Source organism: Drosophila hydei, unplaced genomic scaffold (genome assembly GCF_003285905.1).
Source record: "Drosophila hydei strain 15085-1641.00,03,60 unplaced genomic scaffold, DhydRS2 tig00000172-arrow-pilon, whole genome shotgun sequence".
Classification (NCBI taxonomy): domain Eukaryota; kingdom Metazoa; phylum Arthropoda; class Insecta; order Diptera; family Drosophilidae; genus Drosophila; species Drosophila hydei.
In genome coordinates this window covers 753,196-825,284 of record NW_022045682.1, presented here as the reverse complement: position 1 = coordinate 825,284, position 72,089 = coordinate 753,196, and the positions used below count along the sequence as shown (strand labels likewise).

General features: G+C 37.4%; 2 protein-coding genes and 1 long non-coding RNA gene across 5 annotated transcripts; all 3 read left to right on the top strand.

Annotated features, from left to right (window-relative positions):
- Window positions 1-19,202: 19,202 nt before the first annotated feature.
- LOC111599370 (polypeptide N-acetylgalactosaminyltransferase 2) lies at window positions 19,203-52,199 on the top strand. Its single transcript, XM_023315006.2, has 7 exons — window positions 19,203-19,384; window positions 21,700-21,907; window positions 48,796-49,259; window positions 49,918-50,084; window positions 50,310-50,997; window positions 51,073-51,245; window positions 51,433-52,199. The coding sequence occupies exons 2-7, from the start codon at window positions 21,821-21,823 to the stop codon at window positions 51,732-51,734; spliced, it is 1,881 nt and encodes a 626-aa protein (XP_023170774.2). The 5' UTR covers window positions 19,203-19,384; window positions 21,700-21,820; the 3' UTR covers window positions 51,735-52,199.
- LOC111599371 lies at window positions 38,705-39,414 on the top strand. The gene has a single exon (XM_023315008.2). It carries the CDS (start codon window positions 38,818-38,820, stop codon window positions 39,322-39,324), a length of 507 nt encoding a protein of 168 aa, XP_023170776.1. The 5' UTR covers window positions 38,705-38,817; the 3' UTR covers window positions 39,325-39,414.
- Window positions 52,200-59,873: 7,674 nt separating the features above from the next.
- Window positions 59,874-60,904, top strand: LOC111599376. 3 transcript variants are annotated; one of them, XR_002751428.2, is made up of 4 exons: window positions 59,874-60,047; window positions 60,140-60,219; window positions 60,293-60,438; window positions 60,509-60,904. It is a non-coding gene; the product is annotated as an uncharacterized LOC111599376 (long non-coding RNA). The 3 variants fall into 3 exon arrangements; XR_002751429.2 differs by having other exon boundaries at window positions 60,143-60,219; window positions 60,293-60,904; XR_002751427.2 differs by having other exon boundaries at window positions 60,293-60,904.
- The last annotated feature ends 11,185 nt before the right edge of the window (window positions 60,905-72,089 follow it).

Sequence of the window (72,089 nt, the reverse complement as noted above, 5' to 3'; positions counted from 1 at the left end):
CTGCTAACTATTGTACAAACGTTGAATGCTGAACATGGCGTATACGTGACATTTGTTGCGCCAAGCAGACTTGAGTGATGCGATAGCACTTGCCCCAAGCACTGGCCACTGGACGGCAGCTCGGCCAGCGCACATCATTTAAATGAGTTTTGTAACATGACCCAAGCACACCCACACACACACACACACACATACACACACACATACACACACATACTGAGAGGGAGAGATAGACAAACACGAGCAGTTTCTTGGCAAATGTTGACAAGAATTTGTGCATGTGGCAATAGCAAGAGGCAGCAGCCAGGCAGCAGCTCAGTCGCTAGCTCGTTTGTCCTTGAACCGTATTTGTGGGCAGCGCTTAGAGCTGGCATTTTATTTGTTTGCGCTGTATGTTTGCCACATGCGAGAGCACATGAAATTTATGCGCTCAAGTCGTTGCCAGACAGCCAGCCGGAGCAGTGGCACTGTCCTCGTCTGCCTTAGTCCACTATCTGTTTGAGCTGGCTCGCATTTCAATTGTCAATCCGTGTGAGAAGAAACCAACCTGCCCTAAGGACAGCTCGCATTGTTGTCCACACACTGACCACATCTTCGACTTGCGCTTAACTTTCTATTTGCTGTGTAAACAGCTCTTCACATTCTTCAGAGGCCGCAAGTCAAGCACACTTCTTCTTATTTATCCAATATCCAATTCTAGTGTAAGTCCAATTAGATAGCGCAATGCTTTCTCATTGATAAATCGGGTCAAAGTCCAACTTTAAGTGCAGTTAACTGCGTGCAGAGGTGCGAGTTCGAATCTTGATTACGGCAAGATGTTACTTTAAGAAGGGGATAAGAATGAAGGACTATTTATCTTAAGTCCAAGACAGAATCAAGTGTCTTAAGGAGGGTGACCAAGCGGGAGTGGCACTGTTTGCAATAACTATATTTCAACAGTTGCTTAAATTATCAAACTCAAGTTAAAGTGTTCTAAGGCGGGAGTGCGCGACTAGCAGATACCCGGACTTTGCTCAAACTGGCTATTTAAACGGTTCTTCTTTTATGCATTCAGTGTGGCAAGCAGAAAAATTGATTCGGTCAACATTAAATATGAAGCGAGTCACACAAAGTCAAGGCTAATGCTTAAAGCGTTGCCGCGATGTGGCCTTTAACTAAAGCTCGAACTAACATAATATATCAATCAGTTTCTAGTTCATTGCAATTTGTTTTCCTATGGCTGCCAGCTGGTCAAACTATGGTCCTCTTGTCCACATTTCCCAGTAGTACTCAAATCGAGTTATGCTGCAGCATTTGAGTATCGCATAACTAACCTCATGAGAGTTGCTTCAGAGCCTTCATGTGCTTCATGTGGTCTACCTAAATGCCACTTGGGCTGTGTTATTATAACATTTGCAATGCTTCGCTTTTAATTATTAAAACAGCTGTCAGTCATGTGGAGGCTGCTTGTTTTCTTGCCTTCCCATAAAGGCGAACGAACGCGATGCGACAGCTCTCCAGCTCTCCCTCTCTCTCTCTCCATCTCTCCAGCTCTCTCTCCCTCTGCATGTGTGGTCGCTGGTCCCCTCAGTTGCTCTGCAGCTTAAAGCCTATTTAATATAATTTACCATAAATTTTAGCTAAAGCTCAAAAATCCTGCAAAATTGCAAAAATTGTCATGATATTAAAATCTGGATTTAGTTTAGTGGAAATTTTTATTTGTTTATATTTCGTTTTTATACCCTGTGCGGCAATAGCCAGGGATATATGGGGATTTTCATTTGCTTGGGTGATTTATGGAAAAGGCCTCCCTCCATTCACTTTTTCTTATTCTCATTCTCATTTTCTTAACTTCCATTTCCACTTCTCTCTCTCCATCTTTGCAGTTTGCTCATTTGTATTTATGCATTTATATAACTTGTTCCTTCACTCTCCATATATTTATTTATATATATATATATATACATATATATATATATATATATATATATATATATATATATATATGTATATATATATATATATATATATATATATATATATGTATATATATCGTTTTCTCTCATTTTGCCCTTTTTTCCAATTGAGGGAGAGAGGTGTACCTGAACTAATCTTTCTTTTTCTATCTCTTTTATCTCACTATCTATCTCTTTTTACTTGCTATAATCTCCCTTTTTGTCTTTCATTCTCTTTTCTTCTCACATATCTCTTTTTGTTTGTTTTCTCTCACAGCTTAACGTTGTGATGGCAAATAGGCAAGCCTCCATCATGCCAATAAACTCAAAAATAGATATCGCCTCCGTGCAAGGCATCACTAACAACAAAAACACGAAACGTAAACAGCCAAATTCACCAAAAACCATCAAGAAAAGGCTCATCTTCGACGAACCAAGCACCAGCAATGCAGCATTAATATCAGAAAATCGATTTTCACTGCTCGTAGAAGAAGATGAAGACTACAGCGAATCACCTGTAGCTCCAGAAGCCCCAGTATTGACCGACCAGCAAACTACACCGAAACCTCGTCCGCCCCCCATATGGTGTCCAAACATCAAGTCTGTGGCCCTACTTCAACAGATAATAGATAAAGTAATTGATGCTAAATCATACGTAATTAAGCCAAAGAAGAATAACATAGGTGTATTAACCCAATGCAGTGAGGACTATCGCAGAGTTATAGACCACTTTACTAAGCTGGAATTGGAGTTCCACTGCTACCAGCTTAAGGAGGACAAACCATATAGAGTCGTGTTCAAAGGGCTTCACTCCAGCACTGATACAACACTAATTAAAAAGGAATTGGAAACCAAAGGCCACACAATTACAAATGTGCACAACCCACTGAGCCGTATGGACAAAACACCGCTAAATATATTTTTTGTTGACGTGGCTCAGGCCCCCAACAACAAAGAAATTTTGGACATTCGAGTTGTCTGCAGGCAACGCTGCACAGTGGAACTGCCAAGAAGATACAACGACCTGACACAATGCCATCGCTGTCAAGAATTTGGACACACACAACGCTACTGCCACAAAGCTCCCAGGTGTGTGCGTTGCGCCGGGAAACACGCATCCAAAGACTGCACCCGCGAAAAGGACCAGGCACCAACTTGTGTGCACTGTGAGTTACAGCACCCAGCCAACTATAAGGGCTGCCAAGTATACAAGCGGTTGCGCAAATTGCAATCCCCAGCACAAAAAAGGAGTCCCACACAAACACCGTCTACGGGTCCGAGTACTGCTTCCGAAATTACAAGGCCCCGGAGCATTACCCAAGCCACGAGCTTTGCAACGCCTATTAGTGGTGTTTCTTACGCACAGGCCGCTAGAGGTGGACCGTCAAATAAGAATACCACAAGTGACACTTTGTTCACTGAAATGCTTCAGCAACAACAACGTCAGTTTGACGCAATTAATGCCGAGCTCAAAGCGATGCGAGAAGTACAATCCCAACAAGCAACCATGCTAAACAGTTTAATGGCCATCATAACCAAGCTTGCCTACAAATAATGGCTTTACGTGTGGGTATCTGGAACGCCAATGGCCTGAGAAACAAGACTCAGGAACTGGCTGCGTTTCTCTCACAAGAAAACATAGATATAATGTTAATAACAGAAACTCATGAGTGCCCCACTACACAAATTTTCGGATACGAACACTATCAGGCTCATGGTGAAGGAGCAAACTGCTTTGGTGGATCCTCAATCCTCATACGAGCAACAATACCGCATACACCTTTACTGTCAATTTGCAACGCAACAATGCAGGTCTCAGCCATCACCCTGCCTACGTCTATTGGAGCGATCGAAGTTGCGTCAATTTATCTTCCGCCAAACACTGGTCTGTGTGATCATCACATGGAACAGGTTCTAGGCCAAAGGTTGAATAAGACCCTCATCGGCGGCGACTGGAATGGATGGCACCCATTTTGGGGAAGCAATAGTGCGAATCGTCGCGGAGAAGTCATATTTGAGGCGATTCAAAACTTACAATTCAGCATATTGGCGACTGGAGCCCCCACCCGTTACCCAATTAATGGACACAGGCCCTCGGCAATCGACTTCGCTGTCTACAAAGGCATCTGTGACCGGCAATTGACCATTGAAGAATCCTTGGACCTATCCTCTGACCACCTGCCACTAATAGTCACAATCCACGCGCAGCCACAGCCCTTGCCCATTAGGAAACAACTACTGCCAGCAGGATCAGATTTAGGAGTCTTTAGGCGCGAGCTCCATTACTCTTTGCACATAGAAATGGAACTTAACACTCCTGAAGACGTGGACTACGCAGCAAACAAACTGCAGGAAGAAATAGTCAAAGCTGCGCACCAAGCCGCCCCACCATCTTGCCAAACAAGACAACAGTCTCCGTACAACATCCCCCTCACCTTGGAGGCCCAACACCTACTAATACACAAAAGATGGGCCAGGAGACGCTGGTTAAGATTACGCACGCCTGATGCCAAATCCACGTACAACGAAGCCACGAGGCATCTTAAAGCTGCTCTCGCCCTGCTTCAAAAGAGGTGTATCAGCGATGCGCTGGTACGAGCTGAATCGCCCACTGACGCAGAGTTTCAATTATGGAAATTTACAAGAAAGCTCAAACGGCAGCCAATACGTCGACATCCCATTCGGAGCATTTCTGGTTCCTGGCACATTGGTGACGAAGCTCAAGCTGAGGCTTTTGCAAACCACCTTCAAGACCAATTCACGCCGGTGATTACCGCAGAGGCCTCAGAAATCGAAGCAACAGAAGACATCGTTCTCTCGCCCCTCCCAGCTGAAGACCAGATAACTGGATGTACAAAAGAAGAGGTTCTTGAACACATCAGAAGAGTGAAGGCAAAAAATCCCCTGGATATGATCTAATAAACGGCAGAGTCCTTAGAGCACTGCCTGACTCCACCATAGACTACATAACTATGGTGTACAACGCCATGCTCCGCATCCGGCACTTTCCAGCCTGCTGGAAGCGCGCCGTGATTGTGATGATTCCTAAGCCTGGCAAACCCGTGGGAGAAATTGAGTCGTACAGACCAATTAGCCTGTTGCCAGTACTCTCCAAAATATTCGAAAGAATATTTCTGGAACGAGTACTGACACATCTGGGACGCCAGGAGGCCATTCCAAACCATCAGTTTGGCTTCAGGAGACAGCATGGAACACCGGAACAGGTTCACAGAGTTGTGCACCATATCCTTGGAGCCTTTGAAGAAAAGATGTACTGCTCTGCCGTCTTTTTAGACATCAAACAGGCGTTTGATCGAGTTTGGCACCTGGGACTGCTGCAGAAAGTGAGGACCACCCTTCCAGCCCCATTTTTCGCGTTGCTATCCTCATACCTTATTGGAAGAACCTTCCAAGTGTCAAGGGGGCAAGCAGTATCCTTGACTAGACCAATTATGGCTGGAGTACCACAGGGTAGTGTTCTAGGCCCAACACTTTATACTTTATTCACAGGAGATATGCCAACTCCCGAGCCAAATATAGGAAGTACAGATGCAGTACTCATAGCGACCTATGCAGATGACACCGCCATCTTATCACGTCACGTATCTGCGCAAGAAGCTTCAGACTCACTACAAAAATATCTGGACTCTTTCGGACGCTGGGCAAAACGGTGGTGTATCACCATTAATGCACAAAAGTCTGTACATACTACCTTCGCCACTAGAAGAGGAGATTGCCCAAGCGTTGCATTGGGGCCCACTATTCCCAAAGCCTCAAAAGTAAAGTACCTTGGTATCACTCTTGACAGAAGGCTGACTTTTAAAGCGCACATAAGTCAAGTAACCTCAAAATGCAAAAGCAAGCTAAAAACCCTCGACTGGATGCTGAGAGCTTCAAGCAAGTTGTCTTACAGCAGCAAGGCCGCCATCTACAAGGCAATAGTTGTCCCAACCTTCGTATATGGTATCTCTCTATGGGGCTCCTCGGCGAAGACTACAAGGAACAAAATTCAGACCCTGCAGAATAAAGCACTACGCAGATGGACTGGAGCCAGCTGGTTTGTAAGAAACTCAGTCTTACATAGGGATTTAGCAATTCCCACAGTTGCTGAACTCATTGGGCGACACAGTTCAAGATACGCGGACAGACTTGCAGCGCATCCTAACCATCTCGCAAGCAACCTGGCTATAAACAACAATAGGCGAAGACTGAAGAGATTGCATCCTCTAGACAATATAAGAACTAATTAAGATAGTAGCTACAAGTGCAGAATAATTGGCATATCTGCCCTCCCATTAGTTAAGGTTTAGAGCTAAATGCGCTATAGAGTCTAAGACAATAAGCTGCAACAAAATAAAGAAAAAAAAAAAAAAAAAAAAAAAAAAAAAAAAAAAAAAAAAAAAAATATCTCTTTTTGTTTGTTTTCTCTCACACTTTCTCTTTCACACCTTATCGCTCTTATCTCCCCCACTCTTTCTAAATTTACCTTTCTTTGTCTATCTCTTTTTCTCTGTCTCTTTTCTCATCAGTCTATATCACTGACTTTTTAACTCTCAATCTCAATCTCAATCTTACGCCCTCTCTCGATTTCTCCCCTTCTCTCAGTCTCTCTCTCCCCCGCTTCATTTCTCTCTGACAAGAATTTCCTTCAGACTAGTTTATCCTTAGCTTACACTACCATACAGAGTATTTCCTGGTCTAATACTGCTTTGAGTATACCAAATTATTCACTCTATATTAAATACGAATTTCATTTAGCACATATGATATAATTTTGCAAATTTAATAGCGAAACGCACAAATTGCCATGTCCGGAGATAGAGGTGGAGAGAGACAGATAAAAGAATTTAATTTTGAAATATCTGAAATGTCAGCTTTCCTCATATATATATATCTATATATATATATATATGAATATGAAATTTCGATCCTGTTTAGATGTGCTAATGAAACTGACATGAGATACATTTCTGGTTGGCATCGAATATATTTTAAATGATGTTTTATTAATTTAGTTGAAAAATTATCTCGTTGTCACGCTGAGCTGCCTTGACAGTTGACCCTGAGTGGGCGACAAAAAATGCCGGGTAGTGGGCGTGAACGTGGGCGTGGACGTGGGCGTGACAGTTCTGAAACGCATTTTCATGCGGGCAAGCTAAATGGAAAATTTGCATAGCAACTGGCCAACAGGGCAACAGGAGGACAGCAACTGCTGACAGTCTCATCAGCATCAGCATCAGCATCATCAACAGCAGCAGCAGCAGCAGCAGCAGCAGCATCAACAAGACAGCTGCTGACCAGGCTTACAAACTTGAAGGATGCGCTAGAAAAATGTGGATGATGATGCACTTTTTGCCACAGCTGAGCTTAATTATATAAACTTATTTAAATTCATAACGCTGTCAAGTGGAGCACCATAAAAACTATAAACATTTAGCTAATATTTAAGAGAAATGCTCTCCACGAGTAGCTAACAGTACATTACATAAAGCTATTTGCCTAATTGAAGTGCTTAAACAAGGTAAAAACTGAGTTGCCCTCATTAAAACCCAATGAGCAATACAAATGTAATTTTGCCCCAATGCCCAAAGGGAACTAGAGTATATTAAAATAGATTTCAATTCTAGATTGAGTTAATTGTTCCCCATGGCTAGACCCACTTGCCAAAGGTCAACAATGTGTAATGGCAGATAGAAGATAATCATAGCCAGATCCTAAACAGGCATAAGAGTATATGGACTAGTAGATAGTAGATAGTAGATAGTAGATAGTAGATAGTAGATAGTAGATAGTAGATAGTAGATAGTAGATAGTAGATAGTAGATAGTAGATAGTAGATAGTAGATAGTAGATAGTAGATAGTAGATAGTAGATAGTAGATAGTAGATAGTAGATAGTAGATAGTAGATAGTAGATAGTAGATAGTAGATAGTAGATAGTAGATAGTAGATAGTAGATAGTAGATAGTAGATAGTAGATAGTAGATAGTAGATAGTAGATAGTAGATAGTAGATAGTAGATAGTAGATAGTAGATAGTAGATAGTAGATAGTAGATAGTAGATAGTAGATAGTAGATAGTAGATAGTAGATAGTAGATAGTAGATAGTAGATAGTAGATAGTAGATAGTAGATAGTAGATAGTAGATAGTAGATAGTAGATAGTAGATAGTAGATAGTAGATAGTAGATAGTAGATAGTAGATAGTAGATAGTAGATAGTAGATAGTAGATAGTAGATAGTAGATAGTAGATAGTAGATAGTAGATAGTAGATAGTAGATAGTAGATAGTAGATAGTAGATAGTAGATAGTAGATAGTAGATAGTAGATAGTAGATAGTAGATAGTAGATAGTAGATAGTAGATAGTAGATAGTAGATAGTAGATAGTAGATAGTAGATAGTAGATAGTAGATAGTAGATAGTAGATAGTAGATAGTAGATAGTAGAAAGTAAGTGAAATTAAAATATAATTTGCAGCTTCAAAAATCTCCCAACTCTCAAGTTAATTAGGTAAAAACGTAGAGCAGCTGGTTGGGGGCCACTGTGAACTACTAACTAACAATTCACAATGAGCTTTTGGCCAAGGCTAATTGCTATATTAACTCCGCTCGGTGCTGCAGTTCCGACTACACTCAAAAAAAGGACAATAAAAATAGTGGAAGAACGCAACAAAGTTTTGTGCAATTTAATTAAATTAGCACATGGCATTTGTTAGCAGCTAGTACAGTATGCACTCGCATGCACGGACTGGGTTAGGGCCAGGGACAGCGACAGCGACATACGCTTTGGGCCAAAGCTGGAAAGATTCTTTTGTTTAAATTTCGCGCTGCTGACAGGCTTAATTAAATTGTTTACGCACAGAAAGGGAAAAGGGAACAATTTGCTGTACGCCAGAACTTGTGAAACTGATTAGCGAAAATGCAGGGTGTACGAAGGACCAATTTATTACAGTTGATGTTACTGTAGTAGGCGACCAGAGTAACGGCCCTAGTTTAACCTGCCGACCCGAGCTTCAGTTTGCTGTACACATTTCACAAAAGCCGTGTTTCTGAGATTCGCATAGAAGGGCGCTGTTTAACTACCTATAAATTTAGCCGGCAACAGCTACGTGACTTCTCATAAATCAATTCCCGCTCGCCCTTAAATTATAATGTGCAATATTCTGCACTTCGGCATTATGTTGCCGTCTTTATAATACGCCTGGCAGCCCAACAACAGCAGAGCGAACACGCTAACGAGCACTCAACGGTAAGGGAGCTGCTACCTTCAACATCTGCACCTCGTCCTCTGCTGCTCTTCTAGTCCGCATCCAATCGTTGCCTCATTTGTTGCCAATGAGCCAACAATAGATCGCGTCAAAGTTTGCCAAGTGCCGGGCAGCGCCTCATAATGACGACAAATTGCATTTCAAATACTATTTGAATAAATGTGCAGAGAAAGAAAAGAAGAGGAAAGGGAAGGAAGGGAAAGGAAAAGTGGGGAAAAACCAACATAAATTATGATTATCGAGATATATAGCTAGACAGATGTTCAATGATGAATTATCGAGAACTGATTTATGGTGAATACTTTTAACAACATTGGATTGAAAAATAGCTGGACTTTAGTACTTTATAATATTTAAATTCAAGTCGAAAAAAGAAGGAAATGAATAAATAAATAAATACATTCTTACTACTGAAAGTATTTTGTATTGAAGCTAAAAGAGTAGCCAATATTGATTTGATTCGATAAGATTTTCACATATTTTTACATTTTATACTTTATATATTTTACTTTTTTATTTTGTATATTATATTTTTTATATATTATATTTTGTATCTCTTATTAAGTTTATTTTTTTATAATTTTTATATTTTAAAATAATTACGTTCAAGAAAATGACAACTCTTTCAAAATCTTCGGTCGTTCACATTTTAAGTCTTTTATTTCCTGATTTGTTGCAAAAGACAAAAAGCAAAAACTTTTGCTTTTTTATTTGCTGTGCATTCAATGAGATTAACAATCAGCCAAGTCCTCTTCAATTCAATTCGAAACTTAATTCAATAAAATTGTCATGAGAAAGGAGATAAAGGCTAGAAATGCTCGACTATGAATACTCTGTACAAATATGAGAAATTCAATTTTTATTTTATTTGTGTGCAAATTTGTTTAAATCAATTATTGATATTTGCTAACAATTTGCATAAATAATAACGATAGTTAAAGATTTGACATACGACATTGAAAAATAAAAGTTAATAGTATATGACAGAAATTGATATATTATTTTAATTCTTTATATTTTCTAAATATTTTTTCTATTATAATCTTCGATTAGAGAGCGCCTATCCTGCCCCTTTAGAAGAGTTGCTTGCGTATAGGGTATTGAAATAATTGTCATTTAATGGCAAAGTAAGTTTTTGCCTTGTGCAAATATTACGCCTTGTTGGTAGCTCAGATCTCACGTACGCATAATTATCTCAGTAACAATGTTCAGACCATAAATACCAATTAAGCCATTACAATGCATATTTGTTTTTTCCCTACTTTTCTGTTTTTTTTTTTTTAATGACGGAATTTATCGGCGGAAAGTGCGAGTTTTTCGCTTCATTAATTTTTCGAGTTTCTCAAGTGAAAGTGAGTATATTGGCTTTGCGCAACAATAATAAAAATTGAATTTTCGGAATGGATCTGAAATATTTAATAAATAAAATTAAATAATTAAAATGGAATAAATGTAATCTGTTTATTAGTTTAAAATAAATAATTAAATAATTTTAAAAATAATATATAATATATAATATTAATTTTATAGAGTATAACAGTAATGTCTGAAAAAATAATTGTTTTAAGATATTAAGAGATTGAGTAAGGTAAGATTAGGAACATTTGATGATAGATTGATTTAAAGGTTTCCTAAAGGCTTGCCCAAGATAGCTTGAAGAATGCGATTTCTTTTTAAAATGTCTCCAATTGTTGAGCGAGTATTGGGCAGTAGTTGCGACGCCCAAGTTCTTGTTTGTTGTTTGTTTTGTTGTTTTTTTTATTTTTCAATCTCGTCAAGTGAATGACATGAAAAGACTTCAGCAAGCGGAAAATGCATTTTCAAATTTAATATTTTGATGGATGCGATTCGAGTGGCAATTGCGACATGCAACGTGCCGCATGCTACATGCCACGCAATGCGGCTGCCCGTGGGAGAGTGGGTGGGTGGTTGGCTGGCTGGTCGTGTCGGGTGGTTGGCTGGTGGCTTGGTTGGGTGGTTAGTAGGTTGGGTATCTTGCATGTACTAAATGCTGTTCGCAATGCATTTATGACAATTTATTAGCACTGCGTGCGATGTCAATGAACCTGCCACACGTTCAGCTGCTAAGACAACAAGTAAAAGCGCTCTAGCAGTCAGTGGGCGACTAAGAGATACCCTGCACTCTGAGCAGAGCTACCACTGCTATCAAAGATTCCTTGAAACAGAGAGAGGGAGAGATGGAAAAACAACATTGGGAAGGTTGGGAATTTGCGTTTGATATAAATTTTCACTATAATATAATTTTTACTAGCTCATCTAGATTTTAAGTACCTTAAGTTTGCATTAAGTATCGAATATCAGATGAGTATGAGTATCGAATAAGAGTAGATTATGGGCATGATTATGAGTAGGAAGATTCATCATAGGGATCTATATAGCATATTTCGTGTTTCTTGCTTTTAAGCTCTTCAAGTCATCGAAATATCGATTTTTATCGATCTTAAGGACTTGCTATGAAATACCAGAAAACACTGAACAGGCAGACAGAGAGATGAACAGACTTATCAAATTAGATGTAATATATATACTACATAAACAGTTTCCTGTCTTCCTATTATGTACATTACACACATTATCTGGGTCTCGAGGGTATAATTAAAGCCACGACAAGCCTCTTGGCCTCTTGCTGTTGCTAGCCAACTCCCTCTACACCCGCCGCCAGCCGCTCTCCGCCTTACATGCATATGCATGCAGCCTTTCACTTTCCGACAAACAAACAAACAAACAAACAAATGTCAAACATTGTTGGCTGAGTAGCTGCCTGGCAGCAGATGGGGGCCCCATAGTCACGAAAAGTGTCGTCTTTACTATTTTATATGGCATTATTAACCCGTTTTCCTAGTTGTTCGCTGTGCCTTTTCAGCTCTGGCAGCTATAGCAGCTCCACGGCTTATGCAGCTTTGCTGTTTCTCAGCGAGTCTTAACATAATATTGCAATTATTACACGAGGAAGTTGGCGCTGAAATGGAATGGAGACGTGTTTGCTTGTTGGCGCCCATCAAGTACATCGCAATTGTTTATAGACCTATGAAAATGTAGGACATCTGGGTCATATTATGTAACCGATATATATCGCTCTATTCTGCGATTGGGCAAGCGTGTTCGCAGTGTTATGCGATACGAATTCAAAGAAATGTGATATGCAAAGTAAATGTATTGCTTAGTTATTCATAAGAATAAGTCCGCTACAGTTTACACCGCAAGTTGATAGTTATCGATATATACCGAGAGTGAATAGAATTGATTTGGGTAGGGAAATGCCAACTTAAGGAGAACTTATTTAGTTTACTGATAGTGTTCATGAGACAGCATTGAGAATTTGGCTTAATCACAGAGCAAAAAAACAACTGAATCGATACTTATCGAAAAGAACGCTGCTTAAGATGTGGAAACCAGTGAGAACTATTCGATTACAAATTCAAGCTATGTTGCAAAAATGATGTATATATTTAAAGAATATCCCACTTAATGGCCCATTAGCCATGGTTAGAGATATCGATATTACGCATAATGTGAAATTATTGATTTTTGTTTAAGTTATCGATGTATTGTGATGATGCATAACTCTTCTTACGAAGTTGTCTTTTTTAAAACCCATTTTGAATCAAATTGCCTTAAATTCCCTTAACTTAATGCTTAATACTTAATGCATAAGAGTTATATATATATATATATATATATATATATATATATATATATATTCTCATATATATATGTAAAATGTATAATTTACAGCTGATGTCTGCCCTTTGACACACAAGACAGCCAATTAGCAAAGGCTTTGAAAATTAAGCTCTTTTTTGTGTTATAGAAGCAAATCTCAAGTGTCGCCTAAGCAACCTTCTTTTCATTCATTCATGGAATGTTAGCTTCAAGTATAACTAGGCCCTGCTGAGAATATAAATTGAGAAACTCATCAACAGACCAAGCAACATAATCGTAATCTTTAAGGATATGAGTGAGGGCAAGGGCAAAGGCAGATATCCTTATCAATGCGAACAGACAAGCAAAATAACAGCTGAATGTGTGTGTGAGTGTGTGTGTGTTTGTGTGTTGTGTGTTTGTGGTATTAATTTTGACTCACCACGCCCACGCAGCCCGCGCCAAGCAAAACAATTTTATGCAAATTCTGAAAAACAGCCTCAAAGTCAAATGCTAAGAAAAACAAAAATTAATGATGCCCAATGTATAATCCATATAAATGACATGCGGAGGTCTGTTCTTCGAGTTGGGGGGGGGGGGGGCTAGAAAGGGTTAAATATTCGCCAGATATGACTGAATACGGTTTACGCTGTCTGCCCTTTGGCTGGAGCTTAATGCCACCCAAGTTTTTGCGTCGCCTCGTGCCACGAAATTTTCTTTTGTCACTCGCATTTCGTAGTTGCGGTTAAGGCCACGGCGTGAGGGGTAGGGTAAGAGTTGGGGCTTACAAAGCCATTGATAGGGAAATTAATTTCAATACATGAAAATGTATTTTTGATATCTAAACATATATATATATAAGTATATATATGCAAATGAGCTTCTGCATATGTTAAAGCTAATAGTAATTTATGTTCGTTTATAGACAGCCCAAAGCGAGAATTCCCTAAGGGAAAATTAATTTTATGTGGTGATGTTTAAACAGAAGTTTAGGTAGGTAGACGAGCAATAAATAAATGAAAATTATTCAAGTTTACATAGATAACAGCTGTTGGAGAGTATAACTAGATCTAAAATTTAATTTATATAATGTAGTTTAGTATATGAAATACTAAATATTTCAAATTCTCTAATACTGAATATTATATTTGAATGTCCATAAATTGTTACTTTATTCGATATTCAAATAGTTTCACCATTATTATGAGTCAGCAAAGTTATATTTTAATATATTATACGAATTGTTGACTTCCACTTGTTGTGGACACAGCCAACATTTCGCTTTCCTAACGGAATTCCACAATTCAAATTATCACAGACCAAAGTTTTGCGCATGCGCAAAGCTCTCTCCCAAGAGAGTGTTTTGCTTAAACAGCCAAAGCTACCCTCGCTGCATGCATATTTAAAGAGCGATAGCAGAGAGAGAGCGCGAATTTGATGACGAGGAAGCAAAAAGGGTAGCAAAACACGGAAATGCGCGACCAAAAGAAATGTTACTTCACACACAACGTGAAGCAAGGAATGAGGCGAAAAATGAAAGAAATAAGAATAACAAGCCGAAAACAGAGACAGAAACAACAACAGCAACGACAACGACAAGAATGCCGTTTGGCAGTTGCTGCGAGCGTTTGTTGAACTAAACAAACGCAACGAAACGCGTCGCGTTCTAAAAATAATAAAAATAATAAACTAAAACCTACAAAATAAATAATTAAATAATAATTACAAATACAAATAGTTGTTAAGGAAAAGCTACTATTTTTGCTACAAAAGAAAAACACCAAAAGTGCATTTAAATCGAAAATTACGAAAAATAAATTAGAATTAAAGCAAAGCAAAGCAAATGAAGCAATAAAAGTTAATGTTTAAAGCAGTATAGAAATAAATTGCAACAAAAAAGTGTTCAAATTGTAATTTTTCATACAAAATGTAAGCAATGAAATCAATTTTGTCAGTGTGTGTGAGTGTGTTTGTGCTTGTGTTTGTGTGAGTGTAAAAATCGAAGGCAGACAAACAAAAGTCGCGCCTGCAATTCGCGTGCCAAGAGTAACAAAAACAAAAAACCAAAAAAAAATTATAATTCTGCTGCAGCAGCTGACAGCTTTGTTTTGATAGAGCCCAGAGGAGGAAGAGGGATGGCTAGTGAGGAGTGGAAGTGGGAGTGGGACAAGCCAAGCAAGGCTGGGCACACTTCGAATGTAACCACACGCACAGTAGATGACAGTCGCTTTGCTAAGCCAAAGCCACCCTCAAAGTGCGAGTGACGGAATGAGTCAGAGAGAGTGTAGAAGAGAAGGCGAATATGAGAGCGAGTGAGCGACAAACAGACCGGCAAATGCAATTCTTACTCTCTGAGAGCATTGAAACTTGAATAAAAACATGATACACTGTGCAAAAATAAACATCAGCTATGTTTGTGAGAGCAGAGTTAAATTAAATTAAATTATACAAAAATAAACAATGTGAAATAATAATAGTGAAATAATAATTACAATAATATAACAGTATATATACAATAAAAATAATCAGAATGTAAAATAAAATGTAATTTGTTTTGCTGTATATAACTAACTATAGGGTATACTCTCTTTGGCTCTTTCTTTGAACTTCTTAATTAAGAAATAGTTCTACTAATCTACAATTCAATATGAACAAATATACATAATTATTGTCATTAACAACAATTTATTTTTGTTAGTTTTTATACCTTATCAAGCCCTTATTATAACTATTATTATTATTTATTATTGTTGTAATTAATTATTATTATTATAAGTGAAAAAAGTATATTAACAAGCCTCGAATAGCTTGATAACTTATTATCCTTTACGCCACTTGCATAACTTAAGATTATCTTAGTGAGTTTCAAGTGTTAAGTACCATAAATAGTATATCAAATTCACACCTACACAGGCACACCCCTACACCTAAACGCATACACATGTATATGTGATAAAGGGCGACAACACTTAACGCCACTTTATCAGCTTTGCCAACGCTCGCTTGTCATCAAGACATTAGGCAGGCGCACAACTAAAGCGTTACATGCCCAAACATGCACACAGCTGCACACCTATACACACCTACACACACACATATACATATACATATGTAATCCCTTTGCGACTCACCTTCTTCCGCTTGAACCGCTTAGCTGCAGCCGCAACGCTAATAAATTGCAACAATTTTTGGTAACTGCAGCATCGCGTATAGAAACCAACGCAGCCACCTGCCACGCCCCCAGGCAACCTTCCCTTGGCCAAGTATAAAGTGTCTAATGCAATTAGGCATTATTTTCTATATATTTCTCTGTTTATATATATCCTTTACTTCCAACATTTTCCAAATCCATTTGCACTTTTGATTTCCTCAGATTTGGCTACAAAGTGGGACGTGGAGGGAGGGGGCGTGTGGCTATAGCCTAGGGGTTGCATGTGTGCGGCCAAAAGAAAAAGCCAGCTAGCAAGTAATGAGCGGATATTGTGTGAATAGGGGGAGGGCGGCGACTTAAGCTAGTGACTTCCAAATGTGAAGTGCGCTTGGATAGATACGCAGCAGCAAAGTTTACGGCTAGGTGAACACACATAGGGAGAGAGACAGAGAAAGAGAGAGGGAGAGACAGAGATAGAGGGAGATGACTGGCAAATGGTGTGCAATCAAATGTGCTTTGAAGGATGCTGGCGTTACTGCAGCTGCAACTCATGCAACATTTAACCAACTTTTAATTATCGTACTTGGAAAGCCAAGTCGCCGCACTTGGTGGCTGCCACAGTCAAGCGAGACTTGCAGCAGCAGCTAAATTGTTTTCAGCACAACAAATGCTAAATGCACACATACACACCCACAAGCACACACATGTATATATATGTGCGCACCTATACATATGCACATATAACATTTCATGCATATATGCATTAGTTAGTTCAACTGTCTCTGCCAACAGCTGCTGCTGCTGCTGTTGCCTCTTCTTCTGCTACATTCTCTCTACTGCTTCTTCTTCTTTCTATTACTGCTGCCGTTGGCTTTTCTTAACTTTTTTCCACAGCTCTAAATGCTCTAATTACGCCTAATGGAATGCCACTCATACAACTGTTTGGTTGGCTCGCTGCGACAGTTGCATATGCTTAGATACCCTATAATGGCTATAGGGCAATGCGATTATCCCAATTGAAACTCAAGGTTTCTAAGGCTTGTTAGCCACTGCACAAGACTCGGAATAGTTAATTTTCCTAATAATAGTTTTCCGAAATTGCCTCTGCTAGGAATTAACTTTATAGAAAAGATCATTAAATGAGTGTTCATTAAAATTCAATTTTAGTGGATGTTGAAGCAAAGTTTATCTGCTTTCTTGTAACTGCAACAAATTTATCTAAAAACCCTATCAAGCATCTAACTCTTATGTAATCCAACTTTTGTATCGAAATATATTTTAGCAAAACATTTCATATATATATAGCAATAACAATTAATGTTTCATCAACTTTCAGGCCTATTCCTCTTACCTGAAGCGTATTAAATATTCGACTTGCCATTAAGAGTGCGTATTTCTTCTAGTAATAGTTTGATTCTTGTCTGTGGCACTGTGTCTGCATGTCTGCCTGTCCTCCTTCTCTCTATCTGTCTGCATAGTCATGAGTTTTTGTTGGCCGGTTCGAGTTTTTAAGCCAATTTATATAAGCGAACGGTCAGCGGCAAAAATCAAGGATATGTGCTGCACACTACAGAGTGCGAGAGAGAGGGAGTATTGAGCAGGTAGAGAGAGAGAGATGGGTGCCAGTAGCTCTAACCCACATTTGCTATAGAGTGCTTAGCTTAACTCTCAAACATGCAATTAAGAAGATCAAGCGGGCATATTGAATGAAAGCTCAAAGGGAGTTGGCAAAGAACTTGTGCAAGGATTAAGCAAGAAAACTAAACTAATTAAAAAAAAAAAAAATGAAAAATTGTTTAAAAAGGTTGCATATTAACAATAATGAGCTTAAAAAAGTTATTTAGAAATAAAACTATTAAACAAACCGAATAAGTAAAAAAATTTATTTGTGAATTAAGAAAAGAATTTTAAAAATGTATTTAAAAATATTTTCTTAAACATATATATATGTGTACATATGTTTGCATTAAAAAGCATTTGTTTTAAAATTTATTTTATATGCAATTTGTTAGCTTGGAAAATCTTTAGACTTTCCTTGTAGAGCTTTCGAATGAGATAAAAGATATCATTGATACACAAATGTATACATATTATATATATAGATAAATCGTTATATGTATATAAATATATAGCAACTGCTAGTCGTGCTTGCTTTCATCATTGCTCACTTTGTTATTCTATTTGTTCATTTGCTTAGTTTTGTCATGTTTTACTGTCCAAGTTACTTTTTGCAGCAGCTGCTGTCGTTGTCCTTAAAGCGTTATGGCCCTTGTTAACACACACACACAGAAACACTACTGCACCTCTGCACCCCTGCACCCATAAACACTCTCACACACCTAAGCTGCATATACTCTCGAAGTCAGTTTATAAATAATGCAGGCATTTATCTCGCCCAATTCAACTCAACTCCAAAGCTGACCAACACGACTAAACTAAAAAGGAGAGCTGAGCACACTGCATATCGTTGCTGTTGCTGTTGCTGTTGTTGCATGAAATTTACATAACTACAGTTTATTCTAACAATTTGAATGAATATTTAATTAGTTTTAATTGAATATGGCAAACATTTTGTTGCCATCCTCATATGGAAATTGAGAGAAAACTCATTAAAAATAAAATTCAACTTGCTAAAAAATGGAAATAAATCTGGAATTAAAAAGCTTGAGTTGATTAAAAAGGTTCAAGTGAAATGTCAGAACTGCCAAAAATAAAACAAAAACCCATTTTAAGTTGAAATAAATTTAGTTAGATCAATGAAGGTAAAGTTAGATAAATAATGAGATAGACGCAGAAGTAATTTTAACATAATCTCAACATTACAAATTCAAATATATAAAACACAATGAAAATCAAATTAACTTTTAACAATAATAAATAATCATTTGTTTTTGTTTTTATGGCCGGTTCACGTCTCTGCTCAACATTACGCATACGCAACGTGGTAGGTTCGAGGCAATCGTTGGTGTTCGAACTGAAATTGTTCGAACGTTAGTTGTTTGATTAGATTTAAGCGCGCTCGCAACATGTTCGCAGCGAACCAATGTGCGCGCTCACTCTTATACGTTGCAACTTGGTTGGCCAGCGCCAAGCATAGCACAAAAGACGATTGAAGACTACCGTTGCGTCGCGTCGTCGTTGCGTCGGTGGTCTGCACTGCCTTTTGGCATTAAAATATACGCGACTGCGACGCTTAGCGGTCATTCGTGTGTGCGACGCTGACGCAGACGCTCGTCTCGGTCTCTGTCTCTGTCTCAGTCGCAGTCGCTGTAGTCGTAGTCGCAGTAGGCGAAGTTTTCTAAGCTCGTGACTCGCGTGTTTCGTGGTTTTTGTGCGGCGCGCTAATCAAGCATAATAAACGACTTAACGGTAAATGCAATACAATTGCCAACAAACAACCACAACAACAACATTAGCTAACTATAAAGCCATAAACATTTAACCAATTGCCGCTCATTATGGTGCACTGTTTGCCCTCTCTCCCACTGTTTGTGTATTTACATGCTCAATCTTATACTATCTATGATCAATCATAATTGTAACTGCAATGCGGGCAAATAAAAGAGTTTTCAATAATTTATAAAAAATTATAAAAAAAAAGGTTTCAGTTTTTATCAAAATCCAATTTCAATTTCAATTTCCAAGCAACGCGCTTATCTTATCGCCATACATTGCGTATGCTTAATGGCTCAACCTTAAAACTAAACAACAAACATGAATATAACAATAATATATGAACAGCTGTTTCCAGCTTTCACTGCCTACAACAGTCAAGTAACAATATAAAAAAATATTAAAAATATTAAATAGTTAAATAATTCTAATTTAACATTGTGGCTTAGGTTCAGTTGACTTGCCTATGACATCACTGAAGTGACCCACATTATTTGAAGAGCAATTTCTCAAGTGTGTGAAATGGGCGTTCAGAAAATTAATTAAAATAATAACGCATGCTTTTAATTAAGGCTGCGAACTTGAATATTCGCTTCACTTATCGAGTTCCATGGAAATTCCAAATGTTAATCTAAAGTTTATCAGAGCTGCGCGATAAAAGGTGCTGTAGATATAGCTTGGAGTGAGACGAAGCTGTCGAGGAATCTTTATATATATATATATATATATATATATATATATATATATATATATATATATATATATATATATATATATATATATATATATATATATATATATATATATATATATATATAAATGTATATATAGATATCTTATATCTCTAGAGTTTCGTCATTTCATTATCAGTCACAAAAGCTTTAGATGATATCATAATGCTTATTATCGTTTATATAAAGAATTTTTAGGTAGAACAAAGGTATGGAAAACATGGAAAACTAAATGAAAATTTTACAATAATATATTTCTGTCAGAAAATTAATTAACTTTTCACTCTAGCTGAAAGTCAATCCAAAGTAAATATTAGGCCAGGGCTTAATTGCTTTATCAGCGGCGCCTGAGCGTCTCTTGTAACACATTGCTCATATTTAATATGAAACCAATTATGAACCAGTTCTAGTGAACTGATGACTGGAAGCAGTTCGCTTCAAATATTTAATGAACTCTGCTCACATGACAAACATAAAAATTTTATAGCTGCCAAATGAAAGAGTTTTAATTGAAATTGCAATTCAAATATAAAAAATTTAAAAATATTTTGAGTAAACTTTTAACTCAGGAAAAAGAATATTTTTTTTTTAAATTTAAGAACATAATGAATTGATTATTGAGATAACAATATTGTTTCCCTAGTCTTTGATGTTGTGTAATTACTAAAAATTTGCTCTATCTCTCCTTGTAGCTCTCTCTCTCTCTCTCTCTCCCTCTTCCTCTCTCTCCTTTTCCGTTCTCTCTGTCCCTCTGTCTCTTTCTCCCTCGCCCTTCATCTCTCTCTACCTCTCCCTCTACTTTTTCCTCTCTCTCTCTCTCACTCTTCTCTCTCATTGGACCACTGATTGAACCAATAATTGCATTATTCCAAGCTAATAAAAAGCATTTACAAGTTAAGACTGAGGCCATATGCCAGCCGAGTTAAGGCGACTGCACAATACTTGCTCATGACACATATAATTTAGAAATTCAGTTGTAAAGCAGCTCAACAATGATGAATGGCAAAACATAGAGATTCTGGCCCTGAAAACTATAGTAGATATAATATGGATATATATAAAGATATATATACAGTATAGATATAGCTAATATTCATAGCTAAAGCTTTGGCCACAATGTCCAGGCAGGGCGAATGTATAAATCAATTTTGATCAATCCGTAATGAAGTTCAGGAGATTAGTTTTCCTGTTTGCCAGAGCTCGGAACACTTGGACTTAGACACCTCAGTATAAGTTCGACACTTCAGCCAATATGTCCGTTTGGACATCGCGAAGGCGTGCAAGCGAATTAATTTTGAGCCACAAACGGAAGCTGGCAACAGCTCGGCAGCCGCAGGAATTGTAGTTCAACTAAGTAATGAATTGCATTTAAATAAATACAGTGGCGAAGAGAAAAAGGGGAAAGACAAACAAATGTGAAACAGATTTTCAGTTGTTATCAAAAAAATAAAAAAAGAAATATAAATAATTGAGTTGCGGAATTTATGGCACGTGTTTGCGGGGCTTAATTAAATGTAATTAATCCAATCCAATCAAAAATTTTTTGTTTGATTTACGCAGTGGAAAAGCAAACGAATTTGCCAAATAGCAACGACAACAACAGAAGTAAACGTCCGATAAATAATATAATTATAATAAAAGATCAGTGGAAGAAACAGAAGAAGAAGAAGAATCAATAAACATGCGTCGCAACATCAAATTAATTGTCTTCGTCAGCATCATTTGGATGTTCGTGATGGTTTATTACTTTCAGTCCAGCACGGAGAAGGTAAGTTGGCCAAAAGCAAACAACAATTTCATTTCGATTTTAAATTTTACGATATGCAACTCACCTGGGGGAGCTCCCCCACCCATGCTTCCTACTGCTACTTGCCTCTTCTTCTTTAATTTCCTACCTCTTCCGGATGCACGAGCATTGATCATCCAACAACATTTCAGCTCCGTTACGTCTATGCCAGCTGCATAGTAATTACTTGCCAGCTAAAATAACTGCCATGACCATGTCGCTGACTCTCTCACTCTGCCTCTCTCTCCCTCCCTACCTCCTTCCCTTCCTCTCGCTCTCTTTGGTTGTCTCTTTAATGCTGACATATAATTAGCCGCACGTATAGGGGCAGGTAGATGGTGCAGTGACGCCCTGTGACGCCCACAAAGCTGCGTATCTCTATTTGCAGTTGACTCGGCTTACCACTGCCATATACCCTGAACACGCATGGGGTATATGCAACTACTTGATATATGAGTATTTATTTATTTATATATTTATTTATTTAATTAGTATTTATTTATTTGAAATATTTTTGGAATTTGCATGTACCCTGTAAAAGGTGATACGTGCGCATACCCCATAAAGCCGTGTATGTACCAGAAAAAGTATTTAAATCCTAACGGTTGTCTCTTTACCTCTGCCTCCCACTTCTTTGCATGCCTTCGCTTTAGTATATACGAGGTATTTGACAGTTCATCATCCACTCTGATGTGATCCACTTTCAAGTGGCTTTTACTTTCATTTTTTTTGCTCATTGTCTCTTCATTTTTAATTAGAGTCTCTGCTTTTTAGTGCTGACAGTTGAGCCAGTCAAATGTGGGCGGCTGCACGTGGCGTATGCGCAATTTCCCAGCTAATTTGGGTCAGCGACAAAAAGCCCAACCCCAACCCCGACTCCGACTCCGACTCCGACTCCGACCCCTAGCTTAAGCACGTGTCACAGTCAAATCTGTTCTTTTATTTGCTCAAGTGGAAAGCTCGTTAACATTTATTGTTATCTTCAGCTTAATCGCTATCGTTATCGTTATCGTCATCGTTATCATTTATTGCATTAACTTTTTGCACTATATGCAAATAGTTCGCTTTTTGCAAGCAGATGACAAACAATAAGTGCAAAAACTAACAACAGATGATGAATTTATGATCATATCAAAAGAGACAAAGGCAGAGTCAGAGGTAAAAACAGTTATCAACTGCTGCCTGCGATTATAAATCAGTTTATTGTCATCGATTAATATTATATAACGATTCATATTTCAATGAGTAAGCGACTGAGCTACACACACACATATCGTGCTTATAGAAAGTCAACATAAATAAATTAAATTGGGCTACAAGATTTATTTTTTTGCCACAATTGACCAGAAAACGTTATGTATAAAATTACAAAATATTTATTTTCACTTTATTTTATTTATATAAAAAATATAAGCTTATTAAAAATAAAAGCTTAAAACATTTACTTTTTCGTCAACAAATAGAAAAATAAATCATAAAAAGAAATTCAACTTATAAAGAATGTTATGAAATAGTATAATTTTTTGAAGAATTAAAGAAAAAATTTTTTTTAAGAAAAATTTGTAAACAATAATTGAAATTTTTTAAAGAAATTATTTTTATAGCTATTATTTTATTTTTCTTTTCATATTTAAAAAATATAAAGATAAATTATTAAAAAATATTACGAAATAAACTAAGTCTTAACTAGACTTTTTCTTAATTCCACTAAACTTTGAGTTAAAGTTACGATTTTAAAAATTATGTTTTATTTATATTATTTAATTTTTTTTTCTTCAAATTTTTCTATATTTTTTGTTAATTTATAATATTTTTGTTTTTATTTTTCGATTTTATTATTTATTTCCTTTTTTTCAATATTTATTAAATTTGATAGTTTATGTAATACCGATATGCCCTATTCCACTATCTATGAGTACGATTCGCTATTATGAGGTTGGAGTGGTAAATCTCACAGATTACAGCACTAAAAAAACTCACACTTTGGCACTTTATAAATCATTGATAAAAACACTCAGTTTTATTGGCAATATAAAAACAAATGAATCAGAAGTGAAAAAACGCTCAATTAAATCCGAAATGGCTTATCAAGAATGTTTGGGGGATTAAAACGGCAGCAAGAAGATAAATGTACAAATAAATAAAAGCAAAGGAAATTACTCCTGCCTCTGCTCAAAGAGAGAAAAGCCAAAGAGGAAATCCAGCTTATATAAGTAAAAAAATTCGGTTGCTGCGGGTCTGCTGCTTGAGGTCAGACCCAGCATTGACTGGCTTATGCACACATATCAGTATATATAGTATACGTACACTATATTGCCATAAGATATAGACACATACATACATCTCCCGTAATCGGATGTAGTTGGCGCTGTCTGAACCCTTTCATTTCTCATAGCAAAGATCAAAAGTATAATTAACAACGCATTATTGAATTACTTTTCACACTCATTATATGTGCTGCGATGCGTGTGTGTGTGTGAATGTGTGTGTGGGTGTGGGCGCCCACAAAATGGCGTTTGAAAGGCTTTTTACTGTAATTTACAGTTTGATGCGCAGTTTAATAACTTTTTATGCGGAACAAGAAGGAAAAAATGAAAGCTTTATTTGACGTACTCTGTAAATAAACTGAGGACGGGTATATTAGACTAGAAGTGTGCACAGGATGAGAACAACTAGACTAGACTAGACTCTCTAATACTCTCGGTCCCTTGCGTTCTTTGATTCTCCCTTTTTCTTTATTTCGCTCTTTCTTCATTTTGTTCTCTCTGATTATCTTTCTCTATCTCTGTCTCTTTACCTCCATCCTTATTTAGCATCCTTTTTTGTATCTCTAGTTGTACCTCCTTCTGTCTCTCTCTGTCATTCTCTCTCTCTCTCTCTTAATAGAAATCGATACACAATTTGATTACTACGCATGATAAATATCGATAATCGATCAATTCAAATTAATTTTCTACTTCTTCAACATTTTCAACTCTTGCTTCAGGCTCTCATGCACTTTCTGATGGAATTTATTTTGCAGCGCATTAAAATCTTCGCCATTCGAAAAGATGTTACTTAATGTTTTGTTTGGGTTCATTCACTTCTGCACATTTGCCACATATCAAATGCAACTGTTGCCCAGGCTCCATTTAGCTGCGATTACAACGTGCAGTTTGAAAGGTTTTTTGTGTGCTTCAAACATTCATAAATTTATGGAGCTGTGAAAGTAAAATATTTTATTATATTCCCACTCAACACAAAAAACTAAATTGTTTTTAGTTTGTATATATATTTTATAGTACAGTCACTTATGAGGGGAACTTTGTTTTTTTTTTTTTAAACACAGTTTTTTGCCTCCGGATATATAAATAATTCATACATTTGGTTATAGCTGCAAACATATGTAACAAATAATATTAATTGCATTTTATGGCAATTAAGTGGAGCCTTATAGGCATAATGTATAAGCTGTTATGGGCATAAAAACTCAATTCACATATTAATATTTTATTAAATTAAATGTATAAATATCATTGTGTATTCAATTTGATATATAATAACTCACAGTCCATACACTTAGAGAAATGTATACCTTGCAAAGTAGGTGTTTATTTTTAATTTTTTTAACCATGTGTTTATTTTTTTATTTTATTATTATATTATTTTTACAACATTTTTTAAATTTAAGAATATTATTAGATAACTTATTTATGTCATTTCAATATTTTAAGACCTTTTTATAGACTTAAATACAACAAAGCGAAGCAAAGCAAAATTGTTCCATAAATCTTATGACTAAACACCGCTTATCCATAAGTGAACATTCTAGTTTATTGTCCAAAATCAAGTTAGGCATCGCTAGACGAGTTCTTGTTTAGCTACACTAACACCCCCAGCTGACCTATATATTTAATATATATGAGATATAAACATGATATTAACAGCTTTGCTATTTGGAAAGCTATTTGAGGCGCCCAGCGACGATGGGAAAATGTGTTAATTAAACTCTAATCGAAGCTCTGATCGACCAAATAGCATATTCACAGCAGGCCGTTTGAAAACGTTGTAATAGCTGATTGATTAAGCCAAAATAACTTATTAATTGGCCATGTGGACGTCCAGCTATGCAAATAATAATAAACATAAATATCAAAGCTATTTCCTCTTTGGCTCATTTCAATTCCCAAACCGCATTTGGCTTTTGTCTGCTCATTAGAGATGCAAATTCTTGGCAACTACTTCGGGCCAAACACACTGGGTCACTTCAGTAGAACTAGTTTTTTTTATATATACTATTTAAATATACTATTTAAACATACCTTTATGTATATATACAATTTATGCATACATCAAAAATTTCAAGTTCAAACTTAAAAAGCGTTCAAAAAATAGACAAAAAAAACTTTACGCCTCAACGATTCGGTTTATGGTCAAAGCAGCATTTCAACTGGATGAAAGGGGAGCTCCATTGGTTGGGAGGGTGGCTTGGAGGCAGCCCCATTGTAGAACATCAAAATATCGTTTGCAAAAGTCGAGCTTGGCATTGCGTGACAGCGAGCGAGTTACGCTCTGTTTGATGTCCAAATGACAATAAAACAAACGAGCAAAGCAAATGCCAGCAAAGCTGCAATTGCAACATTTCACAATTAGAAGAAAAGAAAAAGCTTTGCGAGCAAAAATCTCTTTTAGTTTTATTAAAGAGTTCCTCCAGCTGTTTGATAAACCAATCGAAATTGATGCGAAAAGATTTGATTTCTCATAGTCTACAGCAGCTGGTTTTGTTTAAATTATACCTGATACCTAATAGAAGTCCAGAAAATTGCATAACATTTAGCAGCTGAAGAAACGTGAGGTGCTAAATGGGAATCTGACATTGAAGAAATTCTTCACAGCAAAGTTCTTTTATCTCAGAGTTTTATTCCTTCCCTAATTTATTCTTTGTTAAGAGCTTACACATCTGACTGCCGGCCTCAAGTTCTTTGAATTTCTAGTTTTAAGAATGATTTGTTAATAGCATCGAGTGAGCCGAGCTGCTCTCAACTCAATATATGTGTATATATATATATATATCTATATCTTTAGATTGGTATCTTCCGCAGCTTAAGAGCTGCCGCGCGAGCTGTTGTTGACATTTTCTACTCGATCTTCACTCTTCGAATAGCAAAAGGCTCACCACAGTGAACAAGTATTATGAAGTCGGGCATGCCCAACTGTAATATTACCACTTGCTTTTAACTGCTTCGAATGTTTTCTTCTGAAACTCTTCTGTGAAAATCTTAAGTAAAATCTCAACAAAAGAAACATTTAAATCTGTTTCAATTTCAATTTTATGTCATCCAAATTCCAATCGCATTATTTTAATTGGTTTCTCTCGTCTCTAAATATTCCGAAATATAATTCAGGGTCATTCAAAATGTGAATCATTTGAAATAAATACAAATTCTTGAGCTCAGCTGAAACTTCAGTTTTCTGGGCTTCCAAAACTGGTTTTTGTGCATTCGGATTTTCGAATAAATTTGGGTGTTGGCTATAAGAAATGCTCTTGGCTTGAAGTTCCAGCTGCTTTCACAGCTAATTAACATTTCTAATCGAGCACGCCCATTTCTAGCCGCCCACCGAGCAGACGAGACGAGAATCACCTTTTTTTGTTGGACATTTGGCATTTGGTCGAGCTTTGATTTAAACTGAATAATTAAAGATGTTTATCGGCCAGGCCAAGTCAGGCGACTGACTTTAGTCGTTGGCCTTTTCACAGTTTTGGTTTGGTTTGCTTTTTGTATGCTCTAACAGCGGGTATATGCAGCTGGCGATATAAGTTGTGATGAAGTTCTTAATTTATGTATTTCGATTATGGAGTCTATATAGCTCTGTGTCTGTGTTTGTTGGTGTTCTCAGAGAATGTTGGGCTCAGCAATCAGGGCTAATTGGAATACATATTATTTATATATTTATATATATATTTCTCTAAGTACATGTTATAGGAACTCAAAGTTAATTTTATATTTTTGTCATTTTGAAAGCATCTCATATTTATTTAGTCTTCCTAAAACATACCTATGAAGTTCTAACCAATCCAACTATTATCTCGTAGGGCTCACATAAAAGCTGTTTGATAATATTTAGGGCTTTCATATAAGAAAACTGATTTATTTGTAATCAAGATAGAACTACCAAAATTCTTCTCTAATAGAAAGAGCCTTAAACAGACTAGAAAATCAGCAAAAGCAGTTTGTAGATCAAATTCGACCTACTCTGCAGGTAGATCTGACACTAAATTGCTTGCTCTTATAAGCTATGCTCATTGTGATTAGTATAGGCCAACATATTAACTCAACTTAGACAGCTGTTAATTAGCTTCAATTGCACTTAGTGCAACAAATCGCGTCTTTTGTCAGCTGCAAATGAAGAGAAAACAAAAACTAGAGTATTTGCCATGCGGCATGATTTGTTTAGCTTTGTTTGTTGTTTTACTAATTTCGGACGCAAGCACCAAAAAAGCTGAAAAGCAACAACAACAACAGCAACAGCTGTGTAGAGCTGAGTGTAATGACAAAATGCTGCTGGCCTAACCGGCTCTTGCTACACTTTGAAGCCGGTTTGCAGTCGCCTTCAACTTTTGCTGCTGCTGCTTCTTCTTTATACCCCTCTCTTCTCTACCACTCCCTCCCGCTATCGCTCTCTCTCGCTCTCGCTCTGCAGCCACTTGAAGCTGGCAGCTGTTAGTTGGCCTTTCCATTACGCAATGTAACCCAACGCATCTGCGCAAGGTCGTCGCGCGTTGCGTTTAATAATTTTTATTGAACTCGAGCTGTGTTTATGGCACTTGTTTCACTCTCCACTCCCTCTCTATCTCTCTCTCTCTCTCTCTCTGTAAGCCCCCCTGCATAGCACTTTTGTGGGCATTGTAATATCATTGAACGTTATCGCCGCTGATGCCTTTTCGGTAGTTGCGACTTTCAATTTCGTTTCGATTGTTTTTATTGTTATTTTACAACTTGTTTGGACCGCAGCCTGTTGCCAACGTCTGTTTGAAAATATTTGCCGGGAGCGCAACAGCGGCGGCAACAGCAATTAAGCGTGCGGTTAACGGAACAGCATGATTAGGAGATATCTTGCTTACGGAACTAATGAGAATTTACCAACATTTCATTTCCTTTATGAAAGGAATGTAGAAGAGTTTTCAAAAAGTACCAATTTTTTATCTATGCTTAGCTTCTGAGCAACTTCATATCAAATTTGATAGCTGTAGCTCTTATAGTTCTCGAGCTATGCTCAAAATAAGTCTCTAAATTGGGAACTTTTCAAGGTAGCTATCTCTTATGCTGTATGTGTGCTTCGATTGGTATGTAAAAGGTGAAAGCTTTCTGCTCGCTGAATAGTTTATTTAAGTATATACACTGTATGTGATCGAACTAGTTCGCAAGACACTCGAGCTTTGTTAAAACTCATTTTCGTATACCAACACAATGATCAAACACAATTTTGAATACATCAAATGAAATATTTCTCATCTTTGATGACTCTAGTTATTATATTTCTCGAGTTATGTTAAATTAAAAGGTTTCAAAGTCTTATAATTTCAAAATACCCAGTTCTAAGCATTTCAAGCTAGATTTTGACCAAAGCCAAATCAAATTATCGATTACTATCGGTAATAATCAATAAGTTTTCGATCAAGTCTGTGGCTGTTACGGCGTAAGAGAACGCTGCCTCTGGATAGACGAATGGATGGGCATGGCCAACTAGACGTCATCAAGACTATCTATACTTTGCGAGATCTGTCACACCTCCTTCTGTCTGTTTTCAATGGGTAATGGGCATAAAATGATCATCAAATGCAGATCTCAATTCCAACACTATCGTAGACCAAACTAATATTTTTGTTAATACAATGTTAGCATGCCATGAGAATATTCGGAATGACAGCTCAGCTCTTAAAACTCAGAGCTACCTCACTGACATTACGAAGTCACTAACTCGACACACACTTCAAAGTATATTCAAAGATATTTTTCGAAAGGCAATACAAAGAAGTGCACCACATACCAGACGTCTGCATATATAGATATATATATATATATATGATCGTATATATATATATATATATCTATCGTATAGATTGAGATCGGGCCGAAGATGGTGCGCAAGACGATCAATCATATATTTCGATGCAGTGAGTGCTTCACGGCCATCAGTGATGAGGGCGAGATCATTTGCAAGGAAGGCGGTTGCATCTTCATCAACAATGCTTGCAACGTGGTGCTGCAGGAGGGTCTGCTGGCTGGCAGTGGCCTAGAGATGCGACCCGTACTATGCGCCGGCTGCCACCACTTGGTTGGCTATCAGTTCGAGAAGAACGACCTCTTTCCGTCCCATTTGCACAAGATTGTCCTCTCCACCGAAATGGTGACCATGTGGACCGATGAGGATGTTCAGTTCAAGCCTATGCTGCCATTTGGCTTCGAGGATATCTAGAGAGAGCAGTCGTTGCACAACACTGGCTGTCCTCCATTCCGCAATTTCATTTCATGTGAACGTCAAATAAAGCGCCTAATAAAATTTCCCAGATTTTCTTAAGCCTGATTGGGCGGTATATTGGCACCGTTATGCCTCACTTTAGATGAGATTTTCGCCCTTTGGCCTTCGTTCGTTTGACAGCTGTTTTGCTTGAACGCCTTTCGGCTCCCTTCGATTTTAGATCAGCATCGAATTGGGAATTTTTTTGAATTTCTAGAGAGGGAGAAGGAGAGAATGAGAGAGAGATAGAGACAGAGACAGAGACACCAACCTCTGACTCTAGATATGCATGGGAAAGGCATGTTTATTTTTCTGACTCTCTAGATATACTGGAGACATCTTTCTCTGAAGATATTCATGGGAAAGGGATGTGTTTCTCTCTGTAGATGTTCTAGGAACAACTCTCTCTAGATGTTCTAGGGACAACTCTCTCCTCTCTCGATAGATACATGCCAAAAATTATAGGTTTCGCATCATTTATTTTAAGATAAATTATATCTTATTAAATACTTCAAGCTATTTGAATTCCTACATGATTTCAGATAAAATTTCACGATTTCATTCTTAAGTTTTTTATATAGATTAAAGATTAAGAATTTTTTGATGTATTTCAATTAATTCTGTTGCCTATTTCCCATATAAAAACAGCTACCAATGCAAATCTTTGGCTTTATTTTGCCAAAGTCATCTCTGTTGTCACCCCGTCTGATGAATGTGCAAAAAATTGAAATTTTGTTGCCTCGTTGAGGCATGACACGATGGAAACACACGACGAAGATGTTGTAAGCAGTTAATTTGTGAAATTTGAGATGAGATGCAACTAATTGAATGATATAATGCCTAACTGTAACTGGAAACTCAGACCCTTCCGCCTGCGCTGTTCCGCCTCTTGTTTCTACGAACTCGTTGAAATTATTTTTATTTTTTTTCTTTTGGCGCTGAGCAGTTGTGAGAAACAGTCGCAGGCGAAGCGCTAGCAGTGCAAAATTTTAAGTGCTGCGCCACCCGAAAAAGAAGAAGAAGAAGAAGAAAAACAGAAGCCCAGCGCTGCCGAAAACAATCTACACAAACACACACACACAATCGTGTAAGCAATGCCAGAGGCAATAAAAACAGCAGCTCGCAGCTGTAAAAGAGCTAAAAAGGCCCGAAAGAAAAAAGCCAAATGAAAAACCATTAAGAGTGGAGTAAAGTAGCATGAACGACTAGTGGATGCTCTGTAAATTGCTACACTCATTTTTTATTGCTTTATAACTTTATATATTATGCGACTAGCAGTTACCCTGTAAACCGCTGGAAGCAACATGAAAAGAAACGAGCTAACATGTTTCAATAAATGTGGAATGCAGTTCGAATATGAACTTGATCTAAGGGCTAACACTTAAGCCCTTCAACACCCTAGCTAAATATCGATAATAATCGAATGTAAAAGAAAGACACGTGTTGTAGAAATTCAATAATAATAACAGACGAACAGTTGAACAGATGAAGAGAGAGTCAAACATATAAAAAATTTTCCATTTACATATTTAGCTTGATTACTATATATAAAAACTAGTTTAAAAAATTTTAAAAATTTTCTAATTTAAAAAAAAATTGTAATAAACTAAAATAAAATTAAAATATAATTTTAACATAAGTTGGCGAAATTTATTATTAGATATAAAAAATAGCGCAGGGTTGTAGTATTCAAACACAACTTAATGACCCCATATATTCCATACTTAGCACTACTTCAAGCTACCCCTTATATGGCAACCCCAATTAAAGCAGGGTATCGCCAAAAATAGGAGAAGCTGCTAGACCGGAGGTGAATGCCACAACTTAAGTGGTTAAAATGGCCAAAAGTCGCAAGCAAAGTTTTTTCTTGTTGCAGGAGGCGTCAGTGGAGGCGTGGTAGGCGCCTGGCCAGGCCCAGTAGTGGCTTAGTGCAAGCAAGTCGAATCCGAATCCGAATTTGAATTTCAATTGTGTCTTGTGACTTTCTCAAAGCGGTTCGATTATTTCGTACTTTCACTTGAAGCTAAATTTTTGTTTTATTTTAATGATGATCTTTAAGGCATTTAGCTGGCATTTAAATGGCGAGCACATTGAGTGGGCCAACGTGAGGGAAAGGTGAGCCACGAATCAGCCCAAAATGTCAACATGGCCAAAAACAAGTTTACTGGCCATAAAGCAGAGAGAGAGCGACAAAGCGGTGCTTTGATTGAGGAAGAGCTATTTGCAACCTTTTGTGCTCGCTCACTAAGTGTTAGGAGTATATTGGCTTCTGTGCAAATTTAGAGCGCCATTTCAGTTACTGCAGACTGTCTTTTGAGACTCAACAAAAAGGGACGTGAACGAGTATTATGCGGTCGGTGCCACACTCTAACTTCTTTTGTTTTCATTTCCTTTTTTTCGACTCAGTCTAACGAGCCAATGCACACAATGCCATTAAATAATAATTATTTAACATTGCTTTTGTTTTTACAGTTCGTTTATTTGTTGTTGCTGTTGCTGTTGTTGTTGTTTCTGTTGTTGTTGCTGCTGCTTTATGGCATCTTTTGGTCAGCAATAGCAATTTTATTTTTGTTTATTGTCGCCGGGTTTCACTTTTTGTGTAATCGCTGCAAGTGGCTCTTAACAATATTTTGTAGGTCTGTTTACAAAGGTGACTGTGGGTGTGTGTGTGTGTGTGTTAACTGTTCGTTATTTTCCCTGTTTGCTGGCATAATGAACTTGAACTTTATGACGCAAAGCGACGTTAAGTGAACGATGTGCCCAACGGGAGTGAAGAGACGCGTTGCCATGAAGGCAGCTCTGCAGGTAGCTGCGTCTTTTGAGTGCCCACAAATAGCACTTTATATTGTCTAGCTGATGACTGCTACAGTGGCCCTTGGGCAATGAGCCGCAACGTGAGATGAGCTCGACTTATGTTGGCCGAGGCTTTTATGGTGCTCCATATTCATACTTGAAAGCTCTGTCAGACTGCAGTGCATAAACTAGATGTAGTGGAAATAAGTGCAGCAACTGGGCTAAGCTAACTGTCTGGCATAACTTGCGCTTCAGTCGAAGACGAGGCGGCTGCAAGACTTAGGGTCGTTAAATTTTTATAGTCTCAAAAAGGTTGATCAGGAGAGAGAGAGCCTGGGTTAATGCTAGTTCATAGGGAAATATAACTTCCGAATATAAACATAATCTGAGAGCCAAGACCTGTGACTCAACTCAAGCTAAATATCGATAATAATCGATTGTGATGTGACGAACGGATGGATGAGCAGAGAGCCTTACGTTAAGCAAGTATGTGCCTACTAATGATAGGGTATAGAAGAGCATTAACTGGCACAAGAAAACCACAAGTTAAATATCGATAGTTATCGATTGTAATGGAGCTAGATGAACAGAGAGCCATAGCCTAAACAACTCTTCTCATACAATTGATTGGGTGTAAGAAAATTTAGACGTAAGACCTATCAAAAAAGCTCAAGCAAGATATCGATAATTATCGATTGTAATGGCAAAAAAGCTCAAGCAAGATATCGATAATTATCGATTGTAATGGCAAGTCATTTGATATTGACAGACAAAACAGTTAGTCGAACAGAGCAACTCTTCTCCTGCTAATGATTGTGAAATAAACACGTATCGATTATTTCTCTATCCGCTCGATTTATCTCTTACTTCCCGCAGTCAAGCCCCAAACTCACATCAAATCTGTGGTCAAATTGGATTCTCCACTTTTCAGCTTCATAGGAAAAAGCATTCGAAAAAGCTATTCAATTACGTATTAAATTGTAAATATTAATTAATGCGCGAAGCTGCTCGAAATAATAAATGTTTTTTGTGGTCAAAATGTGGAAGCATTGCGCATCGACAACTAATTCGAATTATTAAGCTAATTACAACAAAATAAGCTCATGAAATAAATAATGCTTTGGTCAAACATAATTTAGGTATAACTATGGACGTGGGTTACAGTTTGAGAAAGAGTGAGCTCAGCTAGGGGATGCCCTGTAGACAGATAGGTAACTGAAGAACTGCTCAGATTTGTGGACTTTGTTATTGCTAAAAATAGCTTAACGATTTTTCTTAAATATATATTTATAGCAAATACTGAAACGCTCAGACTAGCAGCCTTAGGGGATGGCCTGGGACGAAATACCTGATGAGTTAAAGATCTTCCAACTGCATATGTTTTAAGAGACTCTGCATGCTGACGCATGCAAAGAATGTAAGATATCGATATTTATCGATTAAATGAATACTTGAAGGATTAGATAAGTGACAGGCGGAACATAAGAGAAGAACAGCACAGACATTTCACAAAGTCTTAACAGTTCTATACAGATAGCTCACTTGCTTAGACTTATCAGTTATGATTGGAATTATCATGATCTCTACTGCCTCCCACACACATTCATCCACGTCTACTTCCGCTTCACAGGGTATACAGTAGAAAACAAAAGCTGGCTGTTAACTAAACAACATTGCGTATACGCAATGTGTATAAAAGTCAATATATATATGGGTAGTTCAACTTGTGCAGCTGCTGGTTCCATGTGGCTGCTGTTGACATTGATATGCTCATCAAATGGCTGGACCAAACAAATACGAGCCATAAAACGGACTATACAAGAACTGTCTAATTAGAATGCGTCATTGTCAGCTTTGAGATACATTTGTATCTCTGTCTGGGTGACAGTGTCTCTGTCTGTGAAATTTGTCGGTTTTTTGTTGTTCGTTGGCTGCTTTGCTTGTTTGTTGTTATGGCATGCATCCATCAAACAGAGCCAGTCTATCTATCTATCTATGCATGCATGTATCTTTAGCTCTGGCTGTGGAAGTATCTGACGGATGAACATACGAAAGCGTCTGCTGCCCTTCACATCGTCAGTTCTCATCTGTGCTCATCAGTTCAGTTCAGTTCAGTTCAGTTCATATTGGTGCTAGAGCATCTGTGCTCCATCATTCGCATATTCTTTTATGCATGAGGCAAGCCACTCGATGCGAGTCGACTCGACTATGGACTGACCCGCTTTTCGACCCGATATTGCAGTTAAATTTGAACTAATGAGCGTTTGAGCTATTAAAGTGTCGCCTCGGCGCCCCATCGCCACATCTCCCCATCGTTTGGCTGGCTGGCCTTAATTGATTCAACTCACAAAGAATTCTGCTCCATAAAGTTCAAACGGCAATAATCCATTGTCTCTTGTTTTCAGAATTTATGCAAAGCACTTTCAATATATTTTATGAGCATCTCTTGTTGCCACTGGCAGAAGCAGCAGCAGTCGTAGTCACTTCAGCCTGACTCAAAGCTAACAGCATTCGCACTCGCAGCTCGCATTGTGCCACACATGCAACATCTGCTGCTGCGGCTTCTCTTTATGCAACATGCAATTTATTGCTGCCAAACGCCCTGTGAAATATTAGCCAAGTCTTTGCTGGCCAGCCAGCAGCAAAGAGCCAACAGCTAAGAGCCAAGAGTTAAGAGCTTTGTGCACCAAAACCTTCAATTAGCATATTAAATATCTCAAACTCTGCATTGAGGTGCTTTCTGTGCCAGAGCCAAGAAGTTCTTCAGCAGTGCAGCAATTACGAGCTACTTAGCTCTTGACTTGAACACGACATTCTAGACTAAAGTAAAATCATGAATGGAGCTTCTAGGGTCGTTTAGGACAGCTCAGATATTTACTCTGAAGCAAATAATAAATTTATTGTATTTAGTGACTGAAAGAAGTACATTACTTAGTCCAACTAAGAAATATATAACTGAGTGCCTTAAACACATTCTAATGAAATTCATTGAAGAAGAAGAAGAATAAATCTAAATTCGAAATATAAAATTTTGTTTATTTTTTTGCTGATTCCTGAACGAATTTCTGCCTTGCTTCAGTGCACAATCTGATATGTTTATTATACAAAATATTTAAACAAGTAAAAGTGCTTCAATCGGGAGTGCCCGACTAGCAGATACCTTGAGTCCTAGCAGACATATTAGTCATATTTATAATTGAATTTTAATAAATTTATAACTTGTTTCTAAAATATAAAGAATATTTACGTTATCGATATTATTATTGATAGTGATTTAAGTGTGCCAAAGAGGAAAGCTACGTAGCAAGATGGACTCAACTTGTCTTCTAAAGAATATATATATTTAATGACTTCTGCCACTCCTCCTTCCGCCTATAACATACATTTTGTCAAAGCCAATATGCCCTGTTTTGCCATTTTGTAACAGCTCAGGGCATAAAATAGATATCGAAAAATATATTTGTTTATTCAAGGTAAATAATATACAACTAAGATCATGAGCTCCAAGGCAACAGTAAATCTATTGTATATAATACTGTTCACATATATATATATATATACATATAGATCTATATATATATATTGAATACAGGGTATAAGTATAACATTTTTGTTTACGAACTCAGATTTGAAGCAAGTGGAAGACATAATATGTTCCTAATAAAATTAAAAGTTTTCGACTTGGGCAAAGCAAACACCTCGACGTGGCTTTGTTTTTGTTAGTTGGCTGCTAAAAACTGGAAGCCAATCTAAGAGCTTGGCTGGTTAATTGAGGTTTTGGTTTGGGGCAGGTCGAGAGTAAAAGCCGCAAGCGAGCTGCTTTTTTGCTCAAAGCCAAAAATCGAAGGCTGAACTCGACAGCTGCAGCTTCTTGGCCAAATATACAAGGAAGTTATGCAGCTCTCAACATTTTTGTTGCCACGAAGATGCCACACATCAAAAGAGGGAGAGAGAGAGAGAGAGACAACAATGTGCAATTGTTGCTGTGGCCGCAATTTGCTTTGGCATCTGCATTTCGTCTCAGTCGCAGTCTCAGTCTCATCTGAAAATGAATTTCAAGTTGCGCAACGATGCATTGCCAAAGCAGCTAAGAGAGCGCCTCTATAGTGTATATAAAAAGATAGATTCACAAGATGAAGAAGCTGTGGTCTGCTGCAGTTAGCTTAGTCAGGGGTTTTTCCGTGTCTGCATGTGAGATTTTTCAATTAACCTCACGGGCCAATTAACTGCAGCTGCCGCCAGTCACACACAGCGCTGGCCTCGTGATAGATTAAATTATATATATATATATATATATATATATATATATATACAACTATCAGCATTATTCGATTATTTATTTGAACTACTTATGTGTCTGTGTGTGTGGCATTAAACGCATTAAACAGTTCCATTGTTTGTTCAGAGACAATAAATTAGCCGTCATGTTTACAGTTTGCACTTTTGGCCAAACAAATTTTCCACTCGGTTTTCTCTCCGTGAGTGTGTCTATTTGTGGCTTATGCAAATTGGCCAAAAGCTCAACAAAGAGGCAAACAGTTGATTGACAGGCAAATCGGATAAGCGCCTCCCCTTTGACTCTATACATTTTTTATATACCCTAGACGGCCTTTATGAAAGGCGGTCGAGGACTTAGTGCCCTGTGATCCGTATCAATCTTGGCTTTAAGCTGGGAAAGTTGACAAGATTTTCATGGCAAGCATTTGTCCATTTTATTCCATTTATATTTTTATAATTTTTGTAATTTTTCTCAAATATAAAATATAGATTTTCAAAGTTTTCCGATTGAAAACTCAAATTAATTATTTACTAAATATTTTTAATTAATAATCTTTTTTCTATATTATCAAAAATTTTAAAAATCTTTTTTAAAATACAACAAAATTAAAATATTTTATTAATATATATATATTATTATATTATTATATATTTATATATATTATTAGATTATTTTATATATTTATATTATATATATATATATATATTTTTTTTTAAATAACAATAAGAACAAATTGTCCAGCGTATCTTGTAGTCCATCAACATTCGCTTATTCCTCGTAACTAAAAAAATAACTATTTCGTATCATTTAACTGTAATCATCAACATGCAAATGACTCAGTGTAAACTGTGACCTCAATGAAAATGGAAATATTATCAAACTTCAAGCTGACAGCTCATTAAATTGAGAGAGAGAGAATCTTGAAAGGGAAATTAGCCATGGACAAGGCTTCGCGTTGTTAATGTGCCATAAAAGCACGGAAATTGTAGCTGAAGAGTGAAAACTACTGAGGAAATGTAACTGTTAACACTTTAGGTTAAAATCAAATAAAACAAGAAAGAAGAAGAAGAAGAAGAATGTTATGATTAACAAATTGCCGTAGTCTGGGAAATAGTGAACAGAAATAAATTTGTATTTGTTTAATTTGATTTTCGTGCTGAGCAAGCTGTGAGTAAATGAACATATCTAAATCAAATTGCTAAGGGACAAATTTTATAATAGAGAAAATATATATATTGTGATAATTTTACAAATTTCACAATATCAGCCAAACGAAAAACAAAATTTTACATTCGCAACACGTCGAGTTCAAGTTAAAGACATGAATAACACTAATTCGGAAACAACTCTGATTTGTGAGCCCGTCGATATGATTAGCAATCTGAAGATCTTGTCGCACGGAGCCGAGGCCGATGAACACAGCATCAACAGCAAATCGACTGAATATCACGAAGATCGGCTCGAGCTGGTAACTCCCGATACGATTGGTGATGCCGTCCACAAGAGCCAGCGGATGGGCAGACGTTTCTCCTGGCACACCTTGGCCCACATTATTGTGATGCTGCAGAAGCGTTTGGCCCACACCAAGTCGCTGGTCGAGTATGTCGATGTCACCAATGATGTGGTCTATTGGCGAGCATTGGCCTTGTCGCGCGGCGAGGAAATCGATCGTTTCATCAATGTCATTGAGCTGCAGAAGAAGCGCATCGACACCTTAGAGAATGATCTGGGCACACTGGTGAATCTGGCGCAGGAAACCCAAAAGATGCTGGCTGATATCAGCCCTGAGAAGCCCAGCGATAAGCCACGGCCAGATGACACCTTCTAGCACAACGGTGGTTCAAAACACTCGAGAACTTTTAATAATTGTTTTATACTGTTAGCCCCTCAGTTAGAGCAATGCAATTAAAAATTATGAAAGGCATTCCTGATTGGGGGTCAATGTTAACTGTTGAACGGGTAGTTGACCAACTAAGCTTGATAGAGCTGTTTAACATAGCTTTTTTTAGGGCATGTGTCTATTATAATCATTGCTATGAGTTATTGTCGTTGCCATTATCCTTTCATTATCATTGTCTTCATTTTGATTTTCATTTATTATAGGCATTGGCATTGGACATTATAACTATCTTTATTAACTCTATTATCACTACAATTATTAGTATTAGGATGACCATTAGCATTTATTTGTTTTGCTCAGTTTCATTATTTTCATTATCATTATTATAATTATCATTATCATTATCATTATCATCATTATCGTTATCATTATCATTATTATAATTATCATTATCATTATCATAATTATCATTATCATTATCATTATCATTATCATTATCGTTATCATTATCATTATTATAATTATCATTATCATTATCATTATCATCATTATCATTATCATTATCATGATCATTATCATTATCATTATCATTATCATTATCATTATCATTATCATTATCATTATCATTATCATTATCATTATCATTATCATTATCATTATCATTATCATTATCATTATCATTATCATTATCATTATCATTATCATTATCATTATCATTATCATTATCATTATCATTATCAATATCATTATCATTATCATTATCATTATCATTATCATTATCATTATCATTATCATTATTATTATCATTATCATTATCATTATCATTATCATTATCATTATCATTATCATTATCATTATCATTATCATTATCATCATTATATTCGTTCTCATATTCCCCATAGTTTTGACCCCCCAATGAGGCATTTAATTGATGAAATTCTTGTATTCTTTAATTTGACTTACCTTTAAAACTATACAGTTTAACCTGTTATTACGAGACACTAGCTTACTGGACCTTAGCTTATCAACATTATAAGTGTTGCCGTCTTCATTTATCTTATCAATTTGACTGACCCACATTTGCCGTGTTTTTTGAGCTGCTTTTCAGCCTTTTCTCTATTTGTTTTCTTTTTATTAATTAGTGAAAATTTTCGCCAGCATTTTCCTTTCATGTTTTCTCGCTGCGTTTTTAATTTGCTGCGTTTTTTCTTGTCTTATTTTTCTGTATCAGTTTTTTCCTGCTCAATCACTGAGGCTTAACCCCAGCTTTGGTTCGTTTGGGGTTTTTTTTTCGGTTTTCGGCTTTCGGCTTTCGTTCGTGTGTCTATTTTGTGTCTTTCCCCTGAACTCTCAGCTGCTCAGTCTTCCAGCTGAATGATTTTCACATCGTGTAGTTTCATGTGAAGCAGAGTGCATAATTTAGTAATTGGAACGTATCAAATTTATTTTCAAGCGAGATGTCTTTGTTAGCGTCAAAGAGAAGCAGAATTTTTGTGCTCCAAATTGCAAAATACCTTATCGAACGCTCTCAGAGCTAGAATCTCTGGGAATATATACGCAACGTCAGTGCCCCAACTATATGCCAAGCTTTCTTTTCATACTTTCAATTTAGTTCAAAGCTTAAAAACAATTTGCTTTTGATTAAACTGCAAAATGCATTGCAAATGAGCTGATGCCATTCACTTCAGCATGCAGAATTCAATTGTGGACTGTGGACACACCCAACTAGCCATTCAACATGTGGCACTGTTGGCCATGCGTCACAGCCAACCAAAAACAACAGCAGCAACAACTCGTTAAGCAAACAAACAACAATAAGAAACAACAAAATTCAATTAAAAATCTATGCACGCCCAAAAACATATTGATTCGACAGAAAACAGAAACACGAAAATATTCTTGTCTGCAGACAGTGGCCGACACACACACACACACAGACACATAAGTACATTCAGTCCAAGAATAATACGGCCAAGAATAACAGTTGAATTGCAAGTGAGACATGACTTGGACACTAAAATTCGAATAGAAATTTTCAATTCGTTTCGAGACAGCCAAAAATCGAAAAGAATTTGAGTGGCTTAAGTTTATTTGGAAAAGTCAATAACTTAAGTCAATAATAGAAATATCAATATGAATAATAATAATCAGTCTGATCGTCACCTGCTGAAAACACCTTTTTCTTTTTCTTTTTCTTGAACAGTCCCCCAAGGTGGACCCCTTCTATGTGCTCAAGTTATCTCTGTGTGTACTTTGGCTTCACCTTTAGTTTCTGCCAGGCTTATCAGGTTGCATTTTTGCAGCAAATGCAGATGGATTCGTCACTTTGTCCCCATCTTCTGTAGATACTTTCAAAAGTAACCATGACCTTCATATAGCCTTCATCTTATAATTTCCTTCTTATACTTTACTTCTTATTCTTTAACTCTTATTCTTTACTACTTGTACTTTATGTTTAATACTTCTTAAGCTTTACTTATTTGATTTGATTTCCAAAGCGTTACTTCTTATACTTAGCTTCTTATAATTGAGTTCTTATACTTTACTTCTTATACGTTACTTTTTTATACTTTTAACTTCTTAGACTTCATTTTTCTTACTTAACTTTTTATACTTTACACTCTTCATCTTATACTTCTTAAACTTTACTTTATTTCTTTTACTTCACTTCTTATACTTTATGCTAAGTACTCCGTTCTTATACTTTAGTTCTTCTACTGCACTTCTTATGTCTTAATTCATATACTTTAAATCTCCTCCTATTTCTTATGCTTCACTTCTGTACTTGAATATCATTATTATTAATTATTCTACCATTACTCTTGACCAACCGAAACCAATGTGTAATACCTTGTGTTCACACTCGACTTCTTTGCCTTCTCTGTTTCTTATACTTCTACTAATACTCACATACTGAGTAACAGCGTTGCAAAGCGAGTGCAGTCACCTCTTATACGCTGTCTGACAAGCTCTTATACATCAATGTGCAAAGCCTTAAGTATTTATAGACTTATACGCTCTGCGTTTAATACACTTTACAGTCTTCTTCGAGCTTTTCTGTAAGCATAATACAATTTTCGATTACTTTACATAATCTTCACTTTTGCTTTCAAGATCATGTTTCTCATGTATATTTATAGCTCCGAAGTGCCTTGTAATTGCCTGCAGGGTATCTCTGCGCCGAGTAGTGCTGGCCTCAAGCACTCTTACTTTTTTGTTGTCATTAAAAGACTGAAAGCCCATTAAAGTCTAAACCAATTTCAATGATTTGTTTCGAGTTTCTATAACTAAAAAGTGCAAAAGAAAAATGATGAAAAATATATATATGACCAGACATTGAACTAAAGCATTGAACTTTATGCGAGACACACAAAAACAGCAGCAACAAAAATAAACAAAAGTGGAAAAAACACACAAAAAAATCCATTTGCGGCAACTTGTTGCTGGCATCGACCATATCGATGAGGCCTTATAGCTGTTGTTGCCTTTGTTGTTGTCAATTGACTAATGACACAGTTTGGATGAGCCGCATGGAAAATTGCGCTGTTTAGGTCAGTCAAAATGTATAAGTGCTTTTGGCTGAGTGCTCGATTGATTGATTGATGGCTTCACAAAGAGCTGCTGCAATAGTCGTCGGCGCTTCAAGCCTCATGATGTTTGTCTTGCGTGCCGAGCCAAACGTTTGTGGCTAAGCCCTAAAGATCACGTTCCACTAACCGACTTAGATACACAAATACCCAAGGGCTCACAAGCTGAATGGGAATACCCTGTAGTTATCGTCAAGTGGGTTTATTGGCTTGTTTACAAAAGGAATGTAGGGGAAACGAAGGAAAGTTTTTAGTGATTTAGGTGATTCTATATTAAATTGAAGTAGGGAACACACTTTCGTATAATTTCACGAGGTATTTCTTAGTCAGTCACTGCTTGCTACTGGCTTCTTACTTGTATTTCACACATGCATATTTATGATATATGCGCGTTACGTGTTACACAGACCGGGGGGACTCTAGGCTCTGGGCTATTTATGAAATGTTATATGAGCCTGAGCAACAATCTAGCAGCTAGTTGCGATGCAAACACACGCATAAATTTAATTTGTATACCCTGTAATTATCCTAATATATAAGCAGGGTGTTTTGATATGTTATGAGAGCATAAGCTTTAAGTTATGCTATTAGTGAACAGATTACAAATATGAGATTGGCTGAAGCAGAGAGAAACTTGAAACTTGTAAAGCTACATTTTAATGATGCTTTCAAGATACTCTCTAGTTATATATAATATCTAAAATAGTTATGTAATGCTCATATCTCTCTAAGCTACTAATTTGACAAAGATTGCGATTTAGACAAAGAAGTTATCATGCGTTAACTTAGCAGAGAGAAGCGTGCAAATGGAAGTTAATGAAATTTCTATTTATCTAAAGTGATTCTACTGCAACTCCCATGGTACTCCCAAATCAGTTGAACTTAAATGGTTTTTATCATAATTCCCACATAAATAACAAGATCTGAATTGCAATCGCGCACAAAAACTTTCGCCCGTCTATTGGGCCATTTATTATATCACACACACGCACACACACAGTTACATTTGATTTATGCCTAATTAGAAGCAGTAACAAGTTAATAACCAATAGCGATACCATAAACTCCCATGCGGGTGAGTGAGACGCTTTCGCTGTTTGGCGCTGGCTTTGGGTGTTTGGGGTTCTCGACTCGATTGTTGCTGCTGTCAATTACAGCTACAAAATGCGCATAATGATCTGCAAATAAGCCGCTTACCCGGCTTAGCACATAGAGCCGGCTCGCCCACACGCCCACACAGCGCATCGAAAGCCAATCAATGGCTGAATCGGTCCCCAAACTCGCCCGCAGAACAAACAATGCAACTAATTAAGTTACACATGACCGAAGAGCGAGGCAAAAGCGACAAATCGAATGGCAAAATTGAAACTGTTGCCCACAGCATTTGCATGGCATGGCATAGCATGACAGGTGGGAGGGTTGGGTAGGTAGCTGGATGGATTAGACCGAACAATACCTATTTCATAGTCGACGACCTGCGACAGGGAATGCACTAACTCAGCACTGGGACATTGCGTATACGCAATGTGCGCCTTCATTCGGTATTTCAATGGGGCTCCTTTGATTGTGGCATGCCCTTGCCTGTTTGCGTTTTCGATATATTTGTGATATTCGATACATTTATACATTCATATTCGATCAATTGACATTGGCGATATGAATAGTTGTTGTAAATAAAATCACATTTAGTAAATAACTAAAAACTAACTAACTAAAATTTGATAACTATTATCTATTCAATATGAATTTTGTATAAATTTACTTAATATCAATAAAAATATATATGTGTATGCTATGATATATATATATCTAATATTTATATTCGATAAGAAATCGATATTTGTATTCGATATATTTGTAGTCAATATGCATTGTTTATAGAAATACTTGACATTTGACATTTGAAATTATATATTCGATTTTAAATTACAAACTCACATATGTGCATCGATATTCAAAATACATATTCGATATACATAATCATATGTAATGACACTTTGATTGATTTCCTTATCTGATATTCTAATTCTATTGGCACACATGCCGTCTCAATAGTTGCTACAGATAATCGATGTGAGCATGATTTATATCGTTCCTGAAGTCACAGTCGATAGCATCACAGAGACTTGTCAGAGCCTGTCAAGAGTATTTAATCCTCGTCGCCAGCGTCGCATGCAACTGTTGCTTATTGTGTGTCCTTGTGGCTCACAAACTGTATTGTCACATGTCGCACAGCATCCTTCTGCTTCTTCTTCTATTTCTTTTGCCTGTCCGTCATTTAGTGTATGCACAAAAGCAAAAACCAGCTCAGACTAGAGCTCGTAATTAATGATAACAACCGAAAGCGTCGCAGCTGAATGCATCATGATATACCCTAAAGCTCATCCGACAACAAAGGCAACAACAATGGACTAACTATGTGATGGGATAATACTCGTATACTATATACCCACACATATATATGTTAAATAGAGAGACAGATGCTAAGAACTTTCGCATTTAGATGAGAAAAATATTTATAGTCGACCATAAATGTGACTATGGAAGAATAATGGAGCTATTAGCATCTGATGCAGAGTGAATGGAAAAGAAATAAACAACAGAAATATGAATGAAATGAAATGTGACTAAGAGTGAATTGCAATGAATCAGATAAAGGATTGTTATGAGGGAAAAAGTATTTAAATATATATTTAAATATGTTTAAATAAATAACAGTGTTACGTATAACAATAAATATAAATAGTAGTAAATACATTAAATAAGTTTTTTATAATTAAATAAAATTATAAAAAAATTTTTTTTTAGATTTCCAATCAACATTTGAAGGCTAAAATGAATATAAAATAAATAAATATATTTCACATAAATATATATATATATGTTATACAACTTTAAAATTTTTAAATACATTTGAGATACATTTTCAAGCAACATTTGAATGCTTAACTTGTGGCAAACCTCCAAGAATCATATATATATTAATTTTGGTATATCAATAAAGAAATGATCAACAATAACTAAATTTTGAAATTTTTAGTTTTTTAAGAAGCTCAGGCTTCTAGCTCTAAGCCTGTAGATGATTTACGTCTTTTCCAATTTGCCCTGCTCGTAAATATATAATCTATATTTTTTTGATCTTGAGTAGTCTACACGAATGTATCCAACATTTCAAGACAAGTATACCAAGACGAACACTGTGCAAAGCCAATATACTCTTTGTAAATATTTATATAAATATTCTAATAAATATTTACAATTTGCCACACGAAAAGCTTAAATCCGTCTAGCCAAGCGCATTATAAATTCATTTGTAAGCTTTGCTTGCCGAGTCATAAACCATTCTCCACTTACTTGTAGCTGAGTCGAATTCTCTACCCTCTACTAACTGCCTTAGCTTAATTGTAAGTAACAATGCAGTCAGTCACACAGCTCAACACTTGGGAGCATTTTGTGTTCTCGTTTTCAAACTGCAGACACGTTGCCCCGTGCTGAAAGGGACCCCAGCTGAGAGTCGCATAAAAAATGCGTTCGTAAATGGCGCTAAAAGGCGCACGTCTCGTGTAAATCGTAAGAAAATGCTAAACCGAAAAACCTAGTCAAATGAAACGGAAGTCGAATGCAAAACGTGCCGCGCTCTACGCTTAAAATTGAAAACACGCATACGCCGCGTATCACAAATGGAGGGTCTCCCTCTCTCTTTCTATGTCAGTGTGTGTGGACCTTTAAATGCGAGAAAAAAGCATGACAAATTGATTCAAATGTGAAAAGCAATTAATAATCAAGTCATGGGCAGAGCTCATGATGACTCTCTCTCTCTCTCACTCCCACACGCTATCTCTCTCTCTCTGTCTTGCTCTCTTTACTTCGCTGTCAAGTGTAAGAGCAGTCGGCCAATACTCAAGCCTTTTAATGGCTTTAACTACACAACAAAAGGAGCTATGGCCCATTAGCCCAGTCCCAAAGTTTATGGACAGCCTTTTACTCCTCATCAAGCTTCAAGAACAACTCGAACTTTTCAAACTGTTCCCAAGTGCTCAACAGCTGCTACCATTTTTAACCTTTTCATGCTCGTTTTTTTGATTGAGATTTCGGCACAAGTTTTGTTAAGCTTGACACACGCAGCCTTCAGCTGAACAAACGGCCATTCCTTATCAACAAATCCCTCTGCTTGCTCTCGCTGCTAAATCTTTTTAAGCTTTAATATGTTTTTATTATTTAAAGGCAAAAGACTCTGCTAGACTTGAGAAATATGCATTTTCAGCTTGGGCCATTGATTGATTATAAATTACAAATTACAGAATTGATTTTGCTATTCATAAATTCATAGGCTAGCGCTATGAAGCAGATTTGTGGGGGTTTGACGTCAAGACTCTGAACTATAATAGAAGCAAAGCTCTTGCTCTGTACTGTCAGCTGTGAAACGTTGAGCCTTTAAAATTCGTGGATATAATTGCTGTAATTATTGTGGGGTTTTAACCTTGAGCTTTCTATAACCGTAAAATCGATATTTATCGACTGAAATGTGCGGGCTCCATTTTATACTGTGGGCTTTTATAGTTCTGCTGCGACAAGCAGTGCTAGGAATCAGTAAAAACAAATGGCAAATAATATCAAAAAGTTAAATGGCAAATCGATAATTATCGATAAATATATTTTTTATGCAAATCGATTAGATATCAGCTGAATTTAAAAACAACATTATTGATTAAATAAATAGTCCATATTAGATACGTAAATGTCATGTCGATACTTATCGATTTATATGATTCTAATCAATATTGAGAATCCTAGCATATTAATTTATTAATTATAATAATAGTCGCACATATTATATATGAAAACGTGTAATCGATACTTAACGATAAATATAACAGATATGAAAACTAAAGATCTAACTAGTGGTATGCGTATATAATTTAATTAATCTATATAAAAATGATTAATCGATACCTATCGATACAATTTTGGATATTAAAAGTGAAGCACTTCACTTTATATATCTTTATGGAATGCATATATAAGCTATAGGCAATGAGTTATCGACACTTATCGATAAACTAATAAGAAAATTTGAGCTCTTAGCTCTTTTATTTATAAATAAAATACATATCTAATGCTATTAGCCAATCTAAGATGTTATCAAATGATTTCCGCTTAGCTCGCTTTAGTCTTGCCATTAGACATAAGCAAGGATATCGATTAAATGGCATATATAAAGGGTTTCAGCTAACAGTCGATAGCTATCGACAGCTCTAAGTTTTCTGCATTTCTTGCTTTAACTATGCACATTATGCCAAGGCATTAGAGCACACTTTTAACGAGTTGTAACAATTTATTGCACAACCGAAAACTTATCTCAAAGGCACATAAACGTGTGTACTATATACGTATACCATATATAGCTGATATATATATATATATAACTATATTTTTTCCGGTTGCAACTGGGTCAGACTTTGCTACCTTTTGCCCCTTTTTCAAAGATTATGAATCTTTTGAAACAAAACACGAAAGGGGCAACAATTGTTGTTCTTGTTGTTGTTGCTGTTCGCTTTGAGCCATAAGTCAGCCGCTGGCTGTAAAACTGTAAACTGAACTGCAACATTTTCCACTTTTTTTACTGCTGCAAGTTGTAAAACGCTCTAATCCTGAAAAAAGAAGAAGAAGTGAAAAAAGCGGCACACACCTACATACCTACAGACCCACGCCCTCTGCCCACTCGACGCCCACATCTCTGTGTGTGTTTGCTTTCAGTTGTGTTGAGTTACGACCACGTTCCACGTCGGCGTCACCCAAGTGCCGCAGATTAAGCAAATAAATTAAATGGCTTACTCACTCTCTCTCTCTCTCTATTCCTCTTTGTGTCTAGGTGGAGAATCGTGCTTTGCGCTTACGTGAGGTAGCAACAGCCATGCAACAGTATCAGGACGATATATCGGCCGGTGCATCGACTGCTCGCCAATGGGCGCCCGCCGCCAACTCCGGCTTACGCGTCGCTGCAGCTGCCGCAGGCGACGACGATCCTGGTGGCAATGTCATCTTAATCGGCTCCGTCAAGGACTTTGAACGCAACGCGGTGCACGGGCTCAAGTTGAATGGCATTGTCGCTCTCGAGGAGACATCGCAGGGCAGCAGCGGCGGCAATGCCGGACGTCTGGCCGTCGGGGCAAGCGCGCGCGAGGGCAGCGAAATCGAATACTTTGACGAGGCGGGCTACATACGTGGCGGCGGACTACGCAGCGGCGAGGATCCCTACATCAGGAATCGCTTCAATCAGGAGGCCAGCGATGCGCTGCCCAGCAATCGAGAAATACCTGACACCAGGAATCCAATGTGAGTGAGAGACTAGAGACTAGAGACTAGAGACTAGAGACTAGAGACTAGAGACTAGAGACTAGAGACTAGAGACTAGAGACTAGAGACTAGAGACTAGAGACTAGAGACTAGAGACTAGAGACTAGAGACTAGAGACTAGAGACTAGAGACTAGAGACTAGAGACTAGAGACTAGAGACTAGAGACTAGAGACTAGATACTAGAGACTAGAGACTAGAGACTAGAGACTAGAGACTAGAGACTAGAGACTAGAGACTAGAGACTAGAGACTAGAGACTAGAGACTAGAGACTAGAGACTAGAGACTAGAGACTAGAGACTAGAGACTAGAGACTAGAGACTAGAGACTAGAGACTAGAGACTAGAGACTAGAGACTAGATACTAGAGACTAGAGACTAGAGACTAGAGACTAGAGACTAGATACTAGAGACTAGAGACTAGAGACTAGAGACTAGAGACTAGAGACTAGAGATCCAGATAGACACTTGACAATAGAGACTAGAGACAAGAGACTAGAGACTAGAGACTAGAGACTAGAGACTAGAGACCAGAGACTAGAGACTAGAGACTAGAGACTAGAGACTAGAGACTAGAGACTAGACATCATATCTAAAGTAAACATTTCTCTTAATATATCTTATCATTTTAATTTCCAGGTGTCGCAGCAAAAAATACCGCGAAGATCTGCCCGAGACGAGCGTGATTATCACCTTCCACAATGAGGCTCGCTCCACGCTGTTGCGCACAATTGTGAGCGTTTTGAATCGTAGTCCGGAGCATTTAATACGGGAAATTGTGTTGGTGGATGATTACAGTGACCATCGTAAGTATTCTATAGCTCAATATGGAATTGTGAAGAATTCCGAAGATATGGATTGGGAATGGATATACCCAGATCTACAGACTCATTCATAAATTAAATCAAACTCAAGTTTGGATGAGCCATTTTAATTGAATAATGAAGAAGATTGTCAATTTATGAAGAGCTTAACAAAACAGTTATTAAATTCTTACCCATCTATCTCCCAATCTCTCTACCCCATTCCAGCCGAGGACGGCATGGAGCTGGCCAAGATCGATAAGGTGCGCATCATACGCAACGATAAGCGCGAAGGGCTGGTTAGATCGCGAGTGCGCGGCGCCGATGCAGCTGTTAGCAGCGTGCTGACCTTCCTCGACAGCCACGTCGAGTGCAATGAGCAGTGGCTGGAGCCGCTGCTGGAGCGTGTGCGCGAGGATCCGACACGCGTGGTCTGCCCCGTCATCGATGTGATTAGCATGGACAACTTTCAGTATATTGGCGCCTCGGCGGATCTGCGTGGCGGCTTCGATTGGAATCTGATCTTCAAATGGGAGTACCTCAGTCCCACGGAGCGTGCAGCCAGGCACAATGACCCAACCACTGCCATACGCACGCCCATGATAGCGGGCGGTCTGTTCGTGATCGACAAGGCCTACTTCAACAAGCTGGGCAAATACGATATGAAAATGGATGTCTGGGGCGGCGAGAATCTGGAGATCTCGTTCCGCGTCTGGCAATGTGGCGGCAGTCTAGAGATCATTCCATGCAGTCGAGTGGGTCACGTATTCCGCAAGCGCCATCCATACACTTTCCCCGGCGGCAGCGGCAACGTCTTCGCCAGAAACACTCGACGCGCTGCCGAAGTCTGGATGGATGATTACAAGCAGCACTACTACAATGCCGTACCCCTAGCTAAAAATATTCCATTTGGCAAGTAAGTTAATGAGTGAGAGAGAGAGAGAGAGAGATTACTCATTATAATCTGTCTCCTTCTTCTTCTTTCTGTCAGCATCGATGATCGTCTGGCCCTCAAGGAGAAGCTGCAGTGCAAACCCTTCAAGTGGTATCTGGAGCATGTTTATCCCGACCTGCAGGCACCCGAGCCACAGGAGGTGGGACAATTTAGACAGGATGCTACCGAATGCTTGGATACAATGGGTCACATAATAGACGGCACAGTGGGTAAGTAAAGATAGCACCATGGCCATACAGCTTATGGATCCATCTGCCAGACAAGCTAAGCCAAGAGTTCTTTCCGACCTGCACCACTCCCAGTGGAGACAGCCACAAGCTTCTGCACACTCACTGTTCAAGCTCTTCGGGATCTATTGTAATCAAGTGCCACATATGCTTCTTCTGCTTCGCACAGGTCTCTTCCCCTGCCACAATACGGGCGGCAATCAGGAATGGGCTTTCTCGAAGCGTGGTGAAATCAAACACGACGATCTTTGTCTGACGCTGGTGCAATTCTCACGCGGCTCGCAGGTGGTTCTCAAGTCATGTGACGAGACGGAAAACCAACGCTGGATCATGAAGGACGGCGGCCTGTTGAAGCACAACAAGATCAATGTCTGCCTGGACACGCGGGATCACCATGCTCAGGGCATCAGTGCGCAGCGCTGCAACTCGGCTTTGGCCACGCAGCGTTGGGCCTTTACCAAATACGCGTGAGAGCTGGAGGAGCGAGGCGAAGAAACGGAAACGACCAACTAAGTAAAACAAACACAAAAACAAAAACAACTTACTGCAACTCCCTGAAAAAAGACGTTCTGCTGGCAAGGAAAAAGTGGGAGTGAGTGGACGTGATATATAAGCTAAATGGAGGAAGAGATTGATGAAGATGATGGAGATGAATGATGATGATGATGTTGTATGTGGTTTCTATGTTTGAGCTACGGTTAACCACACTCACACACACACACACACCCACACACACACACACACATAGATACGACAAGTACAATGGTTTAACAAGCATAAGTTTCAACCATACGATATTTAAGTTAAAAGTTGAATGTGTATAAGTCTAGCCGCAGGGGCTAACACAAATTGTTGAAATACATTCTTATATGTATGTATATGTGTATATGTATATGTATGTATTCTTTCTCCAACACGATGCATGCAAGAAGGAAAAACACGTACTTAGACTGATTAATTTTTTGTATATGTAAAAAAACTATTTAAAAAATATATAAAAAATTTAAAAAAATACATATATATATATGTATACTTTTCGGCAAGCTGCTTAAAGAAACATGACAGAAAAAAGTGAATCCTAACTTCATTTATGAATTCAAATTTCCTTCTCAATTTCCCAAGTCAATTAACCGTTGGAAGCAAACACTATATATCTAGCTAGCATTCTAAAACATAAATCGAATCGAATTGAATTCCAACAGAATACTTGACAATTCTATTTAAAACAAAGCTCAGAGTCTTCTAAGAAAGGTAGGACAAGGCAGACAGAGAAAGAAAGAGAGAGAGAGCGCGCGAGAGAGAGAGAAATGTTATCATTAGTTTTAGTTATAAATTTAAGTAAATCCTTAAAAAACCAATTTAAGTGTATATAATATCATTATTTAAAGTTTCAAAGGCCAAAACTAAAAGAAAACTTTAACGGAAATCTGCTTAAAATATATTTCGCATCACAGAAAATCCATAAAAAAGAGAGAGGAAAATTACATTGATCCGATACAGACAAAGCAGCATTTAATTTGTTTCCAAAGCAATTTAACATTCCATCAAAAATATTTGCATCGTGTTTTAGTTTTCTATTATTTTCTATATAGAAATAAATTGTTAATTTTTGTATGAGTTTTTGTTTTATTTACTAGTTCTTTCATGAGCAGCAAACACACACACAAAACTGGAGTAGAAAAACCAAATAACAACTATATTATATGATTGTTTTGCCCGCATACGTTGCGTATGCGTATTAAATTGAAATTTTTATTTACGTCAAATAAAAATTGCAAAAAAAATAAATTAACTGACATGAAATGAAACAATTATTAAACTAAATGACAAAATGTTGTTTATTCTATGCAAAAAATTTAGCAGCTCTGCACGGCGTTGCGTATACTTAATGTAATTGGTTTAAGGGGCGAGGGGCGTGTCAGGAAATCTGTCAGCCGGCAAGTGCTCAGCGCATACTCTAATGTGCAGCACGTAGGTTAAACGACTTTATATTCTCATCTCATCTCATCTCGGCTCGGCTGCACTCAACTCAACTCAACTTTCGGCACATTGCGCATACGACACGTAGGACGCGAGTTTGTTGCGCTAATTTCGTCATGTTGTTGTTGCTGCTCTTATTTCTTCATTTTTAAGATAAAGTAAAACATAATAAACGGCAAAAGCAGGGCAAGGCAGGGCAAAACACTTTAAATTATGTGAAGGTAAGTAGTAGGTGAGGTAGGCTTGGTCGGCGTCGCTGCAGGGGCGTGGCGGGCAGTCTGTGTAAACATGAGCATAAAGCGTAGCATAAAAAGCGAGCCAGCACGATGGAATAAAGTGTCATGCTCGTTTGCCGCAGCCACAGCCGCAGAGATAAAACATTTTAAGAGACGGTTCCAAGATACGCAAATTGAGGAATTTCGCTTAGTCGCAGTTGGGCAAAAATTGCGCGCATCGCATGTCACTTGAGGCGAAGAGTGTTCTAGGTAAGGAAATCAGTTTCAATTAAAATCTTCTTAAATTATACGGTTTCTTAATTAAATTATCCCAAATTTAAAACAAAGTCTTCATAAATTTTAAGAAATTTTGGAAAATTAGAAAGAAAAAATTTAATTCAGAAATTTCTTTTTATATTTTGAAAAAAAGTTGTATTTTTAAACATTCTAATTAAAAATTTTGAATCCGGAAAACTTTAATTTTATATTATAAATTTTGAAAATGTAATAAAAAGTTTTAAAACATTTTTAAAATTTAAAAAGTTAAATTGGAGCTTTAAAAAAATTGAAAACGGATCAATTACAATTTTAAAAAATTTTTTTGAAGTATTATTTTTAGCTTGGGATAACATTTGCATTTCTTAGAGTTTTGAGTTTGGAAGAGAACCCGTGGGTCACCGAATCTTATTTCTTACTTATGTCAAAGATTCATGCCTGATCATGAACTCGCAAAGATATGAAAATGTTGTGCTCTCTTAGAGATCATTTACCAAAATGTAAATTCATTTAACGAAAATATATAATTCTGAAGTTGAAAATTATAAAAAAAAAATTGGAAGAACATTAAAAGTAATACAAAAATCGGCTTAGTTTTCAAGCTATATGATCGTACTTTTAGATTATATTCATAACGATAGGTTTAGTAAAATTAAGAGAAATTTGCCGTACTCAAACTATTGAAAAACATAAAAAGCTGCTGCTCCAACCAAACCCAGAATTAAATTTATTTTCAATCATTGCGTGTGCTTAACCAAATCTTAGAGGTAAATTGAACGAGCTTCGCAAGTTAAGAACATCCTTCACATATTTCTTAAGCTACTTCAGACAGGGTGCGCTTTCGTCGTCAGCTTGAGAATATAAAATTCTACAAATGCAGCGGCATTTTGCTAGCCGCATGTGCAGGCAGCCGTAAGACAAACCGATTTCCGTATGAAAAGCTTTAGCGGAAACTGAAAGCCAGTTGCTATGCGGCATAACGGATGCTGTTGTCAGCGACAAGGTTAAGCCAGGAGATAGCAGTCAGCAGCAGGTAAGGCAGATGGGGCAGGTGGGGCAGCTGGGGCAGGTTTACAGGCAACTGGAACAGAATCTGAATCGTTTATGAGAGTGTCACGAAGTCTGAGCCCCATATGGTTAGCCTGATAGCTGAGGCGTTTACCTTGTTTGCCAACTGACAGGTGAGTAACATTTTACCTGCCTGCAAACAAACGTTCCACTGCCTCTTCCTCTTCGCCTCCGCCTGCTTCTTCTTACATACTCCTTAGTGCAGGGCAACGCGTGTGTCGAGCATACAAAAGAGGTGAAAAGGTTGACGATGCGATTGGCCCGTGGCACATAACAAAAGCAACAAATATCAGTGTGGCAAATAAAGCTCAACTCGGCTAAGGGTTGCCCTGCAAAATTTACCTTTATCGAGCAGATTCTATATAGCTATCAGTATTTTTAGTTGATATTGATCTAGAGATTCTTACTTAACTTCTGAGTTTTCAACTCTCGATCTCTGAGCAACGTTTCTTTCTAGAGTGAAATCCTTTTAGAAATGATTCTAAAGGCTTTTAGTTAACTTTATGTATTATATTCATTTATAGAACACTTTCTGGTCTCTCTCTGTCTCTTTCCGCTGTCACATAGCCATACAGCAGTCGTGTATACCCACTTGACAGGCACATTTTTCATGCATATAAACGACATTTTCATCAGTTGCTGTGGGGCGATGCCATCGGCATTCGCACAGCTTCCGCAATTTTATCGCGGCCTCTCGTTACGTAGATGCCTTACGCCTAACGCCTTACGTCATTGTCAGTTTACGTGCCACACACACTCACCGTGTGTGTGTATTATTAGCAGCTGGAGTGCGGTGTGTGGAGTGTCGAGCCTCTCACTTCCTGCCTTCGCATCGTCCTATCGCCCTGATGTCCTGTCGTCCTGGCGGCCTGACGTCCTCTTATGCTTGGCCTGCTCATACATTAATCATGGAACTCTCATACGCTGTTTAACTCATGTGCAGGTATCTGCATCTCCCTCTCTCTGTCTCTGTGTTTCTTGTATAATGAGCCTGTCGTTGAAACATAATTAAAAACACGTTAAGCACCAGAGTTGACCAGATTTACATATACATATATAAATTGTGCCCCGAGCAACCGGGCTCTTGGGCAGATTGAAAGCGTACAGAGCCTTGGGCGCAAATTAAAAGCTCTTAAAAGCGAACAACTTTATTTAATTTGTATTAATTAATAATTAATAATTGTAATAAAAACCTTTTTTTAAATTAAATTTAATTTGTATTAATTAATAATTAATAATTAAAAGCTTTTTAATTTGTATTAATTAATAATCAATAATTAATAATTGTTAATAAATAATAAGGATATTAAAAATAATTAATAATAATTGATAATTTATAATTTATAATTGTTCATTGATAATTAATAATAATAATAATAAAAATAATTATAAATAATCAATAATTAATAATTGTTAATTAATATTTGATAAAAATAATAATAATAAAAAGAATTAATATAATTAATAATTAATAATAATAAATAATTTATAAATTAATAATAAATAAAGCTTTTCTTAGGAATTCATGAAAATATTTATATTCTTGATCCGACCGATGAGCTAGGTCGAACTAGCCATGTCTATGTATTCCGTTTCCTTATTATTATTGTTTTTTAACTGCAATTTGAATGGCAGAAAAGCTAGAGATTTTATATTCACAATGTATGTTGCTGTGATGCATTAGCAGACTTTGAATATTGTAAATTTATGAAATCTTAAGCTCAAATTTCGAGCACTAATGATTGAGGCTTTGGCAGATACGAACATCTGAATGTCAGATTTACGCTCTGAGCTCAACTCTGACTTTTCATTTCATATCAATTACTGTGAACTGATTTTGATACAACTTTAAGCTAGTTGCCTAATGAGTTTGGTCTACTGGGCCAAGCTTAAGTCAATTTTCATTTATGTTTCATATTTGTTAACTCCAGCCCAATTCAAAGCCAACTCCTTTAAGCAACTCTCTCGCTAAGGTAAAGTATATGTCTGGCTTCATCTATTTAAGCGGCAGACCTTAAGCTGGCTCGTTTGATGTGTTATTGCGTTACAGCTTCATTAATATTTGCTCTACTATCAGCCAGAAGCTCAGATTGCCTTGCAATTGGGTAATTGGGCTTTGAGTTGGGGTTGGGTGAGAGCCAAGCAAAGACTTGTTATTTTGGCTTTATGTTGACAATGCAAAATGCTTGACGCTGATAAACAACAAATGGCAAATAAAGCTAAGCGGATTTTCATATCGATTACAAAGGCAAAAGCCTCAACGAAATTTTCACAATTTCTATTTTTTCATCAATTTGAAACTTTTTATTGTGGAGTTTGTGAGAGGCAAAGTGTAAATGTAAGCTGATTTATTGCTTGTTTTGAAAGCAGGGGAGGAGCAGCAGTATGCGTTTGTTTTTGTAGGGTATGTGTGTGGCAGCCTAATCCGCTTATGTGAGCAAATTGAATAATAACCTTGCAACGCGCCAAAAGGCAGACAAAAGCCAAAACGTAGCAGCAGCAGCGCAATTTGGCAAAGTGAAAAACTCAGATTAGGCAAATGTACATTGATTGCAGAGTTGCGAGTGTGAGAGAGAGAGGGAGAGAAAGAGAGAGTGAGCGTTAGAGCGAGCAAGGCTGTCGCGGTTAGGCGCTAGCCTAATAGATGTGAGCGGCTTTCAGCGAGCGCCTAAAAGCAGGCAATACTTTTTGTGTGCTGCCTATGATGGAGTGTGTGTGCGAGTGTGTGTGTGTGTGTGCATGTGTTTGTGTGTGTGTTTTGATGTGTCGCTGACATAACAAGCAAATGCTGCGTACATTTCGTCTTGGCCAAGTCAAGCTGTGGCTTTTACCTCAGCTTCATGTTGTCTGTTCGCTCGCACGCTTAATTGGAAAACACACTCTCACACGCACACATACACACACACTTACACGTAGCCCTCACATACGCTTTAACAACGTGTTGGCCTCTACAAAAACAATAACAATCAGCCAACAAACAGCAAACAAACATGGCCCTGGCCAAATATTCGACTCGTAGCGTATCGAACGCAGATTCGGCCCGAGAGTCCATGCCTCCTCCCTTGTTCCGTGCTACAGCCGCAGCAGCAGCAGCTGCGGCACGTAGTAGCTGCCACAGGCTTTAGTTTATGACTGCGCTTGGAGGCGTGCAAATGTTTTGGCCACTCGCCTCGTCTCCCGTCGCCTTGCTCAAGTGCCCAGGCAAACTATGTGAAGAGGCAATGGCTATCTGCTATATTATGCTGTATTTAGTGTTGTTCTTTCGGGTTTCTTTTGTTTTAAATACCCTGTAAAATTGGGCTTTGCTCTGTAGGGCATTATGAACTAAGCTGAGGTGGGCTTAACTTTCCTATCTGCTCTATCTAAGTGTACTCTTTCTTCTATTCATATATGATACCCTGTAGGCAGCATACTTGCTATATAGGGTATCATGAGTGAAGCTGAGCTGTGTGTTTTGACATTTGGATAGTCTGCCATGTTAAGCTATTATTTACCGCTCAGTTGTTGCTCTCAAAGTTTGGCTTTTCTAATGTTTCAATACCCTGTACGTCTTTCAGGGGTATAATGAGCTACATGGACTTCTGACCGACCAGAGTTTTGGGTATTATATAAAGTCCTCTTTTCTTACTCTCCTGGCTTTTAGCATATGCTTTAGGGCTTATCTTAAGTACAATTAGTCTAGAAGTATTCTGAATTTATACAACACATATTTTAGTTAAAATTCTGTTAATATTTTTAACTCTGTATTCAAGAATATAAGAAAAATTCAATTCAAGAAATTAAATTTTACTGTAATTTTCCAAGAAATTCAAACTCTATTTTCTTCACTGGGTATCTGAAAGTCACCCACTCAGACTTGGTATATTTCCTACTTTTACTTTTCCGCCCATAAACTTACTTTGTGCGTGCTGCTGGGAATGCCAAAACATGTGTTAGGAGCCCCCATGCATTAATAATAAGAAGCCATTTAACAGAGTGTTGCATATGCCAGGAAAAGTTTGAAAAATTCTGAAAGTTCGCTGAGCTCGAAGAGAACATTTCGTGTGGAGGCGTCGAATCTATTAAAATAAACACCAAAGCCAATTACATAAAGACTTAGAGGCCAAGTTTAATGCATAAATTTGGTTACTATTTATGGATAAATGAACAGAGCAAAGTTCACTTTCCATGGCCTTGACAGGCTGCACAGCTTGTGGCGCCATCTAGTGCTCGCTATGGGCAACTGAATGAATTTGAATGCAAATTGATTTGTGTATGGAATTGCCTTTGGGATTGCGTCCTTAGGCTCTGCAAATTAAATAGTGTTGCACATTTCAAGGTTTTACAACACTGCAAAGTGTAAGAGATCACCATTATTTTCCTGAAATATATTAATTATGTTATAATAATTGTCAATTATATCTTAGTTGCCATTAGCTTTGATATTTGCCGTTAAGCAGTGTGGTAAAACGTTGACTCCTCATAATATAGCAAGTGTTGCACAAACAATACAAAATAGTTAAGTTTTGAAATGGCTTTTCTTCAGTATGTTTGTGCTAGAGTTTTTTAGTAGTTCCTAAGATTTGGCTATAAATTGAACCAATACTAAACTTGCTAAGCTTTTGCAACACTGCATCTGAATTTATCAGTAGTATCTAATAAATGAATTAAAAAACTTAATTTTCATTAATTATCTCATTTGTATTTAAACTTATGCTTAGTGTTGAAGAAGAGTGCTGAAGAGCAGTGTTGTAAAACGAACTCTTAATAGTCCAGAATATCAATTATTATAGCCGAAAGCCATCTGACATATGTCTAGTGTTGTAAAACGACACCTTATAGCTACAAACAGTGTTGTAAAACTTGTCAAATTCAAATTTGTTTTGATTTATGATAAATGGAGGCTTTACATATGTTTAATAATAATTTTGAATGATGGTAATTTAGTGTTTTACAACACTGTTTTCTGGTAACATTGCCTAACCTTTAATTATATTAGAAAACAATAAATATGCTTAACTCTCTTTAGGAGATTTCAACACACAGCTACTTAGATACCTGAGCTCGCCCACGAATTTTCGCATCAATTCATATTTTCACCTGGAGTCACCTGGTAATGGGGTATTCGTTTGGTTTACTGGTCTGTGTGAAGGGTCTTCTCGTGTGGCAATTGTGAAATTGAAAACTGTTAACTAATTAGTTATTCAAGCGAAGAGGTAGCCTGACACCTGCTCCACCTGTGATGCAGTCAGGCGTCAACGTTTTGGTAAGTCAAATGTCAAGCGATCGATAAAGTGTTATTTGCTCAATAAATTAGCTACGTGGCTTGATTATATGCAAATATACCAACATTTCCAGCAGTTGCTGTCAATTACAAGAAGCCGAGAAAGAGAGAGAGAGGCAAAGAGATAAGCAATTACTATTGCAATTGATTGCAGGTAAAGCTGAGACATAATCAAATGAAAAAGAAAACAATAACGGAATATTTGGTAACTGCTATCGAATGTACAGTCCCGTTGGCGAACCGTTGTTCCGTGTCCAGCTCCGTGCTGCAAGTTATGGCCCGCACATAAAAGTCAAACATGGCTGATAAATGAAGCTCGACAATTTACATGCAGCCAGAGTGAAAGGTGAAAAGTGAAAATCAGAAAATCAAAGTGAGAAATTCGGCAAAAAATGTGCAAAAAAATGAAAAATGAAAAATGAAAATTCTTGCTTTACGCGCAGATTTTCATAGATGTGGGAAAAGCGAACGCCATGTTCCATTTACCAACTGACAGGGATAAGCAACCGAACGAAAGGATAACAATGTCACAGACACACACACGCACACAGACACCAACTGCAGATGACAAGCGACCAAAGGGAATACGAATAACAACAACCAGAGGAAAAACACCAAAAAGTTGGGTTAAGTTGAACGAAAACTTAGATGCTCTTTAAACTAAGCCGAGAGCTATTAAAAAAGACAATGGAAAGATGAAAATGTTAAAGAAGTTTAATAAAGGAGAATAAATACTATAATTAGAGAAAGATGGCGATGTAACAAAGGAGAAAGGCAACGAGAAAAGTAAAGACAATGGAAGTAAACGAAAAAATATTAATGGAAGTATATGGAGCAGAGCAGAGAGCATCTTTAGAAGTATGGAAAGTAATATTAAGAAAGAAAATATTATCATATGTATATATAATATATATATATATAATAGGGAGAGAGAGAGAGAGAGAGAGAATGACAGAGTGATAGACAGAGAAAGAGGATAAGAAGGCAGATAGAATGTGAAAAAAATAATGATAGAGACAGAGCTACTTAAAATAGAGACATACAAAATATAGACTCAACATAGTCAATTTAAAATATAGATCAAATTTAGAAGTAAGCGGAAACTTTGGCATGTTTCATGCCCAAGCCGTTAGACCCCAAGAGAGAGAAGCATCAGCCATAGCGGAAATTGTTGAAAAATAAATATACATACCCATATATATATATATATATATATATGTATAGCGCACACTGATCAGCTGTCAATTTGACCAGGGTTGTAGCCGACAAAAAAATAAGCAGTAGTAATCTGTTCCGCCTCAACTATTTTGGACTACGAATCGGAAGCATTCACAAAGCAGAAAGAAGAAGGAGGGAAAAATAACATTTGCCCAACTTGTTGGACAAGTTGTCAAGCAACTTGAATTTGATATTATTGCAAGCTATATTGGGGTTGTCGTTGGCAGAGAATTTTTGCACTTGGCCAAGAACTTAATGAAATCAATTACCAGCTAACAAGTTCTGTTCGCTGCCAAATGAAATTAGTGAAACGGAAAGCAGTTCGAGGAGCCGAAGGAGTCTTAGGAGTGAAAAGCATTAAGGACACTCGACAAATTGCAAGTATTTTATTGGCTTTCATTTGACTTTGACTTCACTTTGTTTTCCTTCACTTTCTTTTATCAAATTCAATTTGTGTAAATATTTGCGATGCTTGGCTTTGATTTAATAAAGAAACACATTATTTTATAAGTTCATTACGAAATAATGCACATCGAAATGGTTCTAAGAAATAAAATGAATTGGAAAGAATTCGAGTATATCTTAGATTATAACTTAGGATACAAATAAACGAAAATGTCGAATCAATTCATAATTTTGATTGGAAAAGCCTTTAAAGTCGACATAAACTCATGTATATATCTGTCTTCTTCTAACAGCTTATGATTGCTTTTCAATATGGGAATTGACACACAAAGTCAAAGCAATATGCTTAGCTATCTCTTTCACGCACATTATAGTCATAATTTATAACACTTTATCGTTTTGCATACAAATTCCACGCACACATTCAAAGCTAATTCAAAGATCATCAATTCCTTGCCATTCCATTGCAAATGCTCAACAATTGCCTAAGCACTTGCTTGCTTGCTCGCTCACACTCACTACAGCTAACAAGCGACGTCGTCTTGCACACTCACTCACACACACACAATAGCTATCAAACGTCATCTTTTTGCATTTTGCTTACTTATTTATACATCTGTTTATCCCACACACACACATTCATTTCTGTTGCCCCTTCCAATACGAATAACAACAACCAGAGGAAAAACACCAAAAAGTTGGGTTAAGTTGAACGAAAACTTAGATGCTCTTTAAACTAAGCCGAGAGCTATTAAAAAAGACAATGGAAAGATGAAAATGTTAAAGAAGTTTAATAAAGGAGAATAAATACTATAATTAGAGAAAGATGGCGATGTAACAAAGGAGAAAGGCAACGAGAAAAGTAAAGACAATGGAAGTAAACGAAAAAATATTAATGGAAGTATATGGAGCAGAGCAGAGAGCATCTTTAGAAGTATGGAAAGTAATATTAAGAAAGAAAATATTATCATATGTATATATAATATATATATATATAATAGGGAGAGAGAGAGAGAGAGAGAGAATGACAGAGTGATAGACAGAGAAAGAGGATAAGAAGGCAGATAGAATGTGAAAAAAATAATGATAGAGACAGAGCTACTTAAAATAGAGACATACAAAATATAGACTCAACATAGTCAATTTAAAATATAGATCAAATTTAGAAGTAAGCGGAAACTTTGGCATGTTTCATGCCCAAGCCGTTAGACCCCAAGAGAGAGAAGCATCAGCCATAGCGGAAATTGTTGAAAAATAAATATACATACCCATATATATATATATATATATATATGTATAGCGCACACTGATCAGCTGTCAATTTGACCAGGGTTGTAGCCGACAAAAAAATAAGCAGTAGTAATCTGTTCCGCCTCAACTATTTTGGACTACGAATCGGAAGCATTCACAAAGCAGAAAGAAGAAGGAGGGAAAAATAACATTTGCCCAACTTGTTGGACAAGTTGTCAAGCAACTTGAATTTGATATTATTGCAAGCTATATTGGGGTTGTCGTTGGCAGAGAATTTTTGCACTTGGCCAAGAACTTAATGAAATCAATTACCAGCTAACAAGTTCTGTTCGCTGCCAAATGAAATTAGTGAAACGGAAAGCAGTTCGAGGAGCCGAAGGAGTCTTAGGAGTGAAAAGCATTAAGGACACTCGACAAATTGCAAGTATTTTATTGGCTTTCATTTGACTTTGACTTCACTTTGTTTTCCTTCACTTTCTTTTATCAAATTCAATTTGTGTAAATATTTGCGATGCTTGGCTTTGATTTAATAAAGAAACACATTATTTTATAAGTTCATTACGAAATAATGCACATCGAAATGGTTCTAAGAAATAAAATGAATTGGAAAGAATTCGAGTATATCTTAGATTATAACTTAGGATACAAATAAACGAAAATGTCGAATCAATTCATAATTTTGATTGGAAAAGCCTTTAAAGTCGACATAAACTCATGTATATATCTGTCTTCTTCTAACAGCTTATGATTGCTTTTCAATATGGGAATTGACACACAAAGTCAAAGCAATATGCTTAGCTATCTCTTTCACGCACATTATAGTCATAATTTATAACACTTTATCGTTTTGCATACAAATTCCACGCACACATTCAAAGCTAATTCAAAGATCATCAATTCCTTGCCATTCCATTGCAAATGCTCAACAATTGCCTAAGCACTTGCTTGCTTGCTCGCTCACACTCACTACAGCTAACAAGCGACGTCGTCTTGCACACTCACTCACACACACACAATAGCTATCAAACGTCATCTTTTTGCATTTTGCTTACTTATTTATACATCTGTTTATCCCACACACACACATTCATTTCTGTTGCCCCTTCCAACAGTTTATGTATTTTTTTGTCGTTTGCAAACAGAATTTATTAGCTCAAGTCAAAAGGAACAACAGCAACAGCTACAGCAACAACAAGAACTGTTACATATTTGCCTAAGCATTCACAAAACAAAAACAATTTAAACTTTCATTACAGTCAAAGCACTTGTCGCTCTCACTCTCACTCTCACTCGCGCTCTCTTTACACACTCCCTCCCTCTTCAAGTCACACATTTGGCCACTTAAACGGCACTCATTCATTCATAAAGTGTGTGGAGTAATTTTCCAGCTGCTTCACTTCCTTCATTTTGTGGCTGACAGCTCTGCCAGCGGCAATGCCAACGCCTTTCGACTCCGCCTTCTGCTTGTCTTCACCACAGCACTCGCTCTCCCGCTCTCCCTCTCTTCCATGCTCTCTTCAGACTTTATGCTTTTGTGGTCGTAGTGTGAGCTTCTTTTCGGGTTTGCGGTTTGCCTTTTATAGTTGTAGTTGTAGTTGGGCACTGCGAGACAGTTGCAAGCTGTCGTCGCCTCCTGCCCTTCCCTCTATCTCTCTGTCTTGCTCCTACCCACTCTCTATCATTATTGCTCATCATGCGTTTCTAATGAAGTCGTAAAAATTGAAAACTTTCAACGCGTGCTGTGCTCTTCTCTGTGTGTGCGTGTTTATTTTATCTTCTTGCTCACTCCCTCCACTTGGTGCTGCTGATGTGTTGTGCTTTCTTTATTGCCTCGCCACGCTTTCGTCTGTCTGCCTTTTGTCTTCGCATCTTGCTACAAATACCGCAATCATTTTTATTCATTTAGCCATTTTGCTTGCTACGCTGCCGACATTTCATCTTCTTTGAACATGTTGCGGTTCTTTTTTATGTTCGTTCGCTTCTTTCGGTTTGTTTTGCCATTTTTTAATACATTTTATTGCTGCGAAGTGCGTAAGCAGCTTAAAGCTTAGCACGCTGCTTAAATTGCAAGTGTAACTAACATATTCGCTTAGAAGCTAACGGTAAACTTTTGAGGTGTTAAATGGATATTTCAGCGCCTGTTAGCTGAAGTTTCTTAATTTTTATAGCATACTTTTGCGGGCTTCCAAAACAGTTTAACCTTTACTTTTCATTTAGTTAACTCAATTTTCTTTATATCAAATTCCCATTTCACTGTGATTCAACTTATCTTTACTGTTACAGTCACTGTCAAAATTCATGGCGCTGTCCATTTCCAAACAGCTATTAATTCGTTAAGCCTCTTCACTCCCAATCGTTGATGCATATTTAATTTAGATCCAAATATCTGTTTGTTTTTATAGGCCACAAGCTGTTGTTCTCTGTGAAAATTGCACTGCGAAAAAATAATAAAAAAAAATCAAATTTAAATATTTTTTGTTCCTTTTTATTATCATTCGATGGCTGTTAATTTGTTTATTTTTCGCACGGTACGTTGACAAATATAAACTGTTGATAGAGTATATCGATTATGATATGATCTATGTAACAGATCGATCGATTAAAGAGACGAAGACGATGAAGAGCTGAGGAACTTAAAGGAAGAAGGCAGTGAAGACTACTTACCGATTAGTTTAAATAAATATCGATAAACGATTACCCTTGTAATTTTATAAATTATATATTGTTTAAACCATATCCGATAAATTAAGTTTTAAAACTTTTTATTAGCTGCTTAATAAACTGTTCTTATCGATAGCGTAGTTAGGAATCGGCTTAAATATAAAAATAACATTTTTTAACAATGAGCTTTTAAGTTCGTTAAATACTGCAATTCGCATTCAGCGACTGCAATTAAATCAGTATTTTCCAAGGATTTTTTCGGGTGCTTTTTCAGCAGTTTTTAGCTTTTTTTGGCTACACTTTCGTGCGTTTCATTAAGTTGCGCTGCACATTTCGAGGCCTCGCATTTTGATGTCACATTTTTGCGTTCGCTGCAGTGTTTTCGTAATTATTTTGCCGTTACTCGACAATTGCGCCAGCATTTACCAACACTGACAGCCCCTCGACTGCCGCAGTCTGGCAAATGTTTTATTGCCGCGTCAATTTATGCTCGTATCTTTGCTTGCAGGCCGGCTTCAAGGCTTACGAACGTTACGTTTTATTGGGCTGCTGGGTACAGCCATGTGTTCGCATCAATATCCCACACACGTATACAAATTGAAACTGACAAAACAAAATGGTGAAAATTGTTGCAGCGGATATCCGGTGCAAGAGGCAAACGGAAGTCGGTTACGAAGTGCGTGCAACATGTCAGCCAGGCTTTCCAGGCCTGGAATCGGCTCTGTTGAGCTTACCACCTCCCGCCTCCCAACTCGCGCCTCTCCTGCCTTTGGGGCTAGCCCCTGCAAGATCTTAATTTCGATATTGATGTCAAATTGTCGCAGAGTTTAATTAAAAATACACGAACTGCAGCCAAAATGGTGGCTGCTTGTTGTTACTCTACCTCTGTTATCTCCCTCTCCTCTTCTCTCTCTCTCTCTATCGCTCTCTCTCTCTCTCTCTGTCCCTCACTCGCTTGGCCTCGTTCTTTTGTTGTTTTGCCATTGCATATCCTTTCAACTTTGTTGCCTGCTGTTGCGGCAACTCGTTTCCAAATTCAAATTGGATTTTTCGTTAGTTTTTCGATAAATCGATAACGATTTTTTTCAACTATATTGAGGTATTTGCCATGACCTAATTGCTTGTTTTTTATGTCAAACAGAAAAGTGTGAACATTTTTTTATAATTTAAACCCCTTGATATTGGAAATAAAGTTAAATAAATAATGAACCCATCAACAGCTGTTATATCGATAACATACACAGCGGCTGGCATTTAGTTATCGATAATAGTATCACTATATGCTCAACCTAGACTGAAGTTTGTGTTCTAGAACCCAATTTCCTTTACATGTTCAGGTTAACATAAAAAACGCAATTTGTGTGGCACAGAGCTGCTTAAGTCTTAAATTATATTGAAAATTTCAGATGCTGCCAGGTAAAAAAAACCTCCTTCAATCGTATCGCTTATTTTAGGCATGTAAAATAAGGGTAAATAAATAATTTCGTGTGATATGGTTAATGCGATTCGTGGCAACAGCAGCCCGGGCAGAGCTCATCAGCTGCCACTTAAACAGCATCCTGTATGATACGCCCTCCAGCCTTCAGCTGCTGCCGGATGTTAAAAGGTGAGTTAAAATCCTTAACTGATTGCGAATGCGATTGCGTTGGCCTTGTCGCCTACCAACTCCAAAATACATTATTGATTTCAATTTAAAAATTTATTTCGTAACGTTGTTGTTGCTATTGCTGCTGTTGTTGCTGCTGCTGTTATCCTGGCTGGCATCCTTTAGGGATAAAAACACACAGTCGCTCCGCGCCGCGCCGCTGTCAACGCCAATTGGCCGGGCTGGGTAATGAAAAATGCAAAGGATCCATTCGAATAACATCAAATATGTATACAAATAATACAAAAAACAAGTCAGAAAGTTGTAGTCGTGAATACCCGACTGGCTGATACCCTAACCCATTCGTGACGTGCTGCTGTTGCCAGCCTTTTAGCTGATATGACTTCAGTGATCTATCTGCGCTCAAGCAACTAAACTTCAATAAACAATTTTTAACCGATTTCATGGAAAATGAATAAGTTATCGATAAATGGAAACAATATTGATCATAGCACAGGAGGAGTTCATAAGAGCAAAGCTATACTGATACCTAAAGATGTACAAATGAAGAGTTAAACAGACTGGACAATGCCATTGAATCCGCTCAAGAATATATACTATACCTGTACTATAATAGCCACGCCCACTTCTGTCAGTTACATACAGCTCAACAAAAATATCATACCCCACTTCAGCACTTTAAAGGGCCTAAAAAAACCATATCAAAGGATATGACTGCAAGGAAACATATAAACAAATATATAGACACTCATATGTTTACACACACACACATGCACACACATAAAAATGTATATATTTGTCTATCTGTGCAAAGAGAGAAAAAACAGTTGAAGAAAAAAATGTGAATGGGGCCAACACCTCGTAAAGCGCTTGCCAATTTAATTTGTGCGGCTGCCCGCGGCGCAAATTGCGACTGCAAAAATGAAAGAACTGAAACACAACTTTTGCTGGCGGCCAAAACGGATTGAGAATTCGACTGCAGTGGTAAGAGGAAGAGCGAGAGCAGCAGGAGCAGCAGGCGCACCCCGAACACCGGCAGCAGCTACTGAAGTAAGAGAATAAACAGCAACCACTGACTGGGGCTGCTCGAGTCAAAGAAAGTGACTGACTTGGAGATACCCAGACCCAAGGGCGGCAGGTGCAGACAGGCGAGAAAGATGGAAAGATAATGCAGTGTGTGAGAAGAAAGTGAATAGACTATTAAGAATACCCGACAGAAGAATAGATAGAAGGCATAGCTGTAGGGACAGCAGCATAAATAGACCAACAAATTAGGCAGAGAGAGGGAGAGTGAGGGAGAGGCACAAGCTTGACAAAGCTGCTTAACAGCTAAGCAAACTCCATACAACCAAGTCATACAGAGAGCAGCCTGCTGTCGCCCAGCACTTTATACCCCATTCAATCAGTTGAGGTGAGCATAAAGAGCAAGCTGTTGGTACGTAGCTCATTTAAAGTTGCGGCTTCTTCCCGCAGTTTTGGCAATTTCTGGTTGCAACTGCAGCTCAGCTCCAGCTCCAGCTCCAGCACCAGCTCCAGTTGCAAGTTGCGAGTTGTTGCCACTTTCAATTGGCCAGCTGCTGTTTTGGCTAAGTTTCTGGTCAAGTTTTTGCCTGAGCTGTTGTTTGTAATTTCTGGTTTGCCTTTCAATTTGCCCGCCCGTTTCATTAAGCTAATTTAAAGCAATCCACAGCGAGAGTTCATAAATTCCGTTAGAGCTTTAGGCAAGTGCATAAATTTCCAGCTGCTCATTAAATTAAGTGGAAGCTCAGTGCGCAGCTCACAGCAGCCCATTACGAACCTAATGTGGCGAGAGACATAAAAGCAGCTAAAGCTCAAGATATTTTCGTGGCAAGTGAACCAAATGGACGATATATATATTTGGGCAGAGTACTTATAACATATATCAATTTATATCTTTATATCTATGCCTATAGCTACGTCTACATCTATATCCAAAGCTTGATCTTTGTACTTGACTCTAGCTGGGCTAATCCTTGCCAGATTTGTGACTCAGCTATACCTTTTGGCTCTCGAGAAGCAATACTATCGATCCACATTCAAAAGTTTATTTCGAAAGTTTTGCCATTTTATCAATTTAGCCATCAATCGAGCTAGCAGCTTCTAGCAGACACGAGTCACGCAGAACTTGCGCTTTCAGCACTGTTAGCCAAGTTAAGACTGCTATTGGAATGAGATTTCTTTTCCTTACTAATGGCATGGATATAGCTTCAAAATAAACCTAAAAGCAACGTAAGACATCAGCCTAATATTATTCTGCAGTCCATTCTTTAGCTACTGCTCTTAATTGGTCAGGCTGATTCCATGTCAAGCATCTTTAATATTGCTGGAAATTGTGCGTCGGCTTTACCCAAATGTTCTTAAATCCTCTAGTATATTTAAGAAGAATTTCTGTCACATCTTCTGCTGCTGCTGACAGCCAATCCTCGTTGAGCATTTTTAAAATGTTGTCTTCCATTTGTCAAACAATGGGAATGAAAAGAAAACTGTCCCAAGTTTTTGGGTCACTCAAAGTTGAATGTCTGGCATTAATGATTCAAGATTGAAAAGTGTTTTGTAAACTCTCTGCCTGAACTTTGAGTGAAATACAAGCTGCGATAAAAGCACAAAAGGCCGGAGACTTTCATAGTGCTGCAGCCTTTCAGCCAAGGCAGACAAAGCCACATAATATCTGGATACATTTTACATAGATTTTCCCTCCTGCCTCAGCTCTGTGCTCCGCTGTAATTGTGCGCGCACTTTATGGCTCATTATTTTCAATGGAAAAGCGTTTTCATTTTCCCCGCTGCTGCTTCAGCTGCTGCTCATTTGCAACATGCAAGTTTTCATTAAGAAGCTGCAAAATATTTAAACTTTGCCTCAGTTCTGATGTCATTAACGCTAATGACGTCATGAAATTCTATGCATATGCGGCCATCGGAGCTGCTCGCTGCAATACAAGCTACACACTCCAACCACACACCCACGCACAGAGAGAGAGAGAGAGAGAGAGAGAGAGAGAGAGACAGCGCCGCCCACACAGTGACCAGGGAATAGTCGTGAATTGTGAATGAATTTGCCAGCCAACCTGATATTGGAAACTTTTGCATTGCGGCCAGACGATGTTGCCCATCTATTTTTATAACATACCCTAGCATATGGGGTATGTTGACTTAAGCATGTTATATATATGCATATATCTAAATTGAGTATACCCTGACTAGAGTATGTGGGTATTATGAGTGTCAAACGAGGTCTATTTAAAAAGTTTTACGAATATTGTGTTTTATTTTTGCAAAAATTATTTATTTATTCATGAATACCTATCATAAATGTTGGCTCATCCAGTAGTAATCCCTGTCAATTATTTGCCGTAATCTTCTTCAGCTCCTGCTCCATAAGTTCTCTCAGCATAGCATATCCCATTAGCATATCCCATTTATAGCATATCCCATTTATAGGGTATCTACGCTTCCAGCTACTCTGACTCTCCGAAATGTGAGCAACATGTCAGCTTCGCCCACACATGCGAACGTATTCTGACTCCGTCGTCGCGTTGTGGTTGGACAAGAGAGAAAAAAAAAGAGAAAATATATATGAAATATAAGTCAGCAATATCTGAACTTTTGACAATGTTGTTGTTTTTTTCATTTGCTTCCAGGGTGCGTTCAGGCAGTGAGACCCGCTTTTGACCACTGCACCATATGATTTTAATGACAACTCGGGCTAACCATTCGAATTTCTTCTATTTTTTCGGTTAGATGGCAGCAGCTGCTTGGTGCTTGCAGTGTGCAAGAGTTGCACAGACTGCCTAATGCTCTACACAACTGAAAAGCTGTAGAAAATAAGGTTTGAAAGTAGTAAAAACTTAGTTTTAAAGATCTAAATACGTAGAAGAGTTTATGTCAAGTTTTTAATTGGGAAAGCGCAGGCTGAAAGCTCATTTTCAAAGCTCTAATTATTTAAGAGTGTTTTAATGACTACTTGATACTTTACGCAGCAAAGTAACGGTTGAAGTAAAGTTTTTCAATCATAGATAAAGCTTAAATGGAAAGCTCCAAATATGTTAAAGATTTCAAATGACAGAAAAAATTGTTGAACACAAAGTTTTTCCTTGAGTAAAGCCTATTTTGAAAACTCTAAATTGAGTTACAAGTATTATAATATTATTGTAAAAATATTATAAATATATAGTATTATTGTAGCTTTTATAATTTATATTATTATTGTACTTAGGTGGGGTATTCCCCACTTTCAGCTTGTATAGCTGAAAGACAATACTAATGGAATTTATTTATTAAGGCAAACATTTATTTTAAATTATTCATTGAAGTCGAACAAAGCCCATATACCCGTTTTAGATTCAAAAGACAGTGCATAGCAAATGTAAAAAGTCAAAAACCCTGCACAGTGCTCGAAACAATTGAAACTTTGTTATTGCATAGACGATAACAAAAGCGGAACGCAGAACTGTCGCCAGTTAAAGGCACTTGGCCATTGGCCGTGCACATGGCAAACCACATGACAATCCTCATGGCAAACCGTATGGCAAAGAAAGAATATATATTTCGAGTATTCATTTCAAATTCGATTGCAACTGCGAAGCTTTGTGCATACGTTTAATGAGGTTAGAAGCAGCAAAGGCAAAAGCAAAGGGAAACGAAATATGTTAGATAAATGCCTAGAAGTAGAGGAAAAAAAGGAGATAGAGCTTCAGAGAGAGTGAGAGGAACTTCTGTTATTTATAGCAGAACATGTGCATCAATTCATGGATATGCGAATAAGTGGAGCATATGAAAATGTCTAGAACAATGCAGGACAATGGACAAGTAGCTCAAAGCGAATCGTTCAAACAATACTCAAATTGTATGTTAGCAGAATTTGTT

Excerpts from the sequence above, each read along its gene's own strand:
- LOC111599370 (XM_023315006.2), top strand. The coding sequence starts at position 21,821 with ATGCGTCGCAACATCAAATTAATTGTCTTCGTCAGCATCATTTGGATG. Across the intron at positions 21,908-48,795 it reads TTCAGTCCAGCACGGAGAAG|GTGGAGAATCGTGCTTTGCG; the intron begins GTAAGTTGGCCA and ends CTTTGTGTCTAG. Across the intron at positions 51,246-51,432 it reads CATAATAGACGGCACAGTGG|GTCTCTTCCCCTGCCACAAT; the intron begins GTAAGTAAAGAT and ends TGCTTCGCACAG.
- LOC111599371 (XM_023315008.2), top strand. The coding sequence starts at position 38,818 with ATGAATAACACTAATTCGGAAACAACTCTGATTTGTGAGCCCGTCGAT.